At 43.5% G+C, this 72,089-nt stretch overlaps 2 protein-coding genes and 1 long non-coding RNA gene across 5 annotated transcripts in view; 1 reads left to right on the plus strand and 2 right to left on the minus strand.

Annotated features, from left to right (window-relative positions):
• Positions 1-17,100: 17,100 nt before the first annotated feature.
• Positions 17,101-17,856, minus strand: ASCL2 (achaete-scute family bHLH transcription factor 2). The gene has a single exon (XM_044426088.1). It carries the CDS (start codon positions 17,854-17,856, stop codon positions 17,101-17,103), a length of 756 nt encoding a protein of 251 aa, XP_044282023.1.
• A 27,781-nt stretch (positions 17,857-45,637) lies between these two features.
• The window catches only part of TSPAN32 (tetraspanin 32), a 53,688-nt gene continuing 27,236 nt past the window's right edge, over positions 45,638-72,089 (plus strand). For both annotated transcript variants that reach the window (XM_044425540.1, XM_044425541.1), the window contains exons 1-4: positions 45,638-45,782; positions 51,523-51,640; positions 53,230-53,327; positions 63,145-63,219. In XM_044425540.1, coding sequence (XP_044281475.1) covers positions 45,717-45,782; positions 51,523-51,640; positions 53,230-53,327; positions 63,145-63,219 — 357 coding nt within the window. In that variant the 5' untranslated portion in view covers positions 45,638-45,716. The remainder of the gene's footprint in view (positions 45,783-51,522; positions 51,641-53,229; positions 53,328-63,144; positions 63,220-72,089) is intronic.
• LOC123021114 overlaps positions 61,966-72,089 on the minus strand; it is a 47,345-nt gene continuing 37,221 nt past the window's right edge. For both annotated transcript variants that reach the window (XR_006414254.1, XR_006414255.1), the window contains exons 3-4: positions 67,198-67,311; positions 61,966-64,793 (exon numbers count right to left, since the gene is read on the minus strand). This is a non-coding gene — a long non-coding RNA (uncharacterized LOC123021114). The remainder of the gene's footprint in view (positions 64,794-67,197; positions 67,312-72,089) is intronic.

A 72,089-nucleotide genomic window follows, 5' to 3' on the forward strand; every position in this document is an offset into this window, starting at 1 on the left:
CAGTGCATGTATCTGTGATTAAAAGGGTGGTTCACTTTGATAAAGATGTAGAAGAAAAGAATCCTGGAAACGGAAGGGTGTATTTCACACCGCAATGTGGGTCGGTAGTGTCAGCTGCTTGATTGTGCTAAAAGCCTTTTTATGAGATGATCAAAACAGTGAAACTTGATTGGCTGGCACCAAATGTTCTTATAATAGTTTAACACTATTGTTGATTGTACCCAATTTGTGAGGCCTAGAACGTAGGCAAATATTTAAGATAAAAAGGACAAAGCACTTTCTCCCTGGAGTTCTTTCATGCACTTATAGAGTTTGGTTTCACCAAATGTCCAGATCTGGTGGTTTGATTTCACCAAATGTTTCTTTGAAGTTTGCATGTGTTTAAGATGTGTTACTTTAAAGTTTAAAACTTGCATGCGTTCAAGATGAGTTGTGCAAGTATGTGTGTGGGCAAGTACCATCACTGTAAACAAGAACTTGTTGTGAAACTTGATTCTCAAGTTTAGGATACTGTTGCCCATGAAGAAAGACAAAGTAAGATGAGGCTTAAGAGACTTGTGCTAGAGTGGAGTTAACATGGTCAAAGACTTTCAATTTTCTTCTCCGTCTTCTTTCAACAATTTCTTCCTCCACTAATGTGCTTCTTCAAAGTATTCTGATAGCAGGTGAAGCAATTATACGTTACTGCAAACTTTAATGAAGTGTGTGAAGGTCTTTCACACACAGGTTTAAGCTGCACCCTCTTCAAAACCAGATTAACTGTGCCATCCATTTCAGCTGAGGGCCTGGGTGGACATAAAAAGATTCTCTTCAGTCCTGTTGGAAAGGTCCATACCAAGTTTTCAGGCTGAGACCAGATGCAGAGGTGGAAGAGCTAGAAGGAGCTGAGTTACATTGTAAGGAACCTCTGAACTCTTAGAAAATAGGGGCAGGGTGTATGTGCCAGTACTCTCTCCCCTGCGGAAAAAGCTGATTTCCACTGGAGTAACTTCCTGAGTCCATGCTCAAATTTTGCTTTAAAAAAGAAAGGTTGTGCTGCCTTTGCAATCCCAAGATCTACAAAAGAAGAAATTCCTTATTCCCAGATAAGAAGTACCATTCCAAGTGATCCTGGTGACAAGAATCATTGTGAAGGTGAAAGAAAGAATCTGGATGCTGGATCCACACATGAAGGCCAGTCCCAGACTCAGTGTCAAGGAAAGGGCACCGAGAGCTCAACAACAATCTAAGCTTCCTCATTCTCTGGCAACTTCAACCCAAAAGTTCCTTATCAGAGAAGTGTGGTTGATGATTTAAAGAAGACCTACAATAAAGGGTCTTTTTTATATTTAAACTGTTTGCTGGTGTTGCCTGTCTCTCTCATAGTCAGACAACAAGCAAGGGGGATTTTTTTTGTCCTCAACAATCTGAATGCTGATTTCAGCCTTTGGAAGACACCTGTTGGTTTGAGATGGCACACACACCAACAGCTGGTACAGTGTCTGCTGAAACCTGGCAGGACTGATCCCTCTGAGCTCCATTCTGGACAGGAAACTGTGTAGTGTGGATAGTACAAGGCCTGCCCTGCCATCAGGCAGAGTGAGGTGGTTGCATCAGGTGGCAGATCCTGGGTGACATCACCAAGGTGGTAGAGGAGAGAGCTGTGAGCTACACCCTCAAAATGAACCTGTCGCTATCAAGTATGGTAGAAAGTGTCTCGTCACCAGGGCTGAAAGTTCATATTGAAGTGCTGCTCCACTTGATTGCTGTGCATGGAATGAGAGGGGCGGCCATCTTACTTCGGCTTCAGGCTTGGGTTGTCCCTGGGTTAGTAAGCTTGCACAGCAGCATGATTGTTCAAACATTGTACCTTTCCGGGAATCCTTCCATTCTGAATGTGGTCTTCTGTTCCCCTGGAGCTGAGATGATTGCACTGCCTCAGCAGAAGCAAGGACAGGATTTAAATTAAACATAATGGCCAAAGGAAAAGGATGGAGAAGAGAGATTGCATCTATTTCCTGGCGCCAATGTGAGTGAAAGCTTCTGTGGGTTCCATACAGGCGGACTCCTTTCTTCCTCAGGAGATGAAGGGCTCCTTTCATCTGCCTTGGACAACTGGAGTGCCTTCTGGAACTGGGAGCTAGGAAGTCTATTGGGTTGACTCTAGCAGAAGAATGGTGAGGAGGTTATTAAGGTTCAGTAGGTAGTGTAGTGAATGCTCCCAGTGTCCAAAAGCCAGGATAGTTTCTTGGAGCCGTGCCAGGGCTTCACCGCCTTCGGATCGTTAGAGAAGAGCACCAGAGAAGCTGCATCACCTGAGTATCCCTTAGATAAGAGCTCTGAGAACTGAAACTGTTTGCTGAACCAGCTTCATCCCTCTTTCTCCCAGAAAGGGGCAGTTAGAGCCCATGTGCCCTGAACACCTCTGAAAAAGGAGAGAAGGTCTCCCCAGCAAGAGGCATTGTCTTTTGTTCATGGATTAAGGAAAGGAACTGACTCCCAGGCAGCTCTGAAGGCCCTCACAGCATCCCCTGGCCTGTTCAAGGACCACAGATAAAGGGAGTGTACGCTTTGCTAGTTTATGTTCTGCATTCATATTTCATCATTGCTTTCAATAAACTCTAGGTCACTTTTAACAAAGGTGGCTTTATTTCTTCCTAAATATCCTCAGATCTCAAATGAGTGTCTTGTCCAGGCCAGGCCACTAGAGATTTCTACACGGGGCTGGTGGGGGGGAGGAGAATCCAGTAATCTCCCCCCCCCCACTCCAATTCTTGCAGGTAGAAGTATTCTGAGAAGGACTCAACTCAAAGACTGCTCCCACTGATGGCATGACAGTTTCAAAGAGAGAGAAGGAAAGAGACAGATTAAATATTACAGCCTTACAATATTACTTTTTAATAAGATGCAAACAGCAACTACCACAAAAACACCATTGACCTGCAGTCTCGTAAATGGCACTTTCTGCATTAAGGCAGAGATCCAAAGCTCAGATTTCCCCTCCAAAATATATATGCTACAAAGTGTGTGTGTGTGTGTGTGCGTGCGCGCACACGTGTCCTTAAAGGGCCCTATCCCCTAGGGATACTCCTCTTTGTAAAAGGGGAGAGGAAGGAAATTGATTTCAGGAAGGAAGATTCAGGAGCGGGGCAGCAGGAGGTGACACACATATATGAAGGTTCAGAGCAGAGACCATCAGGGCCCCTGGGCTTTTATTTCAGCAAGAGCCCATGGATGGCAGGGTGGGGAGGCAGATGGCATCCCCGAAATATGGGGCTCCAAATGAAAGAGCTGGGGATCCAGCCTCAGTGTGCCAGCCTCCAGCACCATCTCTGGCCACACACAGGCCAAGCTTTGTGTAGAAATTGCATTAGAGAGTGATTACTGGTGGCAAGTGAGCTTCCTTTCAGAGCATTCCATCCTCCTGCATTTTCAGCACACGTATAATGAAAGAGCATGTACAAGCCTATGCAGCAAGGTTTCCTCTGAGGGAGGAACCTGCCTCTCACCCACAGCTCTGAAAGTCTTCTGCGATTCTGAGTGAAGAGGTGTTGGGAATCATGTTAGACTCATCTGCACAGAGGTTTCAGAAAAAAGCCAGCATCTGCTTACAGGATAAAGATTAATGCCATGATCCTGGGCATAGCTGGGGTAACTTAGAAATCTTTGCTACTCTAGATGCATGCCTTGATTGAAACATTATTGTGGAAAAATGCTTCCACTGTGTATAGAAAAGATAAAAATCAGTATTCACATGCAAATGAATGAATTTCAAAAGCCAGCTAAGAATAAGAGCCAAGGTTATTGTGTAACCAGAAGTGTCTGAAGAAAGGGAATGTGTGGGTCTAAGTTCAACAGATCATAAAACTCCTAATTTGTAGATTCACATTGTGCATCCTGTTGGCATCCCAAAAGGGACAAGAACCGTGTTTTAAGTTCTTTGAGCTGTACTTGTTTTTGTACAGCTCTCAGCAGGGTTCAGCAAATACTCTTGATAAAGAAATTACTGTACATTGCTGATATAGGTCTCCCTGCGTGGTATGCTTCCAAATCCTCATGGCATTCCATTTGCTGCCTGAACAGTGAAGTAGGAAGTCATTAATTCTGCTTTAAAGGACAAAACTGAGTCTGACAAACAGTGGAATTGAGCAAACAGTACTGTTGTCCATCCAGCTCAGTGCTGTCTGTGCCAAATGTTTTGGTCTACAATTCCCAGAATCCCCCATCCTGCACAGATAATGGCTAAATCAGCTTTCCCCAATTTGGTTGGGAAAATATGGGAGTTGTTGTCCAATATATCTGGAAAGCAGCAGGTTGGGGAATCCTGGGCTGCTTAGACGGGCAGTAACTCTCCTGTTTCTCAGGCAGAGGAATTTCCCATCACCTTTCATTGATAAATTAGGATTAGAAATCCATGATGAATTCAGATGAAATCAGATTTCTGTAAATCTGACCTGTAGATTCTGCAGCAGCTCCACTTTTTCCAAGCCACATGGATTCCATGGTTTCCAAACCAGGTTTGGGTTTTTTTTTTTTAACAACAGCAACAACTTGGGGGGGGGGGTTACTAATGTGCACTTGCACAAACCTGCATTTGTAAGCAAACAAAATTCTCACACAAAAGATTCAGTGCTATAAATGAATGGACAATAGAATAAAAGACTCCTGACAATCCAAGGCAAGCAAGTAGAATGAACTTAACAAAATCCATGCCTCCCTACCTGGGACCTCGCACAGGTGACAGAAATGGTTTGCTACTGAGCTGCACGCCCCCTTCCTAAAGGCCACCTGCTACTTCATAGTTTTCCCCAACTTCCTGGAAACCACAGCCATGTGCCCTGCAGTCATTCCCCTGATCTTGTATAACCAGGAGTGAAATCTGTAGCATCTGGTGGCCATATTACAGGGATGTGGAACGCGTGGCTTTCCAAATGCTGTGGAACGACAACTTCCATCATTCCTCACCATTGGCTAGACTGGCTTGGGCTGCTGGGAGTTGCAGTCCAACAACATCTGGAGGGCCGCACATTATCTTCTACTCCCATCTGACAAAGAAAATCTCAGCATCCTGTGCTAGCTAGTTGTAGATGCAAAGGATACGGATGCCTGCCCATCCTATGGATGGACAGCTTTCAAAGCCACTGGCAACCTGGACAAAAATACACCTGAACTAACAGTGGGAGGTGGTCATATCTGCTGTGTAATATGTAGCACGTACCTTTCAACTGCCAGCATTTCCCTCTGCTTCAAATGAAATAGCTGGGAGATCATGTAATCAGTGGCGTGGTCAGGTCTTTTCAGACCTGCACTTACTGGTCTGGTGCAGAGGTTTTGAATGACTTTGTGCATGATTTTGGCACTGAAGTTCAAAACTAAGATTTCTTTCCCCACTCCCACCATTCCATGATTCACAACTGCATCTACATTCTCGTTATATTAACATGTTCTAAATTAATGTTAGAACATGTTAAATGTCCCAGCCCTAAATTAAAAATAGTAATAAAAATAAGAATATGCTGAACGGATGCAGTGTTGCATTTCCAGATTCCTTAATTCAGAGCAAGATCATGGCGATGGGAGCATGATGGACCGTTCTTCTGCCTTTGTCATGCCCTGAGCACCTGCCACTCTCTGGGTGGTCACTTGGGGTGGACCCTCAGCTATGGGGCTCTGGACCTGGGCCCCAAGGTCCAGTCCTGAGAACACCTTTGCAGATCATGATCCCCTAATCAGACCTGGCACAGGACGCCATGCACAGGGCTGGTTTCCAAGTGACAACCATCATATCATTTCCCCCAGTCATGGTTGCCCTTTCCTCCTCTTTCCTGCAACTGTGTTGCAGTTCCAATTCACCCAGTGATGGACAGACAGAGGTACCTTCTCCCCAATGTGACACCCTCTTCTCACCATCACCACCACCGCCACCCCACCCACCACCCCGCACGATCTCGCATCTCTCCACCCATTGCCTTTCTCCCAGCCTCTCACTCCGGAGTTTATTTACAAGGAGTTGGGACAGCATAATGGGGGCGCACAATGAAGATAATGAGGTGCAAAAGGCCTCCACAAAAGGCCGCATTGTGCCATACTCCAGCGAAGAGGGAGCTGAAAGAGGGATTGGGGAGCGGGGGAGAGAGCCACTTTGATCCATTTAGAGAAGGAGAGCCAGAAGAGAGGAAAGGAGGAGCAAACAGGGAGGAGGGGCCGACAACAAAACAACAAAACAAAACAAAAAACTCTCCCAGCTGGGACACAAGTCAGAACCGTCCCTTTATTTAGATGGATAGAGCTGGGCACAATGAGCCCAATGACCCGCTCTCATTGTCCCCAGAGTTGCTCTGAACTCTTTCAAAGCCCTCTTCCCCGCCCACTCTTTTTGTGTCTGCTCCCTTTTCCTTTATTTCTTTCCACACTCCCCAATTTGTGAAAAGGGGAGGGAAGAAAGAAAGAAAGAAAGAAAGAAAGAAAGAAAGAAAGAAAGAAAGATCCAACATGATATATGATGTGAAATATGTTTAGGAGTGTCAGGCAAGATGGAACAGGGAAAGTGAGAATCAGCATAAGGAAAGCATCTCCTCATATGAACTAGCCACAAGTGCAGTTGCTGGGGCCTTTTCAGAACAAGCTGAAGACTTGCTCATCAGACAAGCGCCACATCAGTGGTGGGAGCTTGCTGGCCATCTGCTTCTTCTTTCCACCCCCCCGCCCAGTGCTTTCCTATTAACATTTCCTTTGCAGCTAAAAGTTTTGAATGTGCAATGCACACTGGGGAACTTGTTGCCTGGGTATTTGCATATCTCTGTAAATTGGTGCACATAGGTACCATCAAAGAGCCACAGATTTTCAGGCTGTGATGCAAGCCACTTCCCAGAGGCCTTCATTGGGACAAAAACAAGGAGAGAAAGTCAAGGTGGTCACAGGAAACCAGGAATCATTCTGAATTCTAGCTGCAGCCACACTGAGCCCCATCAAAAGTAATTGGTGAAATGCAGCACTAAAAGGTGGGGTGACGAGACTTACACTTCTAGAAGATACAGGCAGACTTTAAAAGCTGCAACATGGAAGCTCTATCTTTATATAGCTGATAGGAACAGCTATATATTCCTTTCTAGGATCCAGTTCAGGGGAAAATAATATCAAGTTCTGAGTGTGTGATGATGGGTGAAGTGTTGCAGCAGAACTGACTATGCACTGTGGTTATTGGCTGGCAGATGAGACATCCTAACTGTCCTCTTTCCTGGAGTAGTTTTACGATTACCTGGCTCCTGCCCCAAAGCAGATCTCTGGGGCAGGAGGTAGGAGGAACCGGAATGTTCTGACAGCTGTGCCAATCTGGCTAACCACTTGGCAACAGCGACACACACCGCTCTTGCAAAGCAGCTCGCTACTTCTGGGCTTCCAGCCACAGTGGATTGCATTGTCTGGGTCTGGATGGCACAATTAGCAGTCCTGGTAGGCCGAAACCATAACCCAAGCCATTGTTGCTTATTGTGCCTTCCAACTGCAAAATTTGCCATGCTGAAGTACCACAACCGACTTCAGATGATGCAACAGATGAACAATGCTTTAAAAAGATCACCATGGCTCGTAATGTTGTGTGAAACCAGTCATTATTCAGTATATAGTGGCCTACAGAAAAGCTGTGATCCTTGCAGTCGTTAGCTGATGCTCATGATCTAGAGATACTCATGAACAATGGGACTTCCATTGCCAACTAGAGGAAAGAAAGATGGCGGACAAGGTCAGATTTCTTTCCTTCTTATAAAAATCAACAGCCAGGTGCCATTGAATGGATGGAGCAGATCTGCTAGATGAAAGTCCCGCTTAAGAAGGGTTTTAGCCGAGTGCTAAAAAACAAATAAATGTGCATTCTTTCTGAATGTTATAAAGTTTATTTTTCTATTTGGCTGATGTTTCTATTGCATAATGTTTTTGAATTTAGTATTACAATTGTAATTGTTTGTTTATGCTAGACATTATATTTATGAAGGTTGTTAGCAGCCCTGAGCATTTTGTGAGGAAGAGCAGACAATGAAAGCTGCTGCTGCTGCTATTAATGGTAACTAGAACAACAACAGTAGTAACAAAAGCAACAATGACAAATCAACAAATAATCATAACATAAAAGGGATAGTCATCATTATGGTTACCCTGCTAATGATGATTCAAGTTTCAAGTTTTTCCTCTGACGGGCAGCAAGAGAAAATAGTAGTATATAATTCATTATTCTTTATTTAATGAATTTCCTGCATTTATAAAGATGGCTTATATTATTAAAAAAGTGCTATCAAAGTTCATAAAATTATCAATTACTTTAAACCAATTTAAGCATCAATTGGCAACAAAAACAATCAGTATCATTTCAACAACTTTAAATGCAGTGCCAAAACTTTAAATGGAAAGCCAAGTTTAAGAACCATACTTAAAACCAGTAATGGAACCAGATGTTATATCACTTGGGAGGAAGTTCCATATGGCAAGTTCCAGCACAGAGAAGATGCCATCTCTAGCAGCTGCCAGCCTTTCCTTCCTTAATGGGTGGCCAGCAAATAAGACCTCCAGCCATTAATCTAACACCAGTGCAGATTTATAAGAATGCAGATCATCCATCAAATAACTTGAACCGTTTAGAATGTCAAAGGGATAAACCAGTACTTTGAGCTGAGGATGCAAACACACGCACAACAAGTGCACTTCTATCACCATGGACTCCAGAGACCATGTTCTGCACCAGCTGCAGTTCTTGGGATGCCCTCATATTCAGCCCCATGTATAGCATGTTACTGTAGTCTCGTCTGTATGTCACCAGGGTATGCAAAACTCCAGGTAGGTCTGCTTTCCTTAAATAAGTATGCAGCTGACATATCAACCATAGTTGATAAAAGGCACTCTTGGGTACTATCTCCACTTGGGCTTCCACAGATGCTGTTGAATCCAGAAGCACCCCCAATTTATGAACTTGGCTTTTAAGAGGGAGTGCAACCCCATCCAAAACCAGTTGACTCCCTCTTTCTGAATCAGCAGATTCTTCCACCTACAATACTTCTATTATAACAGGATTAAGCTTAAACTTGTTCCTCTTCACCAGTCTTAAATCCTCCTGCAAGCACCTTTTCAGGAGTCCCACACCTTCCCTGAGATTAGCAGGCAGAAAACACAGGTGGATATGTGTGTCATCCTTATATTGATGGTACAGCAACCCAAATCTCTGGAGGACTTCATGTAGATGTTAACTCCCACTGGGAGTGGGTTGGCTCTAGAAATGCCCCACAGAACAGAACAGAACAGAACAGAGGTCCCCTCACCCCACCTTATGAAACCAACATCCTTCAGGTATCATCAGAGCCATTAAAACTCCATGGTCTTTCAACCCAGCCCAGACTAGCAATCCAAAAATGATATCATGGTCAGTGGGATTAAAAGCCCTTGGGAACAATAGCCGGGGCTGCATTCCCCCTGTACAGGGCATAAGTCATCTGTCAGGTCAGCCCTGGCTATATCTGGCCCCAAATCAGGCCTAAACCCAGAACAGAAGGAATCCCAAGAATATAAATGTGACAATCCCCCTTCTGTTGGGTAAAGGCATAAAGGAGTAACACAAGTATTTTCCATCCGGATTGTTTTCCTGACAAATATAGCAAAAATTAATTAAGGTGACAGCAGGGTCTAAAAGCTACTGTCATTTGCTTTAAGGATAGGCTGTGGTTGCAAGATTACTTCTGGGAGAAGGACATTTGTAACTTTACAGGCATCACTCAAAGATTCCCACAGCTAAGTTTCTGTTTCTCACTTACTACAACCCCCTTCCATGTGCTCTCCAGTACAGAACTCAAGATAGTGATCAGCTAATCCTAGATACATGTTGCTTCTTTTGTTTTCCTAAGCAGATACGTCCTTTCAAGACTTTGCATATACTATACTCTACCACCCCAATAAAAATAATAAAAATTCACAGAAATCAGAACATTTTGATACACACATGGAAGAGAACAAAAATGGAGAAGCATACAGTGAAGGAGAAGCAAGGACAGGAACTCTTAGAGATACAGGAGCCAAATCTTGGCCACTCCAACCCTGTCCCAGGGTTCCCCAACATCTGGGTCTTCAGGAATCACAATAGCCGACATATTTTCAAAAGAGCTATGCAGTGATGTATAAGGGCCAGAGATGTGTCCTTTTAAAACCTGAGATTTTCAACAAGGCAAATGTGCAGCGCAATACATGCTAGACTTCCCCAACCTAGTGCTCTGCAGGTGTGTACTATAACCTAGGGAGGCATTGCCCATCATCCCTAGGTTATAGTCCTGCTCGTGCAGAGGGCGCCAGTTTTGAGCAGGCTGATCTTCTGTACCCTACATAGCTGGTACTTACAAACATTTAAAAGGGTGGACAATTCAAGACGGTTGTTTAGTTATATCTGCTGAAGCTGATACTGATAGCTTTATATGTCCTCAACACACCAAAGCTTCCCTGATTTTTTCTACACATATATTGGTTAGCTGGAGCACCAACTGGGAAAACACTTTGGCAGCTAAGTCTGTATCTTTTTCTAGGCAAATGGGCAGAGGTCTCGAGTTCTCTTTTTGGTCTAAATAGATAATGCAAGTTTGCTTGAGCCTCCAGTGGTCCCCAGAGCTACAGATTGGTGATGGAGCTCCTTCCACCTTGCAAATGCAGTGACCATCCCTGTCTTAGCATCTGGATAATTGCAACTCCCGACAGCCTATGCCATTAGCTATGTTGGCCAGGATCAATGGAAGTTGTAGGTCAAAACATGTGGAAGGCCACAATATACACACATTTTAATGTATATGAAATTACCTTTCAGCCTCTATATCCAATCTTTTTAGCCATCTGTCTGATTTTCAGATTGCCCTGGGAATCCCATTCCGATATTTAAATTTGGTTGTATAATAAGAAAACAAAGGGTGGGGGTGAATGCTCCAAGGTTGGGAAGCAGGACAAGAAGGAAAAAGAAATTGGATTCCCACCCTATTGGCCTGGAAAGGCAGCAGTAGTTGTTCTTCCAGTCTGAATCTGGCATTTGCCTGCAGCTGAACTTTTCAAGCCATTTCATAATTAAATGTTGTCTCTGGTTGTTATCATACAATACACACCTGCAGCAATCCCCGTCGCAGGCTTAAACTTTAAAGAACTTTCTTGCCTAAATTTCTTGCTGGATGCAGCAGCAAATCTGCTGTTGTTGTCTCTTCAGGTCATATTTACAGCATTAGTTCAAACTTACAGCAACAATTTAAGGATGAGGCTTTGAATTCAACATGAAGCCAGTAGTCCATTTCCTGCTTCATCTAGAATTTCTTGCACTACTGTTCCTTTTACTCATGTTCTGGTAAATTGAAAATTCTAGCTGCATAAATAGTGCTTTAGAATAATGTGAATCTGGATTCAGCAATTTATGGCTGCCCCTAATGTCCTTAATTAGCTGGAATGCCTTTATACAAAGTCAACAAAGTTCCTCTTGTACGAAAGCCCCTTTTGTTTAAAGTAAAGATGGAAACCAGAAAATGAGCATGTAAAAGAAACAAGCAGTTTCCTGCATCAGTTACTATATATTAATTTTTATCGCATTTCTCTTTGGGAATTGAGCCAACTGTCTTCCAATTTCACTGAACCAAAATTAATTATTGCTGCTTCAAACATGTAGTTATTTTTCCTACTTCTATGGCTCTCCAGGAAAAGCACAAGCAAGTGGTTATTTTCACCATGAATGGAAGTCACTTCCATGTTGAAGAAGGCAATCTGTGAAGCAGCAGCTAGACACTAGATATCTTGTTTCTTTCTATGGTGCCAGCATCCTGAAAGCAAACATTCCTAATGACATATGGAAGCTGCCCAGACTGCCTATGGCTGATCAGGTGGCATTTAAATCAAATAAATAAATTGGTTTAGCATTATGTCTAAACTGGGATCTCCGTCATGTAGTTCTCCAACTAGCAAGTCATAAGAGAATTTTTGGTTTATGCCATGTTAGGCAAACAGCAAACCAGGGATCCCAGTTCAGACAGTAATGTTGTTAAACAAACCACAGATGGAGGCTTTCTGGGTACTTTAGCTTGTCCCTCTGACAGGAGTTAGCAGGATTGGTTCAGCAACATGCTCCAGTCCCTGTTAAGCCACAACTTTATAGAGAATTCTGGATTATTATTCCATTTGAACTGCAAGTTTCCTTGAACCATGCAAGTCCAAACAGTGCTTACCAAACGGTGGGATTTAAACACACACAAAATAAATAGTTCCCAACTTGCTTCATCCAAGGTTTTTTGTCCCTTTTTCCCCATGAGTCACTGCCCTTCTTTTCACCAGGGTAGACTTGTTGAGTTCTAAATAGGAAGACACTACTAATTAGAAAGCTCCAGCAAAAAGTTCAGTGAGAGTCTGAGCTTGAGCCTATGGAGCTCTCCTACGTACAACTGTTTCGCATGTGGTCTGCAGAGTGCAGCCTAAATTGCCAAAGTATGGTTGCTTGGGGCAGGAGAGATGGTCAGGCTGGAAAGCGGGAGCTTATGCTGGATCAGTATGGGTTGGAGCTGGTCTGTTATTTTTCAAATGTTATCTGTGCACAAAGTATATTTCAGTCAAACCCATTTCCAAACAAGTTCTTCATTGGAACAGTTTAGCAATTAAAAATAAACAAACAAACATTGCAGAATGTAGCAATAACCCATCTAGTTTCACATGGGGGAGCTTCTGTGTTGACTCGTGTTCTGAGGTTTCCACAGAACAATTAGATGAATATGTGAAGGACAAAGATAGTTGTATAAATATATGTCTCACACAACATCTCATTTTCTCTTTGGATCCTTTTGGCTGGGGCAATTCTACACACTGAAACAGGCCCTCAAAATAAAGCCAGGGGCAAGACAACTCTTACACAAGTCATCTTCCTGACTCGACCTTTGATGCCTTTTCATTTGAAATACTCCTAAATAACCTCTGGTCAGAAATGGAATTGCCAACTCATCAAGCCTTTATGCTCACCTTGAGATCGGAATGAGCCAGTTTCCGACAACGCTGAACTAACAATTTCAATGGAACTGACATTTCCATCCCATTCTGTTCCAAGCTCAGTAACACGGTCAATATCGCAAAACAAGTATTGCTGGCCTCCACTGTGTTGCCACCCTTTTCTTCAACTTACTTTGGGCTTCCCAGCCTTTTAATCCAGCTTGGTAAAGCAAGCCCTTACAGCCTTCCTCAATCTGGGGCCTTCCATATATGCTGGGCCAAGACCCACCACCCCCCGTTAGCACAGTCCATAGCAGCTTGGCTGTGGATGATGGATATAGTTCAATACACCTGAAAGGTGCCATGTTGGGGAGGGCTGATACTTGGATGGCCAAACATTCATTTCCGAAAGTGGAGTACAAGACACCTTTAAATGGTTTGATAGCCCTATCTTCCCAACTTTTGCTCTTCATATCAATGAGCCCTTATCTTCATTATTAATAATGAAGATGGAAACATGATGGTTTTCTTTTACAAAGCGTCATAGAAGTGGGAAAGTTTCCCTTCCATTGATGAAAAAAGTGACAACATAGTAAGTATGGTATTACTTGCATTAATTAAAAATGTTGTGGCAAACCATTCCTATTAGTAGTGGGAAGCATTCATTCATACCCTTACCTTTCTGAAGACCTCCACTCCCCACGAAGCTGTACCACCAGCCAAACTTGCTATTTCAGAACTCTGTTGTAAGCAAATAAACACTATTGGCACATTGGCCTATATATTTGGCCTTTATTTTTGATAATCACAGTAACTTGTGTTAGGTTGTAGTTGCTTGACCAACACAGCACGAGCAATTGCCAGCAGCCATCTGTTCTTCACTCATCTCTGTATCAATAGCAAGAGGCCCACAGCACTCTGCTAGCACAGAAACAGAACATGCTAGCTGTGGCGAGTCTGTATGGATGCAATCCTATCCATGCTGAAATGGAAGAAAAGTCCTAAAGTTCCCAGCAACTGTAGCCAGCCATGCTGTAGGCCATTTTTCTGTCTAAACATGCATAGGTAGTGCCCTAAATACCTCGTGTTGCCATTCCCTTCCTGCCTTCTTTGCAAGGGACTGGATAACCATCTAATTTGGATGGCTTAGCCTGGCCAGTTTGGTGTCACTAAAAAGGGCTGCCTTTGTGATTCTAGGGTCCTAACCAGTGCTAAGAGATGCAGGGGAGAAAGGTGTCACTACCCATAGAGGTGAAAGAACCCTACAGAGAAGTTTTGCCTTTCCAGTCAGGAGAACAGATGTACACAGCCACAATAACATTTATTTATAAATAGATTTTATTATAAAGTTGATTTACATAAAATAGGATACTCTTTTAAAAACTGCATATATATATATACACACACACACATACACACTCACACATGCGTGTGCACATGCACACATACACATACATACCCCTTGACAAGTCCTAGCAAGTGCATACAAAAATACCTTCAATACATTAAAAATAAAACTTCAGGGCTTTCTTTTGCTCCAGATAAATGAACCTTCACACCAGACCCAAAAACAAACAAAAGTTTGAACATCATATTTAACATGAAGAAATTTCACTCTTTTAGTATAAAATGTTAGGATATTTATCTAATTGTGTAAGTTCTCAAAACATCCTATCTGGCAGTGTTAAGAAGTCAAGGATTCAATGGACTTCTACAAACCTTTCCTCACCTCCTGTAATTTCAAGAGAATTTTTGTACAAAAATAAGTCTTCATATGAACAGTGTTTTCATAGGCAGTTCAAGTTACACAGAAAAACTAGTTTTGACATTACACTAGTCCCCTTCCCATTGAGAAAAAGGAAGTATCAAGTTTTAATTATTTCACCCCTTCCATATAAAAAGTACACATGAAGTGGAAGCCCAGATCTCCATCTGCCACTGGAATAAGAAATACACCTTCTCATTGGCTGTTCAAGAGTCAAAGGGCACCATAAACTACTGTACAACAGCAGGTAAAAACTTTGGCCCCTATTAACTATTTACATAATTGCACTTTTTAAAAAGAGAGAGAGAGAGAGAGAGAATCATCACAAACCACCAGTTTCTTGTTTCATGAAAAACAGTGAAACCATGATGCGATGTCAGCTGCCACAAAGATCTGACCATCACACATACTTTACAGTGAGGCTCGAGGAATGTAGGAAGCACATTACATCAGGAGTCCTTGTTGCTTTTCTGCTGCCTGGAACAATGAGGTACTGAGGTTCTACATAGCAGGGCTTTCGGTGTTGCTACAAAAGAAAACAGATAGGCCATTAGGAGCATGTAACTAACATCTAACTGAGCTCAGGAGAGACACCTGGGACTATCTCTCTGGTCACACAGCTAGGTAAATCAGTGCATGTTTAATTTCTCCTACAAAGTTCTGCACAAGCCTATTCACAATTAGATGAGGGGAAAGGCCTACAATTCCCAACATGCCCCAGTTAGTATGGCTGCCTGGAGAATGCTGCAAACTGTCCATTTTCCCCCTATTAAACTCTGAATAGCACTGTCCCCTTATTAACTTTACTATTTATACAGAACAAGTATAATTTGACCCATAAGTGGTTTCAATATGTCCTTCCTAAGGAAAGTGGGATTTTTTTAAATAAATCAAATCAGCCTTCTTGCTTTCCTTGGGAAGATCTTAGGGGATTTGTGGGCCAGGGAGGAGGCAGTAACATTTTAATCTAAAGTTTCTTGCATGTAAGCTGCAATGAATGTGCACTTCTAGAAGGTAGTTCAATGAAATCAATAGGCCTTACTTCACACGAAATACATTTAGGAACAGATCTATTAGGCTGCAGTATTATACGCTCAGATAGGTCCCTCGGAACTCAGTGACCTTGCTTTGAACAAACATGCAACATTTGTGATTACACTCTAAGTTAATTGACAGTGCAAACTTAGTAGTACTTATATTGTTCTCCTTTTCAAATAATAAATCGCAAGTAAAACAATGCATTTCCTGGATCAAAACTCAAAATGATTAAGGATTTGAGGGCAAGTGTTATCCAAGCTGAGATCTGACGGTTTCCAGTTATGCAATCAAATCGGTCCCACCTTTGAACCTGGGCGCCGAGCCCCTCCCTGTCCCTAGGCAGGAACATACCCAGCAAGAGAGCAGGGCTACTGGCACGCCAGCTCTAAGGACCTTTATAGGGAGCCCCCTCCCTTCAGCAGAACTCCAGTCTTGTAAAATAGTTGTAACTGCAGGTCAGGCATGGCCACGCACGTCACTGCTCAGGCTTCAGGAGACCAGCCTGCTGCAATGGGCACCCTCCCTTCAGAGGTGGTGGACTGGAGCCACCAGGATGGGGAAAGCTTGTGGCTGGCTATATCTTCACCCCTTTCAAGGCAGATTCACGGGGCTAGATGAGCCCTGCAGCAGCTGTAGTTTTCAAAATGGTCATTACTTGTGGGGCGGGGGGGGGGGCCGAGGGTGAGCTAGTTCTATGCATGCTGTCATCAAAGCTCGAACCCAGAAAAGCTCAGCCTTGAGCAATCATGTGCCAAAACCCAGTCCAGCTGAGCCACTTGCCACTTGTTTCAAAGGCTCGTGTGAAGGCTCCCACAAGGACTTCACGGGCAGACGGAAGGCTCCTGGAGCTAACAAGCAGAAGGCCCTGACCTGCAGTTCATCAGTCTTCCTTACCGCGAAAGAATGCAAGGATTACAGCAGCAGCGCGAAAACACGGGGTGGCGACAAACGGAAGACCCCGTCGTTAGACCCTCGGTTAAAATTTTGCAAATGAGGCGGTGCAATCGCACCGTGACAACCGCTTCTTGAAGCGACCTGCCAGGAGACTTTGCAGAGCCCAAAGCTATGCCAGGGTGGCCAGAAGCAGGTCCTTCCGAGGGGCTTGCTCCCAGCCCCCAGCCCGCGCCCAGGCGTGCGGCCAGAGCTGCCCGCCCGGGTGCGCGCTTCCGCGGGGGCGAGCGCCGCGCCTGAGACGTCGGCGGGCACCGGACGGCCCCGCCGCTGCGCCGCGCGCTCCGGGGCGGGTTGCGCGGGCAGCCCTGCGGGAGGCGCCTTCGCCGCCGCGGCCCGAGCTGCGAGCGGCCCTTACCTGGCCGGCGGGGACGAGCTGGGGGAGGAGCGGCGGGCATCGGTCAGTAGTTCCCGAACCAGCTGGTGAAATCGAGCAGCTCCTGCTCCTCCGGGCTGAGCGCGCCCTCGTAGCCGCTCTCGTCCGAGGAGTACGCCGAGTGCGGCGAGCCGGGCACCGAGCTACCCTCGCGGCCGTCGAAAGAGGGCGAGGCGGAGGAGTACGAGCTGCCGCTGCCCCCGGACGCGCAGGCGGCAGCGGTGCCGTTGGGGGGCAGGCGGGGAGGCGGCAGCAGCCCGTCCTGGAAGGCGGCGCTCACGGCGTCGTGCTCGTCCAGCAGCTGCTGCAGGGCGCGGATGTACTCCACGGCCGAGCGCAGCGTCTCCACTTTGCTCATCTTCTTGGCGGCAGCGCCGTTGGGCACGTGCTGGCGCAAGGTCTGGAAGCCCAGGTTGACCAGCTTGACGCGGTTCCGCTCGCGCTCGTTGCGGCGCGCCACGGCCGCCGCGCCGCTCCCGCTCTGCTGCGCCGCCAGGCCCGGGAACGCCAAGCGCCGCTTGCAACGCAGAAGCTCCGGGGAGCTGGAGCGACGCTTGGAGCCTTTGCAGCGAGCCGTGGAGGAGGGCTGCTGGGCCGGGCCGGGACAGCCCTTTGCAACAGCCCACTGCTGCTGCCCGACCGAAGAGGAGCCCGCGCTCTGCCCCGCCTGCAGCTTGATCCCCAAGGAGCCGCTGCTGTTGCTGCAACCGTGCAAGGGATAACTTTTGCAAGCGGCGTGGGCTGCTTGTTGCATGGCCGTTGTTATTGCCCCGCCGTTCATCTTGGTGTCATCTACCCTGCCTTTGTCCTTCGCGCCGGTGCAATTTGCTACGATCCAAATTTTGCAGGACAAAAATCTCTGGCGGGAAGACAAATGTGGCTGGAGGATGGATTCCCCGGTCCCTGGCGAGGCACACGTTGGACGCACGTACCCTGCGCGTGAAAGCCCCGCTTGGCTTGGAAGGAAGCTGCCCCGCTTACTTTCTTCCTCCTCCGCGCAAACACTCCTGCTCCCTTGCGCGCTGTCAAGGCGCCTCTGCCGCGAGTCCCTCACAGCTCTGCCCCTTATCAACACGCGCGGCTGCTGCCGCCGCTCGCGGGCCCCCGGGAGCAGCACGCGACGCGCCTTGCGCCACACACACAACCCCCCGCCGCCCGCTTGGCTCCCGAGTCGCCTCCCACCCAATGGGAAGCTCGCCTGGCAACTTCGTACGCCCGGCGCGTGGCTCCCGGCAGAGGTTCCATAAACAATCCCTCCTCCTCGCGCGGAGCACGCGCGCTCGAGCTCATTTGCATCCCAATGCGGCCAGGTCGGGGTCTGGGCATCCTCCTCGCGGCGCGCTCGAGCACCTGAGGGAGCCCGCGCGCGGGGCGAGGCCTGCCCGGCAGCCGCGGGCCTTGCGCCTCCCCCCCCCCCCCAGTGCGCTTCTCTGCGCGGGCTTGAGGGGCTCTCGCCCCGTGCACCTGAGGTGGCGTGCGCCAGGTGGGGGGCGAGATGGCGGGGGGGGCACACGCGCAGGAAGAGCCCGAGCGCTCGCTCGCGGCAGCCGCCTCAGTCTTGGGAAGAACTGGGGGCGGCCCAGCAGCGCCGCTCGCCTTGGCCGGCAGCAGCCCTTCGGGGGGCGCAGTGACGGTGGGGGGCGGGGCGCCCGCTCGCCCGCGGTTCCCGGGCCAGGCGCCCGCGTGCTCAGCTGCAAGGTGCCGTCGCCGGTGCTTATGGGCGGAGTGTCCCTGTCTGTTCGGTTCTGAGAAGAATTTCCCAGAATTTGCAGTGCTCCTCATATGCAGGACAAAAAAGACCTGGAAATTTAATTAAGATGCGGGAGATACAGAAACATAGAGCTTCGTGCAGCCAGTCAGGGCTTTGAGTACCTAACCCTTAAAAGACTGTATTCAGCCATGATGGTGCTGAATTCAGGTTGCCTTCTCTATCTTTGGCAGGCTCCTCAACTTTAAGAGCTCTTCAGGGGAGCAAGCGTATCGTGGTTTTCATGCTGGGAAAAGCAGTATGTTTTGAATTTGGCTGAGGAAGATGGGCAAGAATTTAATTTCAGTTTTTTAATAAGAATTTCATGAATTTTGCAATATGTGTGACCTGCCAGAGCGCATTGACTTTTCCAGAGTATAGAAATGTAATTGGGGGAAAGCAAGGGTTCTAACAGATTCAAATGCAAGAGAAAGTGAAACTGAAAGAGTGGCCCATCCCTACCTGTGTGCATATAGAACTGTACATACGTTGGACTTTCTCTGTGCCACTGGGAATCCTACTTTCCATGGCCTCAGCTCATGCAGAAAGACACTTGTTCTATGTAGAAATTCAGCTGAAGAGTTAGAGATTAGGAGCAGACACCACACTCCACATGGCTTTTTCCCCTGATCCCACTCCACTTGTTTTAAGGTTAGCATAGTCCTGTATTTTGTTAAGCTTTCACAACATTCCCAGTGAGCAAAAAGGGAACTGTATTCAAATACAGAGGACTGAGTACATTCTGTGTATTTCTGGAAAGAAAAACAGTGGGATCTGTTATTAGGAGCATGATTCAACTTCCAGGAAGAAAGAGAGAGAGAGGAAGGAAGGAAGGGTTCTGTTCCTTGTAGCTGCAAAGAGAACCTTAAAACATTGAGGCTGGTAGAATCTCAAAAGTTCAGCTGCACAATGAGGGGCTCTGTGGATCCTGAATTCTAGTAAGAAACACCTTACTTACACAGGTCTATGAATATGTACAGTTCTCTTTACTTTCCTCGTGCACACAATAAGGGGAAAGTAGCCCTGGTGGCTTTTTCCTGCCTATTCATGACATATGATTTGCCTAATGACTCTCATGGTGTGCATCCTCCTCTGTTGTACAAATCCAGCAAGATGTGCAGAAGGGGGGTGGTTTCCAAACCACCCAAGAACCTCCCAACAAGCTATAGCTTCTGGGGTGGCTTTGAAGCCACCCCCCACGGTGCATCTCACTGGTTCTGGATGACCCAGGAAGCCATGCACCACAAGGGTTATTATGCAAATCATGTACTTTGGAGATTGTGCAAACAAAGCCCACCAGGGCTTCTTTCCCCCCATGACTGCATAAAGATGTGGCTTGTCAGGTAGTCTGGACCCAGCCAATCTGGTTACTATCCAAGCTGCTGGGTTCAGACAATATGACGAGCCACCCCGGCCTCGCGTGAACCCAGTCTTGGGCAGATTTGGATGACACTACATAGCCATCCTGGGCTTGGAAGTGCCTGATGCCCCCAGTCTGCCTGACAAATAATCAGGCATAGGAGGACCTCACTGGCACTGTCTCCTAACTCTTCCCCTCTCTTCCCAATTGGTATCCCAGGAACACCATGTGGAAGCACAGAGTGGGGTGACAGCTGTCCAAAAGTGCCCAATCAGGACTTTGGGCAGGTGTCACAGGCTCCCTTAATGGGGCAGGGCTAGCAGTCAGCTGAGCAGCTGTGGCACATGGTGAAGGAAAGCCTCGAGCAACCCGCCTTCTTCCTTGCTGCACACACTTGCTGCTCAGCTCAGCAGCAACAGAGCACAGCACGGGGAGATGGGAGGCTAACTCCCACGGAGACCTGAGGGAAAGTGCTTCTTCTCAGGAAGCACAGTGGGCATGGATGACATGCTAAGCCACCCCCAGCCAAAGCTCAGCATGTTGTGTGAACCCAGGCATTGAGCTGCACCACCAGGCCACCCGTATAACCCACTAGGAATGAGGCAGCAGTTGATGGTCTGGAGCAGAGGCCTGCCTCAGGCTTGTGACTTGAGAAGCTTCAACCAAAAATGTCACGGATCCCTTAGAAGTGCATATGCATATAGGTGTGCTCCACTAACTAGGTATACATTGCCCCCTTTCCCTTACCTTAACTTTAGGTGACACTTATCTGAAGACCACCATTTCACAACAGTGAAGAACTAAGGTGAAGCAGAAATCTAAAAGGTCTTCTGTAGAAGACTGAGTTTAAAAGAAAGCATTTTTAAGGAAAACATGTTGAACTAGTAGAGGAACTTGCTGCACAACTGCACTTACTCAGCACAATCCTATGCGTATTTACTGAAAAGTGTGTCCCACAATGTCCAATGAGACCTGCTCCCTAGAAAATGTGTTTAGGATTGCAGCTAAACAATCCTAGGTATGTACACTCAGAAGTAAAACCAATTGTAGCCAGTGGGTATTGCTCCCAAATAAAAAGGTACTGGATTCATAGAATCATAGAATACTAGAGTTGGAAGGGGCCATGAAGGCCATCGGGTCCAACCTCCTGATGTTGCAGGACACAAATTTACACCATTCCAGGATCGCAACCTTACTCTGTGTTCCGAACATTTGCAGAAACTCTGATTCAGATCAACTAAATTCATGTTTAAATTTGTTGTGTGTATGGCATTATTGTTACTATTGATGCTTGGGAATAGCCAGTGGAGAGGTAGGATGCATTTAACAAGGTTTGCTTCTTAGGGTCCTGACATTTGCTGTAATTTTCACAAAAGTAAATTTTTGTGATTGGTCCTATTTAGTACACAAAAATATAACATGTAAGTTAGCTCCAAGTTTTCTGCAGACAAGTACATTGACAATCATGCTAAACAGGGTGGGGAGGAAGCTGGAACAGTATCTATAAAACTATTTACCATCTCTTCAGAAAGAGACAGTACAGAATGTCAAATAGTTTACATACTCTTGACCTCACCTACACACGACGGTGTCTGGTTTTTCCTCTTCTACCCATTTTAAATGCAAGAATTAAGGATGAAAAGGATCTACCGACACATCCATGATCCCTTTCTTTGGTTATGCTTGGAAGATATAATGCAATAAAACTTTGCCTTTTTGCTCCCTATACATTGTCAATACTACCATAAGCAGGTTACAGTTGTTTATACAATAACAAACCCTCTATGCAACATTTCTTTAATTGCTACATAGAAACCTTTCATCAACTTTTTCCTAAGTTGTAGTTTAGGAGAAGCAATCAGAAGAATTTTTAAAGGGGCGGTTGTTGCCAAAATATAATGCTTTGTATTTCTAAGTTTAAAATAACTTTTAATGAGTATGAGCTAAAGAGGGAAGCACCAGATGCCACTGTAGGCAAATCTTGTGTATCTCACTCATTATTGTTTGCTGGCAGAATTGGAGACCTATTAAGCTACTAGTGAAGCTCCCAGGCTCAGTTTTAAGGGTTCTTCCTTGGCAGAGACCACAGGTTCTGAATTTCCTGGAACAAAGTCATGCTCTTTTCTATTCATTTTCTGTTCATTCATGGCTAGATCCAGATCTATGCTTCTAGCAGCAGAAAGATACCACTTGGAGAACAGAACTTCTCTTTCCTGTGGATACCTACATGCCCTGTAGTCTACTTTGGTTTCCAAATTATTCTGAATAATTTGGTTTTATCCTGAATCATGTATAAATCCAGTAAGGAGGACTGGTCTGAATACATATTGTTCTGTTCACTCTGCAACATTTTAAGAACTGCACGTTTACTCTTAAACACTTTACCTATTTGCTAATCCAAGATTCTTATGTCCAGAGGACCTGGTGAGGGACTTTGTCAAAGGTTTTTGGGAAGTCCATGTATATGTCTACCTACCAAACAATGATTAATGATAATCAGAAACTTAGCAAGGCAGGAATTCCTTTTGTAGAAGCCATAATCATTCTTTCCCAATACAGCTTACTTTTCAACATATTCATTGGCTATAGCTTTAATCACACTGTCTGGCAGTTTACAGATTTTAGACAAATGGGTTTGTATGTTCCAACTCTACCCCGTCCCCCAGTCTCTGATACCTTTATAAAACATATTGGTGCTTACTCTGGTTATCTTCCGGTCCACAAGTAAGAAGCCTAATTTTAATAGCAAGGTGCACATTTCTTTAGAAAACCAATAATTTCACATTTAAGACTTTTAATGAAACTTCATATATATATATATATATATATATATATATATGAAGACATTGCTATTAAATCTAGCCTTTTAATTATGCGGTTGTTTTGATGTTCTAGCATTCTGCTGTTTAAAATTGTTATCTTTCTAAGGTTTTATTGATCTGGATATCAATGTACTATTTTGATGGCTTCTTAGCAAATAAGGTAGATATACATGTTACTGATAAGTGAGAATCAAATAAATACAATTCAAGCTATCTGAGTTGGTGGTTAGCACTACATCTCGAGGTGGCAAAGTTCAGCTATACCCTGTGTGAAAAACAACTTCCTTTCATCTATTCTGAATCTCCCACCATTCAGCTTCATGGGACACCTTGGGGTTTCTCATATCATGCGAGAGGGAGAAAAATCTCTCCCTCCCAAGCAGCATGTCTCCCCTTATTCACTTTTTTCATAAGCTAGATAGTCCCCGAAATTGTAATTTTCCTCATGGGGGAATGGTTGCTGATGCTTGACCATTTTGGTTGTTATTTCCTACACCTTTTCCATAGAAACATAGAGTCAGAAGGGGTCTCCTGGGCCATCTAGTCTGACCCCTGGCTCCTGCCGGCTCCGCTCATGACATGCCTACCATGTGCATGTCTAGCCTATCCTTGAACACCCTCACTGATGGGCCTCAACCACCTCCTGTGGAAGCCCATTCCACACCCTCAGGTTCCTAACCATCAGGAAGTACTTGCTGGCATCCAAATGGGACCTTGGTTCCTTGAACTTGGCTCTGTTGGCGTGAGTCCTGCCTTCCTTTCCAGGGCTTTAATATCCATTTTGAGGTATGATAACTGAAACTATACAGGTATTTCAAGTCTTTGCACACTATTGATTTGTATATGGGCAGTATGATATTGCCAGTTTATTTTAATGCCTTTCTTGGGTCAACATCCAAACCCCATGATCTCCTTCTCAGTCAGTTATCACCAGCTCAGATCCCATATGTAAAAGTGGGATATTTCATTCCATTTTATTTCATTTTGCCCCAACATGCATCACTTTACATTTCCTTACATTGAACCACATTCACTATTTTAATGCCCGCTCCCCCAATTTAGAGAGACCCTTTTGGCACACTGGTAATTTCTCCTCCTCCTCCTCCTCCACTTCCTCTTTACTGCCCTTTAGGTGCAAATTTGGCTACCTCATGCTTAGACCTAATTCCAGACCATTTGTAAACAAGCTAAAAAGCACCAGTCCCAGTATATTCATGTTTATAGCCCTCCTTTAGGAGCACTGAATATTTATCCTTACTCTCTGTTATTCAACCAACTATCTAGCCATAAGAAGACATCACCTCTTACCATGACAACTACATTTGTTCATAGATCTCTGTTGAAAGATTTTGTCAAAGAATTTCTGAAAGAGGCAGAGTTATTATAAAGTTGGATTAGGACTTGAGAAATCCAGGATCAATTCTCTACTCAGCTATGAAACTTAGGAGATAATTTTGGGCAAGGAACTAACTCTTAGCCTGACCTACCTCACATGGTTGGTATGCAGATAAAAATAGGGAGGAGGAGAATCATGTAAGCTACAATGGGTTCCTTGCAGAAAAATAGCTGTGATATAAATATAATAAATAATACATTATATTTATTTTATTTATTTATTAAAACATTTCTATGCCACCCCATTCGCCAAAGCCTCGGGGCGGCTCACAATGTTGAGGCATTTAATTTCTAATAGTTTCCCTTAAGTCAACAAATCCAAAATGTACGAAGATGAAACAATCTACTGTACCTAAGTTCTAACAAATGCACTGGACAGTTTTTGGACAATTTACACAATGAGTTGAAAGTACTTAACACAGGTGCATACACAAAAAGCTGGCGAGTTGAGGTCTGCAACCAGCCCATGCTACCCCATGCTACTGGTGCGTCATCAATGCAATGCACTGGGTTCCACTGGTGTCAAGGTTTATTATTGAATATAGGAAGGACCAGCTTAGGACTATGGCTACAGCTAAAGGCGAATCTTCCAGTGACAGCAGGGAAGACTCATTTGTAGTTTGAACTTAGGAAAGCATCTGCAGAGATTATGTCTCAAATTCTAATACTCTAGGCTAGAAGGAAAACATACACTCACGCACAATGATCAAACATTTTCATGCATCTGAAGATGACTTAAAAGGTCTTTTTCATTGCTAAACCTCATCAAGCAATCAGTGCACTTGTGTGGCAACTCAGCCGAATGCCTGAAGTCCAAGTGAATTTTGAGATTGCCAATCTGCCCTGTTGAATATTCACAATACTGACACAAATAAATCCCTTCAGACTTGTGAGTGTTCAAATGTTTACAGTATTCCAGCATGCCTGAAAAGCCCTTGCCACAGTCATCACAAACATATGGGAATATTTTGGTGTGTTCAATCGCCACATGCCGGTTGACATTTGTGTGAAGTCTGCTGTGGAAGCCACACACTGGCACACAAAGAAGTTCTTGCACTTATCAAAGCTGATTTTGTTGACCAGGCTATACTGGCCTTGTTGCTGCCTGCTGTTGTGGCTATCACTCAGTTCTATCAGCCGGCCAGCATGCTCATTAATAAATATTAATATTAATACATTAATAAATAATGATATTAGATTGTCATTTCCACATACCTACTGACATTCTCTTATCTACCTCTCAGCCTCCATGTTTTCCCAATCTAATATGTACCTTACCATCTACTCTCCAAAGCCCAAGTATCCTCTTCAGGAATTGTCAGTCCCTGAGAAGCTTGGAGATAAATAGCTCCCCCTCCCCACAGTTTCAAGCATTCCCAGGAGAACAACATCTTCGAGCTTATCAAAAGCCCATTCCTTCTTCCAAAATGCCTTCCGTGCAGCCAAGTCCAAGAGAGAGTGACTGTCCCATCCCACCAATGCCTATGATAGTGGCGGCTACTACGGTGAGGCTTGGAACAATGTAGTGCTTGCCCAGAAGCTGGAGCCTGGTGATATGGAGCCCAGTGAAGCAGATGCTGGTGACAGGTGGCAGCAGTGCTGATGTTTCTGAGGATTCCCGGACTGTGATTTGTAGGCTTTGGAACCTGGCATGCCTATAGGTAAGGCTTTTCCAGTAAAAATCAAAATACGCTATCCATAGGAAGGTTATTTACACCCAGCTTTCTATTTAGAGTGATGCCCAGGAGAATTTAAACAAATGTCGCCTTCTGAATGTGATCCCTCTCCTGGACTTGTTTTGGCACGTGGCATGTGCTAATATTCAGCCTCTTCCTTCTTAGGAGCTGCTGAAGTGGTTCCTCATGAAATTATATATTTGGCTGTATATGAGCCTTGTATTTTTAACAGAGGTTTAAACATGTAATGAGGTGTCACAAATTGCCTTCATTTGAAACTTTCCATACAACACATTCCCAGCAGAATCTACTCCACTTTGATGTATTTGACCAAAATCCCTACAGAAAAAAAGCACATTGGTTTAGAACAAATATACTATTATACTGGTTTTGTTTAGAGTGCTCACCTGAGAACTATGAATGGATAGAGATCATTGCTGAAAATAGGTGCACTTTTATGGTTAACTTCTAAGTGCTTCTTTACCAACAAGTTTCTACCGGTGTTACTTTTCCTAATAAGTTACTGTTTCCCTGCAAGAGCATTATTTACTGAGATTGCTGGGACGCTGGAACTGAGATTAAAACAAGTACAACTTCCTCTTCTGCTCTGGGTTAATAGTTGCGTGTTTCTTTCACCTCCTACTGGACAGTGCCTGTAATTCTTCATTCCAAGGCCTTTTGTTATCTGGCTGTATTGTGAATGCCCAGGAATAGCCTAGTTCTCTTACCTTTTTTTTTTTTTTAAGATGCGTGCTTGGGTGTTCCAGCATGTGTCTCCAGTAAAATAAATGAAGGATAACAATCTCCTATAGCAAAGCTTTCCTCCAATACAAATGGTAGCTACATTCCTATAACTTAACATAGGGATAGAAAAAGCTGGAGGTTACCGCATACAGAGTAAAGAGTATACAACATCACAAAAGTATGATAATGCACTATAGGTATGGATGATTTTTAAAAATTTCTCCAATCCTAATTCTAGTTTGCCTAGAACTTCGAGAATTTCTTTCTTTCTTTCTTTTTAGTTTACATAAAAATTCACAAGCAGTTTGCTTTTTTTCTAACTCCTTTATTTGTAATGTATTCTCACTTAAATACCAATTTTGTAAACATTTTTCCTAATACAATGCATTTAATGTTATTTTCCCTAATATGTGCACTTTTGTCCATGTTTTCATTTAAGAACTTCACTGCAAAATTTGGGTAAGTGCAAATTTTGACAAATATCTTGAGTTTCAGTTTGCAGAATGCTTTGAAAGGGCAAAAATAAAGTAACTCTGCAAACTGAGTACATTTTGTCCCCTGTCCTTAGTGCACCATAGAGACTTTTTGCTTATAATGAAATTAACAGGACAAGTTCAGAAAACATTATGTTAAGGGCACCCAACTGTTTTGTGCCCTAGCGCCACCCTCTGGAGGAAAGCTAGCCAGCCTCTTGAAAGTTGGGCTTTATGCTACCTTGCAACTTTACCTGTAGGGAGGTGCTGGGACTGCTCACCTGCTCTTCTGCTTGATGGCACCACTGGATAATACAGTCCCTCATCTCCAAGCAGCTGTTCGCGGAGTTCCTTGCAGAAAAGAACTTCTACCAAGACTTTTACAAGTCTTGCAATCTGGCCAATTAATAGTTTTAACCCAGCCAACTTCTAGGAATGAGAAATATTTTAGGTCTTCAACTTAAAATTTTAGGTCTTCAACTTAAAAATACAGACATGAGTGATCACTTGTTCTATTTGATGGCAGAGTTTTTTTTCTCTTTCCTTTGCAGAGACCATATGCCTTTGATGGTTACACAACAATTCAGCAGATGCAGCTTCAACTGCCACTGAATGAACCTGCTGGGAAAAATGGCATCTGTTGAATTTCTGCATGCCGTTGGTAGGACTCTGAGACAAGGCAGACAGGGCAGGATCAGGTCTTTGGTATCTATATACAAAAAAAAAAAAGTTAAAATACATCCTATCCCTGTGCAAACTTTATAGACATGTAGCTGACTCTTTTCAGGAAGTATCTATCATTACAATTAATAGCACAGGTTCTTATAGGATAATGCATTTCCCTACATAAGAAAATACACAATTAAGGATTGCAGGTATCATGGACTATGTGTTTGCCAACTCTTTAAAGTCTCTACTTTCTCTCCCCACCTCCTTTTGGTGATAAATTACTGCTGCTTTTGCTGACTTATATAGAAATATTTCACCTGTGTACACAGTAATTTATGTACTTTAAGTGCCACTTTTCCTCCAAGGAGCTTCATTGCTCTACTTCTGCCTCTTTCCTCATTTTATGCTCACAGTAATTTTCTGAGGCAAAATAATCTGAAATTTGTCCTTTGTCTTGAGTTCCATATAAACTTTCTGAGTATCCTAAAAGCACTGTAGTCATTTGGCAATATACTTTTCGCCTTTCCCCATTTTTAGGGAGATTTACTTATTTCTTCCATTTAGTTAGTACTAGAAGTCAATGTCTCCCATTGGCTAAACGCATTCAGCATTTCAGCTTTCTGAATGGCCTGGAGATTGCTCAAGCATCTGGGGCATATTTTTACTGTTTCTAGGGAGATACTGACAATTTCAGATTTTAATAGTAATGTCTTTGAATATGTGAGTTTCCAATTTAAGTGCTTGAGATTAAAATTGTAAGTTCAAAGCTTTGAGTTCCCCAATTTGAAGGAAAGGATAATTTTCCTATTATGTCTTGTTTTAATATGTCTTGAAATACACATCTCATATCTCAGATGCATAGGTAATGAGTAGATATAGACATATTTTATTAATTATTTGAGTTATATGCTCCATTCACATGAACATATCTACATGTCTCTCTGACAGAGCTACTTGAGCAGTTTGATTTTGCATTGTCTGATGCTTATGTTAATATTTGATGATTTCAAATGATCTTAACATTCCTTTACATACTGCATTTTCTTTGTCTCTGGACCAGGTAAATCCTGGATCAGTTGAGACTGTATGATCCTTCTTTAAGAGAAGGCTTTGTTCTACCTTGTGCACCATTTATATGTAATTTTTTCTAAAGGTGAGTGGACTTTATAGCCATTTCCTTCATCCTTTCATTCACTTGCTTTAAATTCATTTGAAAATGCCAGGACCTCTGCTTAGGTATCTAAGACACATTTCAAAAACATTTTTACTGCCTCCCCCCACACCCGGCACACAAAAAAATTGGAGCTTTTTCGTGGGGTTTCTCTTGGTTTGGTTTCTTTTAAGCAAGCTACAGTCAAACTTTGTTTCCATTCACTGTGAAGTCACATCATGAATTTTAAGCCTGGCAAACCCAACAGCTCACTTCCCTCCCTCCACAACCTCTTCCGCTTCTTCCCTTCTTGAAAAGGAGAAAGGCCTGGGTTTAAAAGTTTATTTTAGCTTTGATTGTGTGTATCTGCTAATGCATGTTAATCAGCTTTCACAATGCATCCTTGTGAGGCACCAGAGAATGCAGACTTGGGCTGTGGGGGCTTTTTGTTCTCAGGTAATTGTGATGGTGAAGGGGACCCTGCTCTAATTAATTTAGTTAGTATATGTTTTGGTGAGGGAAAGACGCTTGGTGATTTATAGTGTATTGCTTTTATTCTCTTTAGCAGGAAAACTCCAAAGTGCATTTAACCATATTAGAGCCAGTAGGTGAAAGACTGATTATAAAGAGCCAAGGCCAACACCCCCTGTAATTTTCTGTTCTGTTCCTGTTCTGAGTCTGGTTTCTAGAGAAAAGGGGTAGAAATTCTTGGTAACATTACACAAAACAGAATGTTCTTAACAGGGAGATATAGGACTCAATTTTTCAGCAATTGAATGGTTCTATACAGGGTCGAATGATGCCCAGAGTCAAATGACTACCCAGCTTGATTATAATTTTCAGTATAAACAGTCCGTTATAATGGAAGGAAAAAAACCAAGATTATTTCTTTCCATACATCCTGTATGACCATACCTAAATGTACTGCTCCTGTTTTTAAATTGTGCTTTTATAGATCTGTTTTAATGCTATGGTTTAACTTTAGCCAGGATTTTGTTTTAAACTTGCACTTTGTTGTTGTCCACTAAAAGCAGCTGAGAACACTGTGCTGTTGGCACCAGAGGAGTTACCACAAACTTTGTAAAACCTTTTGGTTTCCACTGGCATTTAGCAGGGCATGCAGCCATAGCAATATAATCTCAGTCTCAGCTGGGGTCTAGCACCTTTGCAGGTTTGCCAAGTTCATATGGACCAGTGCCTCAGCTCTGGATATGTGCGATAAGATTAGGCCACTGAGCTATAGCACCACTACATAGCTACAATCAGCCAATACCCTCCTAGAACTAGGCTCTATAATGTCTAATTGTCATAGAGGACATGAATTCCAGACTTGCTTCAATTTTAATTTCTGAATTTAACTATTAAGCACTCATTTTAACTCATCAGGGTAAATAGTTTAGTCAGGGAAAGGGGTTTACACTGGAGTTTCCTTCCAAATTTCAATTTCCTTGCAATTGTTGTGAGCCTTCCCGAGAGCTTCAGCTATTGGGTGGTACAGACATTAAATACATAAATAAGTCTGACAAAGAAGCACACATTTGCTCCAAGGTTATGAATTGCTATGAGAAACAGTATGAATTATTTCCATGTTCTCACATTCATCACAGGGGTTATTAGCAGGCACGCTATTGGGAAAGTGCAAAGACCACCCCCCCCCCTCGCCCCTTAGTTTGTTGCATTCCAGTATAATATGAATCTCTCAAGGTCTGCCACACATCTTTGCAAAGTGCAATATAACTCTCTCCCACCCCCTTTGCAGAATCCTCGCAAGGCCCTCATAGCAGCATATCTAGTCCTCAGGATATGAAGGATGCTTGTTGTGGACACCAGTCAATTGTGCTAGAGCAGGCTAGTGTGTTTTTGTAAGTCTGCTATCAGTTATCCCATTTTTCGGGCTGGAATTGAGACAGAGACAAAGAATTGAGACAGAGTACTTTACTCAGAGTCACACAGTAATTGCACGTGGTATGTTTTCAACCAAGGTTTATCATGCTGCAGATCAGTACACTGTCCATGAATAGATCCATGAATGGTCAGCTGTTGAAAATGAGTAAGACGTCCATATTTTTGATGAAGGCGTCTAGAGTACCAGGCGCCTCGATACAAGCCAGCCTGGTGTCCTACATATGTGTTAATCCACTCTCACACTTCCCAGCCACCCTGGGGCATAGTAGGTGGCGATGCTGGGAGTTGCAATGCAACACATCTGGAGAGAAGGGAAGGCTATTCTAATATAAAGTCGGTCTTGACTGTCCTCCAAGCAAGATCCAATGATCTGAGCTGCACTCCTAAATACTGTGATCCCACAGATATCAAACACTTTATGTCTCATGGTTGCAATCTTTGCTTATATGAAGTGGAAAGAATTTTTTTCCTCAATCACATGGAAGCAGGATTGCTGTTTGGGGGCCATATAGAAATAGATGGATAATACATGAGAGAGATCAAAACAAAAGGTATGCAAAAAGATTTGATGTTTTATTACTCGCATCATGTGTTCAACCAAAATCAAGTGTGTTTGACAGAAGAACAAACACAGAAAATATACTAGTATTCATATAATGGATCTGAACCCTGATCCTTCAACACTAACATGTTTCTAGATAAAAACTGGAAACTGAGTCATCAGCAGAGAAACAGCCCTAACCTTAAACTATTCAACAAGTTCAAAAGATCAAGCCAAAGGCCCTGGGACAATATAAAGGTCTTAACCTGGCTCCAAACTGACATTCTCAGTGCATAATGCAGATATATTCCTTCATGTGGATTGAAACAGATTAGAAGATAATTTTTAATAAGGGTTTGGTACCATCTGTTCATCATTTTAAAGAAAAATGCTGTAATGTTCACACAAATAGGAAAAAGTGGGCATTTTGCTTATAAGTGGAGCATTTTATTTTTTGTGTCATCCCAATGTATTTGCAGATCTTTCTTGCAAGTTTCCATATAGTAAGTTTTTGGGATCTGATATTCTCACAGGGTATCCATATACATGAGACAGCTTTAGAGAATCCTTAATGAGAGGACACATGTCTTTTTCATATCCAGAAAATAATCTTTCATATCTTTTTAACAATCTTTGAAGTACCTTCTGAGAGGCTAGAAGGAATTGTAGATTTTTTAATTATCAGGAAATGAAAGACTACAAACAATTATGGATAGGAAGAAACATTTTAAAACAATCAGAAAGGCTCTGATGTCTTTTAATGTTTTGCTTAATGCTGTGAGAACTGGGCCTGTTTCTCTCAAATTCTAAGGTAGAGGACTCAGACTCTGGATCTGAAGTGGAAGAAGAGGCAGGTCAGGATCCTTAGCTGGATATCCGTGGTCAATGAGCTGGAATAAGCCAAGTGGCTGGTGAGCCTATGGTTCATGGAGGAGACACTGTGGAGTAGCGAGGGTCAGGAAGGAGGGGTGTGACTTTATCAACCCAGTGTCTAATGTCAAGTCAAATGAGTGGACCAATTAAGTGTTCCCAGTGTCTAGCCCACAAGCTCAGACTTCTCTGATGGTGGACCCAACTCAGTTTGGAGGGAAAGGGAGGAAGGGAATTTGGTCCAGAATCAATTCCAGGTGTAAGAACTAACATTTAGAGGGTGTTGCCTTGATGGAAGTCTCTTGCTAACAACCTTTACCATAAAAAAGATTGTACTTAGAAGCTTCTTGTCATGATCTCCTGGGAATGGAAAGGGAAAGAGGGTGAGGGAGAGAAGAACTTGTCCTCAACAAATGCCATTTCATTTACAGATTTGGAAGACAGACAAATATTCTTTTTCATAGGCATCAGCAGGGATGTACATTGGCTGTTGTCAAGAATACTATTTATTTATTTTGTCTTACTGAATGCCCTCTTACAGACACAAAACAAGAATATGGATATGTAAATGAAATGAAACCCTTTTAAAATTAAAGAACAAGGATGAAACCTTTTTCATCTAATGAACCAACTGCATTTAGAAAGCTGGGATTGGGAAGAAGAGAAATCCTGCCGGCTCTTATTGGGCAAGCATCTGTATCGTTCCTTTCCTTCTGCTTCTGGCTTCAAAAAGGGAGTGAAGAGGATAAGGTAACACAGTTAAAAGGTAAGATTACTTGTTGGTAATGATGCTGTTTCCCCAGGAAACCCCCCAATTCATCCCCACAAGGCTTGTTCTCAAAGGTCTGCTGCTGTAGGTGCCTTTTCTCTTCAGGTAAACACACCAGATAAATTAATCCAAGTTTACTGTACCACCTTCCCATGCAGTAGCTCCACTCAGAAAAGCAGAGCAAGAGAATACAGCAAATGCCTATTTTTCAACTATTTCAGTTACCAAAAGGAATAAAGTGTAGAGATGCTACAGCATTTCATAGACCTTTGACTCAGAATATGAATTTTAATGAGCAGTAATACTTTTAAAACAAGGAAAGCTTTATGAGCCTCAAGTTATTTTCTGGCACGGATTTTAAGGAGATAGAAGTAAAGTAAGTAAGAGCCCTGCCTCCTGCTATCAGGCATATTACCTAGCCGAAGTTTCGGCACTGACTGCTGCCATGGCAACGGCAAGGCAGATGCACACAGTTTCTTTCCCCGCTCTTGCGATCTTTCCCCCTTCTTCTGTTAATATCTGAAACTCTGGGAAATTGTAGTTTTCCCAGAATTCCTGACGATGGCAGGTATCCCTGCAAAATTGCATTTACCAATGTTCTGGGCACCAGTGAGTGGGGGGGGGGCTGAAAAGAGAGACCAACACATTTGATGTCACAACATCACTCCTACCTGTGTCACTCGGCTGCAGAAACTTCTGTGGAAGGAGGCGAGAAAGTGTCCGCTCGCTGCTTTCAGTCCTAGAGCAGCAACTGCAGCCATTGCTGGCCTAAAAGACATCCTATTGCAGATGCTGAGGTGTGGCTTGAATGGCTTTCTGTGAATATTTAAGGGCAGAGTCCTGTGGCCACTAGACAGAGTCTAGACAGCCACAGAGAACTGGGAGTTCCACCTCATGTCCCAAAACCCAGGCAGAGATCAAACCTGGGACTCTGAACTGCCAGCTCCTCCCTCCACCTTGCAGCAGATGCAGAAAGAGTCGCTCCAGTTGCAGCTCTGAAGACACGAGAGTGGCCTCCGGGATCCCATTGTGTGGGTATTCGAGGGGGTGGTGAGGAGAGGAGACCGGCTCCACCAGCATGAGTGAGGTCCTCGGGGTGCTTCAGCCGCCTCTTCTTGCATTCAAATTATGCATCAGCGGCACTGGTTGCCAGATGAAGGCTTGGCCCAGTTCAGAGTGCTGGTTTTAACATTTAAAAGCCTCAACAGTTTGGGCCAGGTTGTATGAAGAAATGCCTGGACCATATGTTCCTATCAGGGCCCTAAGATCATCAGGGATCCTCCCCCAGAAGAAATAAGGGGGTGGTGACCAAGGGAAGGGTCTTTTCAGTAGTGGCATCCTGTCTTTGAAAGATTCTCCCCAGAGAAGTATGCCTGGCACCATCTCCTTTTTTCTTTTTGGCACCAGGTGACAATCTTTTTATTTTAATTGGTAGACTTAATATTGTTCTTATGATAATTGCTGCTTGCTGTGTGTTAATTTGATTATCGTTGCTGTGGGTTGTTGTTGACAATGTTGTTGTGTTGGTCTTATTGTTTCATTGAAATATGGTGATTTAACTGCTTGCTTATATGCTTTTTAACTCTGTAAGCTGCCCAGAGAGCTTTTGAGCTATGGAGCAGTATAGAAGTGAAATAAATAAATAAATATGGGACTGAAATTGTCTTTTTAAGGCGGGCATGATGATAACTCCGATCTTTGCATTCCTCCCATCATAGGATGCCCAAACTCCTCTGAGTTTGGGGGGTTACAGGCAACCACACTGAACTGCATTGACAGTTACATAAATGTGTCTGCATTGGATCTATTCAACATCTCTGTATTTAGAACTTTTATATGCTGCCTTTCTGAAAAGAAGAAACGTTTCTACACTTGCAGAAGGTCTGGATAATAGTGAGGGCAAGAGGAAAGGAGTCACAAGTGAACACACAGGAGGACCTACAAAAAAGGAGAGGGGCGAGAGAGAGAATATAGGGGTTCTATAAGATATATAAGATATATAAATATAAGAGATTTCCCCTTTTGCTCATCTGTTCATTTCCATTTTAGGAGGCACCAAGCCTGACCTCTTCCTCCCCTTTTGCTAAATAATCAACAGGACTAAGGACGGGTTCCTCTTGTGTCTCCGATCATATCCCCAGAAGATGCATGTATTCCTCCTGTACATGCTTCTCCTTGTAATATCAGTAAAGAAGAATGCTCAATCCCATCAAACTGGCATAATTTTTAAGGTATGCATGACAGGGCTCTGTCCTTAGGGGACAGGTATTTTGTTTTCCGCATGCAGGGCCTTGATAAAGTAGGCATGTCTTGCTTCATGCTAAAGCATATGACATACAAAGCTTGAGTCCCTGTATCTAATTTTTATTTACAAAATCTTCCATTGTGGAGATTTCAAAGCTGTGAAAAGTAAAAAAGAATAAAATAAAACATTGTGTTAAAAACCAAATTCATAAAAGATAGCGCCACACTGTCTACTCTGACTGGCCTTGGTTCTTCAGAATCTCAGGCAGAGGTCTCCCACACTTCTGCTGAGATCCTTTGAACTGTAGATACCATAAATTGGGCTTAATGCATGTAACCCATGAGGTATGCTGTAAGTTATGGGCTTACTACAGAAAACCCAGTCACAGACAAATGGCTTGATGGAATTTGGCTAAAATGTAAGCCTGCTTGTGCTCCCTGAAGAGAACCTCAAGACTTGGATCAAACTCTCATTAACTCAGAGATTACTGGATTGAGTTTGGTCTTACAGTTAAGACAAAGAAGTGTTGTGAACTTACACTGTTTTTTATTTCTTTCCTTTTTTTCTAGTAATGTGATATCAAGATGTGTTTCTAAATAGTTCAGTTCTGGTAGTAGGCAACTAACCATGGCTTGTTAGGTAAGTACCTGATAGCTACACTCAATTTAGCTAAGCCCAGCTTCAGAGTACGGCTGCTGCCACCTGCAGGCCTCCTGCAGAAAGGCAAAGAGAATGATTAGACCCAGCTCTAGGTGTTACAAGTAGGGCTGAACCAGAAGCACTCTGGTGATAAACAGTGGCTTCAAGGGGGAGGGGGCCATTTAAGGGGGCCTTAAAAACGGGAGCAATGTTGATGGGGGCAGAAAATTATTCAAGAAGCTTGTGGGAGGGGCACCTTAAGCTGAGACAACGCTGTGATGTTTCTCCCCCGCCCCTTTTATTACGCGTATTTTAGCACAGCCCAACACTGAAACTGTTTCCAGAGGCCATCATTTCCTCCCCTGCACCCAAGAGTCTCAAATATAGTATCCATTTGAGACACACTGCTTAAAAATGGATGCTGAGAAAGAACTTTCCCCCCATGACAGAAAAGCCAAAAATGGGGCAGGGGGTTGAGGGAAACATGTTGCAGTCAAAGCCAATAGTTTTCCCTCTGCAAAATCTTCTGGGGAATTCCCCATCATGAAAAATCACCAAATGCTCTTTTCACTTCACTGTCTGCATATGGACCAACAAAACTGGGGGAAGAGTGTTATAGCGGCAACTTGGCTGGCACCTTGCTCCACTTCTCCATTGTCTCTTTGTCTCATCATCTTCATAATAACTGGGAGATAAACTCAGCATGTGATGGCGACATCATGCTGTGCATTGCCCCCGCCATGGGCAACATCCAACACTGTCAACTGGAAGCAGGCAAGGAGTGAAATTGTCACAACAGGCATTGAAGTTACCTAGATGTTACAAGGAAGAAGGGGGTGAGACGGTGGTAGCAGCTCTATGTCTCTTAGAACCTAAGATGAAAGACCATGAAGGAACCCCTGTCTTGCATGCATGTTCCCAGTTTCCATCTGGAGTGTCTGGGGAGAGCTGGGAAAGGCTCTTGTCTGAGACCCTAGAGCAGTGATGGCGAACCTTTTAGAGAATGAGTGCCCAAACTGCAACCCCAAACCCACTTACTTATCGCAAAGTGCCAGCACTGCAGATTCAAATATTCCAGGGGGCAGTACAACATTAAAAGAATCTCAGTCTCTTAATTAGAGCATCTCTTTGTTAAATCTTAGATATTAAATTTCAATTTTTCATAAGAAAACTCAAAGCTAAAATCTTGTGTTAATAAAAAAGAATGTATTAAAACTCACAGCCAGTCCAAGCAAATATATATATATATATATCCTTGGCAGCGCACTGACCAGCCATGCAAAAGCTCGATGAGTCGCGGCTAATGAGTGCAGCTTGTGATGTCATTGCCTAGCGCCACTACTCCTTTCCGAGCATGCGCATGGCCCCTATGTGCGCTGTTATCTGATGCTCGGCTGCTGGGGCAATGCTGGGGTGACTTGGCTCATGTGCCGACAGAGATGGCTCTGTGTGCCCGCTGTGGCACATGTGCCAAAGGTTCAACACCACTGTCCTAGAGAGTTGCCATCTTTCAGTGTCATGGGTAATATTGAGCCAGATGGACCAATGGATTTGAGCATAATCCAGCTTCTTAAGTTTTCCAGAAATACAAAGCATCTTTGCGGGGGGGGGGGAATCTAAGAGGGTGGACTTCAAAACAGTTAAGCAAACACTGGCACAGAATACAGACTGAATGGGAAGTGAGATGGCAATAGGGGAATAAAATGAAGTATCCTGGAAGTGGCATTCTGAATAGGAGCTGTCCACACAGCAGTATTTACCAACCAGTTACTATTAGCATAACCTTCACAAACTTGCTCTGCTTTGCAGTCCCACATGGATGCATGTTTCCCTTCTCCTGTTTCGTTTCCAAAGTACAGCCAAGCCCAGATGTTTTCCTGACCTTCTTCTGTGATGCCCATCTTGGTCAACACTCCAAAATCTTAAGTGGACAGAACGCATCAATGATAGCCACATTTTTGATAGAGCTTTTGAATGTTGAATTAGGAACACCTGAAGAATCTTGCCTTTGCAAATTTATAAAGAAACTGACCCAATCAAAACCTTTCAGCTTAATACAGAAACTGGAATTTAACAATGCACCAGTTTTCTGACTTTTCTGGCATGCCAGGAACTGCTGGCTCTACATATAGCTGCCCTCCTGTGGTGAGTCAGTGAACTGCAGATGACAGACTTTTGTGGGACTAACCCGGGTCCCTGACTGACTCCATCCACCTAGACTTTCTGCTGGAACCTGCTGGGAACAAAATAGTATGAGAGGCTTCCTGCTTCAACAGAACTTGCTTCAGCAAAATGATCTTCCTGTGCTATGGTGCATTTAAGTATTTTGGGACAGTGTTTTCCTCCTGGTTCAGCATCTGCTTCTGACTTGCTCTTCAGACCAGACTTCTAGCTTGTCCCTTGAGCCTGCTTTCTACCCAGGCTTTTCTTTGGTGCTGACCACTGACAAAATCTATACAGCCACTGGCTCCTGGCTTACCACTAACCTTTGCTATGAGCCAGCTGTGAAAGAATATTAGGATGAATTGGTTAAAATATCATAATAGTAAATAATTTAAAATATACAGTAAAAATATTAACATGCATATGCATAGATGCATAACAACTTCCATATAGCCGGAAGTCCCTGATCCTAAAATGTAATAATAATAAGTATACTCAGAATATTTTTAATTCTGAGTATACTATTAATTTTTAATATTTTAATATTGAACCAAACAAAATTCTAGCTTAAAAATATATGAAGACAACATGGATGGAAAATAAACAGGTTGTCCATTTCAATCTTTAATGGCTTTAAATGGTGACCACGGTGCCATGGTGTCCTTCTGGACAGGCCGGCTGAGTTGGGAGTTGGGGGCACTGTACCACAGTGGTTCCACTCCCACCTGGCCAACTGTGTCCAGATGGGGATGCTGGGGGACAGTTGCTCTGTCCCATGGCGTTTATACTAAGGGGGTCCTTGAGGCTCTGATAACACCCAGCTTTACATCTGGTACTCATCTAACCCAGGTGAGGCGATTTCCATTCTGAATCTCTCCCTGAGCTCAGTAATGGACTGGGTGCGGGCCAAGGAATTGAAGCTCAATCCAGATAAGACAGAGATGCCATTGGTGGATGGTCCACCTACCCAGAGGGTGGACCTTCAACCTGTCCTGGATAGGGCCGCACTTCCCCTGAAGGGCAGGGTCTGTAGCTTGAGGTGCTGCTGGACCCAAAACTATCACTTGAGTCTCAGGCAGACTCGGAGGCTAGGAGTGCCTTCTTTCAGCTATGTGTAATTTACCAACTGCAGCCCTACCTAGACAGGCATAGCCTGGCCACAGTCATCCACCCTGGTAAACTCTCCACTGGACTACTGTGACATGCTCTACATGAGTCTGACCTTGAAGGTGGTCTAAAACCTTCCCCTGGTACAGAACAGGCTGACATGATGGCTAGGGAGCAGGACCATGTGCAAGCCCACGTGACTCCAATATTATACCATCTTCACTGGTTACTAGTTGAGCTCCGGGCCCAGTTGAAGGTGCCTGTTTTAACATATAAAGCCCTGAAGGACCACCTACTCCCATATGTACCTACCTGGCCTCTAGCATTGGTTTTGGATGTCCTTCTGAAAGAGCCATCCTCCAAGGAGGTTAGTAGTTACACCCCACCTGTGGAACAGCCTCCCAAACTCAGTCTCGTGCCACGCGAAAACAACTTTACTTTCTAGGCATTTTAACAATTGATTTTATCTTGATAATGTTAGTAATATTGTTGTTTTAATATATACAATTTTAAATTATTATCCCTCAACTGTGTACAGTTTTGTTTTATTGTTTATTGTTGTATGCGTTGACTGTTTTTATTACGGTGTGTTTTTATCTCACTATAATCCACTTAGAGGGCCTATATAATGGAATATAAGTTTAATTAATTAATTATATAACGTGGCTTTTAAAACCCCAGTAGCACAATACCATGAGAAGTTGCAATTCTCTGTCACAAACAGTGAAAGTACAAAAGCCCAAATGTTGAAAGATTCTGTGTTCCAGGCATAAATCATGCAAGGGCTACTTCAGAGAATTATGCAGAGAATAATGTTTCACATTTGTTTACATGCAGCTGTACCATAATTATCAAAGATTTCTGCAGCAATTTGACTTAGAACAGGAATGGCTTCTTTTAGTCTCTGAGGTCCTCTAGTGGGCAAAGTAAATTTTCGCCCAAGTATAATTTTCTTAATCGAGGTTACATAAAGAAAATCAAAGGAAGACAAAAGTTATCTTCAAGGAAGGAAGGAAGGAAGGAAGGAAGGAAGGAAGGAAGGAAGGAAAGAAAGAAATTTACCATCGAAATCCTAAAATGTGGATTATTCTCCAAATCAGTTTAGTATATGGGTGAAGAAACTGCAATATTACTATTCCTGTCCAGCACCATTGCCCCTTGTCCATCCATTGCGAAAACAGAAAGGTTTTTTTGAGTGCATATTTGTCCTCATATTTTGAAAACTTGACAATAATAGCATTTGCTTGCTGCAATATTTATCTCAAACAACTACAGTGGCAACTAGACATTAACACTGTCCTAAATAATTTATCTTTTAAAAGATATTAAAGTAATTACGCTGGATCACAGAGGAGATTACCTCTGATTACAGATGTCTGTAACAGATAATATCCACAAACTGTATTTTGCATGAATTATGGTCTTATGTAAGTTGGCCCATTCTGCACAAGTTGTGCTAGAACTGTGTGGTTTTGGGGTGCTTCTTTGTGCAAATATCATTAGTGGTTTAAAATGTGCATGTATCAGGGTCCAACTTAGAAAAGGGAGTCTGAAAAAAAGAAAGCCACCTGACTTATACTTATGATCCTTAGAATGGAAGGGAGAAAGACACTCTAACAATCTGAGTTTTCCTTTTCTGGTACTATAAACTTAACTTCAAACTTAATCACAACCCTAACACCCAGATATAATTCCTATACATTCAGAACAAAGTCAGCACTTAAAGGTGTTCTTATTGACTACTCATGCTGCTTGCTCAATCCGTCATAGTTACAAGCCCCTGCGCATATACCAGGATCCAGGTTTTCCTGACGCTAATGCTGACTTGCAAACAAATCCAAACCCTGGAGAACATGCAGAAGGCAGCACTCAAGGTGCACTTGTGGGCGGCTCTCTGTGCTTCCCCAGAGAGGGCAGTTCCAGGGTCCTGGAGTCGCACAAAGGCCCAGGCACTCCCCAAACCTAATGCACAGATAAAATCCTGAAACATTCAGTCAACATGCAGAAAGGGGGCTCTGGGTGTTCTTGTTCTCTATTCTTTCTGCCTAATCAAAGCTAGTTCCAAGCCCATGGGCGTGCACATGGATCCAAGTTTCCATAACTGTAACACCATCCTGAAGCTTCACTCCCAGCCCTAACATGCATAACCTTTATAATTCAAGCACCGCACAGAAAGGCAGAACGTAGGGTATTCTTGCTGACCACTTGCTCTTTCTGCCTAACTAATTAAGGCTAGTTCCAAGCCAGGGGATATGCACAGGGACCCAGGTTTCCTGACCCTAATCCTAACCTGAAGGTTCACCCCTAGCCTAACCCCCAGGTGTACATCCAGTAAATTCAGGTGACACGTACAACATGCAGAAAGGAAGCCCTGAGGGTGTTCCTGTTGTCTGGTCACAGTTTCTGCTCAGCTGAGGGCATTTCCAGGCCCCTGCACACAAAAAGGGGCTCAGCTTTAAGCTTTACCACAACCCTAGCATTTTCCTGGCTGCCAGCTTGCATGGTGCAAGTTCTCCCAGCTTGTGGACTGTCTTCTCTAGGGCACAATGTAATGTGTGCAATTTTAATACTAATGACATATATGCAAATTAGTACCCTAAAACCATGTGTTTCCAGTATGATTTGTTCAGATCATACACTGTGGAAATTACCATTGTCCGTTTAGAGGGTCCTCAGGCCAATTTAGCAGAATATACATTTAATAAATAAATTATGCAAGTTGGCTGATTCTGCACAAATTACACTTGAGTCATTTGGTTTTCAGGTATTTATTCGCACTAATTTCATTAGTGGTTTTTTGTTTTTTTTTTGTGTTTTTTTTAAGTCTGCAAATTGCTGTCTGTCTTAGAGACAGAAGGCTGCAAATAAAACTGACTTGGCTCATTTCCAGTCATCTGATCAAAAGATGGCAGGAAATTCACCAAGCATAAACAAGCGAGGCTCCCCTGTTTCCGTACATCCCTTCCTCCCTGTCCTCTGAGTTTGCTTTGGACGTAGCACTCAGAGGAAGTCCCTCTGAGGATCTTGATTATTGTGCATGGGCAGCTGACAGCTGGAAGAAGGCGTCCATCAAGTACTGTAGTCCCAAAACTTGTCAGGCTTTGTAGGTTAAAACCCGTACCTTGCATCAGGCTCAGGAGCTTATAAGCAACTAATGCAAGTGGTCCAGAATCGGTGTCATATTTTCAGACGTTCTGGTCCTGCTTATTGGCAGCCACATTTGCACTTGCTACAGCCTCAGAACAGTCCTCAAGGAAAGCTCCACACACACTGCAGTAATCTGAGAGAGAGACCAGGCCATCTCTGTCCAGACAGGGACATTGCTGGGTTACAAGCTGAAACTAGGAGAAAGCACCCAAACCCCAAGTGACCAAGATGGGTCCAGGAGGACTCCAAATTATGAACCTGCACCTTCAAGGGGAGTGGAACTCTATCCAGAACAAGTCAAAGACTCTACACCCACTAACAGCATTTCAGCCTTGACTGGATTGAACTTCAGTTTGCCAGCCCTCATCCAGTCCATTTTTTTAATGCAGACGCCAGTTTTGCACATCCACAGCCTCACCTGATGGAGAAGTAGAGCTGCATATCATGAGCATACCGACAGCAGCGCGCTGGAACGCTGCGAATGATCTCACCAGTGGTTCACGTAGATGTTAAATTGCTTGAGGGACAAAACTGAGCCTTGAGGAACTCCTGCTAGAGAGTGGATGGGCCCGAGCAATATTCCCCAAGCACCACATTCTGGATCTAGACAGCCAGATAGGGACAATGCAGTGCCTCCTCACTCAGACAGTCAGCCCAGAAGGGTATCATGGTTGATGGCACTGGAGGCCACTGAGAAAGGGCACATTTGGCAATTTGAGAGCCTGCCTGGGCACCACCACAATATGGCTGTCATAGGAGAGAAGGGGAAGGAAGAGCAAACTGCCCAAAAGACTAAGCAGAAGTCAGAGTGGAAGTCTGATCTCCAGTACTAAACCCAGTTTTCAGCACCAGCAGGAACCTTGTAACTCAGTAGAGCCAGCTGCCAGCAGAAAATGTGTTATTTAAAAAAAAGTTTAGAAGGAAAATGCATTAAATTTGTCATATTAGGAAAGGTGTCTGAGATTGCACTGGAGCCCACGGGCACCATCTTGCCTATGCCTAGTGCAGGCACTGCAGTATTGACATACGATGCAACTGCCACTCCACTTTGTACATGAATGGAGATGGGCAGCATCCTGTATTTTGTCTCATGCAGCAAAATGTCTTGGACCAGGCATAGCCATTTGGCAGCTAACAAATGTCTCCATCTTGCACTTTTCCTTCCTTTATCCTCCAAGGTTTTCTATTCCTCCCACATTTTTTAATTTACTTATTTTCTTACCAGCAGCTGGAATTGCTGTAAGATATGGATATCTTGATTTCAGAAGAATTGCTTAACATGTTGGTGCTCAGATCCTACCTCGGTCTTGTACTTTTGTGCAGGTGACTTATCTTCTGCCATGCCTCCTGCAAAAGTCTGACAATTTCCTTTTCATTTGTGAGGCAGAATGCTTTTCTAGTAACTTGCATACCCATAATTGCGACCTGTAGAAAACAGCTTTGCTGGGATTAAAATTCATCTGTATCTTGCAAAGTTTGTTTATTATTATTTATTGATTTCCTCTACTACTGATTATGCAAAGTTCTCTGCGCAGTTTACAAGAGCAAGCTTAAAACCATGAAAGAAAGTAAAACATAGCTGCAGGATGCAAGATTGTGAAAAACTGGTTCTGCATAGTTGGAGCCTGGTATTGTGCAATTCGGCTTTGCTCACAACTCCTTTTCTATTTGGATGCCTTTTTTCTTTTTCCTCCTTGTCTTCCTTGTTCTATTTACCCTGCAACACTGTAACGATGGTGATGTGTTAGAACTGGCCGGTACTGATCCAAGGATGTTTCTGTCCTCAGCACAGGCAGCTACTAGTGGGAGCTACTTTCTGAGCTTGCTCCACAGATCAAAGACCTTCTTCTCTGCCAAGATGCTGTCATCTCTAATTTTATCCAACTACCCCTGAGCATTTGTGGCCCTGGCTGATCCAGCTGAAATCCTAGCTCCCGTCTCAATTGCATGTCCTCTCCTTGCATGCTCCTTTGGTCTCCTGTTCTTCAGCAGTTGGCTCAGGGCCAGGGCCAGTTTGGCCCAGTCAGAGCCCCAAGAGGACTGGCGGCATCAGCAGTGCCACCATTCTCTTTTATGTGGTGCACCCAAGTTCAAAAGCTCTATGGGAAGTGGCTTAGTTTACACCAGTTATTGCTCTGAGCTAAGGATGCCCTCTGACATCACTTTTCCCAGGACTCCCCAAAATCCTGGAGCAGGCACTGCAGCCGCTCCAGCCTGCACTTCCTTGCCTGTGACTGCCAGCCAGATCTTTTTGGCCTCCTGTCTTCACTTCTTCCCAAGTGCTCCACTTCTGACTTTGTCTTTGAATTCAGATTACCTATTTTTTCCTGAGAAGTGACTTTTTAGTTACAGCCCTGGGGCTACTGTTGGACTTTGGTGAGTGCTCTGTCCTACCTCTCCACATCTGTCATACCTTCCTCCCTCCAGAGCAGAAATGGGGAACCTTTTATTCAGTAATCTATCCCCATGCCAGGGATAGACAGGGCTGAAGCCAGTGCTGGATTGGCCAAGCAAAACTGAGTGAAGTCACCCCATCTTGGCATTGGTTGCCATCCTCTTCTCTCTCTCTGACTCATGCTCTCCCTCATCCACTGCTCCCAGCATGTTCATCAAGATAAAAAAACACACAGGCCTTAGATTAGCGGAACGAGCTCTCTGCAGTTGCTGGGGTGCTCAACCAATCTGCTCTTGGCAAGCTGCCGTAAGTGAGAGACCCTCCATAGATGCCCTGGCACTTCCTCTTTCATTGTCAGATCCAGAGTCTTTCCACTCAGCTCAGCCCTCATGATAAACAGCTGCATACTTGGAGAGGAGAAGAGCTGCCTTGCCAGAGGTCTGAACTGGTCCCTTGCAAGGACTTTTGAGATTAGGTTGAAGACTACGGATTGCTGATTCCAGCTCCAGAGGGTCCTCCTCCTGGCCCTCTGGAGCATATAGCTCCTCGAGTATTGACCATGACCTTCTTCTGCACAAAGAAGTTACTGTGAGGTCATGTGAAACCTTGCTGTTTTGGCAGTTATCGAAGTTAATCTTTTGGAGAAACATGAATGGAAAGTCTTAGTGCTCTCACAGGGAACTGTATTAGGAGACCAATAGAATCACGTTTCTCAAGAAGCACTGACGCAAGCGCTTCCTGCAAGCCCACCCATCTTTACAAACATGCTCTTTAGCAACTCCTGTGGTAGAATGATTGTCAGTAGCTGGTAAGAAGAGGAAAACATGAAGTGGAGATACTGGGTCCGAGCTGTGAAGTGTCAGCTGCTGGCAGCCAGCCTCTTCGTTATGGTAATGAAGTGGGAGCTTTGCAGAAATTGTGCTGACTAAACAGATTACTGCAATTTTACCAGAGGTGGTAATTTAATTTCATTAACAAAACTATTACCTGAAGTTAATTTTAAAGAAATATGTGTGTTGTATTCTTAAGCTGCAAGAGTCGCCAGTGTATCTAACGTCTTATCACTTCTCCACAGCAGAGCCTTCTCTTAGTCAGAAGCTTGTGGGGGTTTTGTCATGTCATTCTAGAGGTCTCAGAAAAAACTCTCGCGAAATTTAATGGCTTAAACCGTGTATCAGTCGTCTCCTTGTGTATTGTAATAAGAACGATATGCATTTAAATTTCTGAAATAACCCTATTTGTTGACCTATATCTGGGAGATGCAACTTGAGATGAGTTTTTGGAGTAATTTCTGTGAAACAAAGCTTTTCGCTGTTGGGATTTATTGTGAATGGAAAGTATTTCTTGAAAACAAGGCCCACTGACTTATAAATGCCATTGATTAAAGTATCTGGGAATTTTGTCAGTGGTACAATGAGACGAATCATCTCAGGATGGGTCACTTCTTCACAAGGCCATCTATGCGGATGAGTCGGCACGATTTGCCTGCAGCTCCGTGAAGGTTCTGAAAAGTAGCTGTTGGAACTATTGCCCGTTCTCCCTTTCCTCAGCTGGCAAGAGGCTTCCCACCGCTACCCTTCCCTTGCATTGTCAGTGGCACTTTTATAAGTTTTTACCCACCATATAACTGAGTCTATGCTGGTTCTGCTCAGAGGATATGGGTACTGCTTGAATTCAGTAAGCAGGCAAGAAGATAAAATAATGAATGGTTGGTAGACAGTAATATTCAATCTGGATTAATCATGCATTCTGTCCAGATGGCTTTCCCACCCTCCATGAAGTTACATGGCTCTTCCCCCATCTGAATTATTTGATGCACTGTAAGAATTGAGCGCACATGGAAACCATGTTCCATACAGTTGTATGAACCCTATTCAGCTGCTCAGATGAACATGAGGGCTTAAGAGGAAAGAAAGTTGTCTGCCATGCTGCAGTATCTCCTAATTTTCATCTCTGAAAAATGCTATTAACACCAGCATTTTTTTAATTTACTTTTTGCTAGACTGCTCATAGCGTTAAGAATAATTTAATTTTGTAACTACTTGAAGCCTGTGAGGATTTGTTAAAGGAGTTTATCATGGCTGCTTCCAAAAGTGTTGGAACTGCACCTAATCTTCCACCTGGTAAGGTTTCTAAAATGGGCAGTGAGGGGAGAAGAAAATGAAATTGTTACTCTGCTGAAAATGGTGCTTTTGGAGCTGTCTCATCAGTACAGGAAGACAGAACTTCTCCAAGACTCAGTTGAAGCACTACAGGGGCCCCTGGATTTTTTTGACGGTCAGAATTATTGCACATGAGTTTGCAGTGTTGGCCTTTCACAATACAGCCTCCACCTAAGTTTCGCTTTTGGAAGCTTCCCCATGGAGAGCTACATTGCGAATGCTTGCTCAGAGGTAAGGCTGACAGATTATGTAGAGTCTGTCTTGCTGCAAGGCTTGACATTACAAGAAGACTTTCATCTGACTACTGAATATGCTTATCACAGTCCTTTAATATTTAACTGAGAATTTTTAGCAGAGCTTGTGAAATGTCTAGAGCAGGACGTGTAGCTCTTAATGGCACCTTTGTGTCTTCGCCGTCGACCAATCAGTTGTGTCGGACCCTTGGGCACCCCGTGGATCAGTGCTCTCTAGGCCTCTCTGTCTTGCACTGCTTCCTTCAAGACCTCCATGTCCATCCCAGTGTCTTTCTTCATGGGGTCCAGCTGGGGCGGCTCCTCCTTTTTCTGCTGATGACTCCCAGCATGACTGACTTTTTGACTCAGTTGGTCAGTTCTCATGACATGACCAAAGCATGACAGTCTTTGTTTGGTGATCTTGGCACCTTTGCATATTGAGGAAATTACAAAACTAATAACCAACGTGAAAATCAGGTGGTCTGGATGGATTTTCAGTTGAGTGGTATAAAAAGTTTTTGATTCCCAGGCTTGTCATCTGTATAACATCATCTCTTCATGGGGTTCTGTATTGTCAGCACTTAGCCATGTCTATATTACTATCATTCCCAGCCTGATATAGATTGCATGCTAATTATCAACCTATTTCACTGCTTAATGTTGGCAACAAAATATTAAGTACAGTTCTGGCTGGCACACAAGCCATTACAATGTTAATCCAACTGGATCAGATGGGATTTAATAAAAACAAGTAGAAGGCTGCCAATCTCTGATTAGCTGTAGATCTGATTTCATAAAATAAGGACAAAACAGGTATAGCTCCTATTATTTCTTTGGATGCAGAGAAAGCTTTTGATAAAATTCATTGGAAATTTATTTTTGCCACATTGCGAAATTTTTGTTTTCCTCCAGAATTTCAAGTTTTATATGAAAACCCAAGTGCTAGAGCTATGACCAGCAGTCTGGTATTTTTCCTGGTTGAGAGAGGTACCAGATAGGGATATCCTCTCTCTCCATTGATATTTGTCCTATATGTCGAAGCTGGTATATGCTAACTAAAAAACCTCTAATATTCATGTACATGTGTATAATGCTTCAGAAAATGAACTTATTCTTTATGCCAATGATTTTAACTCCAGTCATCTGTTCCAGCCTTGATGGATTAATAAATTTGGATATTTATCTGGTTATTCTATCAACTAGTCAAAGTGTGAACTGGGGTTGACTGCAAACAATATACTCCATAATATAGTAACTAACTGACGACTTAAACTTTGTGCTGAGTTTATTACTTACTTTAGAATCTCTAGAGATATATGTCAAACTATTAAGAGAGTAAATAACTAAATGAATAAGTTTATTACTGAGATCTCAGGTTGCCTGATTTTTACTTGGGATTAGCTTGTAAATCCCAATGATTAACTTTCTGCCATTTCCCACTTTGCATGCTAACTGTAAATTGCCAGCTATGGCAAAATGGAAATATATGCAATTGAAACATTTGTTTGGCTGCTTTCACTGTTTCAGAGACATGTGTGTTTTTGGAAGTATTGATTGAAGCTGAATGACTATGTAAGCCTACAATCCATGTGTATCCATATCAATTATTGGTGTATAAATATGTTACAGAGGGTCTTGAGCAAGAATGGAATAATGAATTGGAGTACCTTATCTTACCTTATCAATGGCGTGATTGACTGGCATCTTTTCAGAAGAGTTATGTCCAATTGAGCAAAAATGGATGCTCTGAGTATACTGCATGCCACAATGTCTCTCGATCAGCCAGTTGTGGAAGGCATAATGTAGCTAATGCGTCTCTTAGTCATATGGTCTGCCAAAAACTCCTTCCTTAAGGGAGGAGGTAACAATTTGGATACATTTTGTGAAGGAAAGATCTTTAACAGTACATGATCCATATGGCCTGAACTGCCTGATCCTGCCTAACCTTGAAAACTAAGCCAAGTCAATCCTGGTAAGACTCTGGATGAGAGGCGTGAGTCCTGCACTGAGCAGGGGATTGGACCCGGTGGCTTTCTAGGCCCCTTCCAGCTATACGATTCTGTGATTCTTCTCTTGGACTTTAGTACAAGATCAGTGCAAATGGACTTACTGTGTCCTTTCGACAGCTAAAAGACTAATACTACAACATCCGAACAACAATCAGCCAGCTGCACTAGCACAATGGGTAGAAGACTGTATGAGAGTTTTGATTTTTGAACAGGGGGTCGTCTTTAGGTGTTTACAAATGGACAAATATATGGATATTTGGGCTGCAGTTTATGCATGATCACCTGGCAGAAGTTTATACATAATTACTTTTAATAATCTCTTGCTATATATAAAATATATAGGGATATATAACATATACATTTAGTGTTATGGATTTTCTTAAAAAGTAGCAAGTGCAGGAAGTCAACCATTATTACAGTGTCAATTGGGGAGGGGAGGAAAGTACACTAAGGAACTTGACTTGCAACAAGCTTGCTGTATCTTAGTGTCCTGAGAGTTGACTTCTGATTCTAACTTTCAGAATGGCACAGAAGGATTATACAGAGCCTATAGTATAAGTATGTAAAGTTGCCTATATGCATTCCTTGTCTAGTCAGTTGGTGGCACTGTGTGTGTGAATGCGTAATTTGTGTACTGTGTATAATTTCATTTGGTAACTTTCATCGTTCAAAAAGTTCAGAACACATCAAAGCAAGTAGCAGTACCTTTTGGAGGTCACAAAAGCCATAAAGGACAAATTGGTTCAACTAAAACTGAATAGAAGCAGAAGTAGAGACATCACACTGAGGGCAGTTCACATGATACAACAATCCTCTCTGCATAGAGAGTGACACAGTACGGCTTGTTTGCCCCAGGACCCTCCGTGTGCCTAACAAATGCGCGGGCACATCGTGGTGCGAGCCACCTCCCCATCCTCCTGCCCTCTTGCTCCTCCCGCAGGTACCCTGGGAGACCCAGCAAAAACTCTGAGTTGTCCTTCCTCTCCCCATAGCTACACCTCCCCCCACTGGTGGCAGGAAGTGCTGTGATTAGAGCAGGTGCTCATGGTGATAACAAACAGGAACAGAGCTACCTTCACTCTGACTTGCAGGGGGTCCCCACCAGCCAGAGTGGGGGATGCTCCTGCTTGGGGAAGCTCCTCTCCACCCCAAATCACAGAATGGGACTTAATGGAGTGACACATGACAGCCCCCCTCCCCCCAAAAAAACCCATTCACATTCTGCTTGGTTTCCCCCAGAGGAGACCAAGCAGAAGGTGCTCCATCACAACCCAAGTGGCCACCAAGCCAAGCAGGGATGGAATAAGCTGTGTTGAGGTCAGCCTCCTCCACAGAAGATTAAGCACAATGGGCCAGATGCTGGTGGGAAATGAGCCACGGCCTGCTGGGCTTCCTCAAAAGGAGGCCCAGGAGAACATCCGCACACCGATGGTTCAGTTCGGAGTCTGTGATACACACACTAAGACCATTTGTCTCTTAGAATGGGAAAGATTGCCGAATGGTATACTTTACCACAGTACAAACCAAGTCTGGAGGATAATCATTTCAGGGCTAATGTTTTTAATTTGAGAGAATTTACTCTTGCCAGATTTCAAGTCATGGCATCTGTAGTGGTGTTAAAAGGTAGAATGTCTAAAGATCCATACAGTTCTCACTTTTGTCACTGCAGGACCAAGCAAAGAGTGGATTGTGTGGACTTTTTACCTGATGGCCATAATTCTCTTCAATACCCCAGGCCACAAACAGAAAAAATGCATTGCCAATAACTTAAAGGAAGGTGCTAATGGATCTGCTCTTCAGTGGATATATTTTTTTTTCTTTTGCTTTTTCATAATGACCATGAGATAGCCACTGACATATTTTTAAAATGGCATCAGCCAACTTATCTCTTAATTTTCTTGAAATGAATATAACTGAGTGCATTACAGATGCTGAATTTTACTGTGCAATATTTGCATTTAAAATCTTAATTTATTGAATGATTTTCGAAGTGTAGATTTCTGCAAGCGGTTGATTCTTGGAGTCTCACCCAATGACTAAAATAAAAACCCACTAAAAGATTTAATATATCTGCTGGCCTTATTTTTGTTCCAAAAGCAGGGTAGTCAAATCAAATAAATAAATGTGAAATAACCTACATGGACCAAAGCATCATTCATCCTAGCTCCTATCTGATTTGCAGTCCATCCTTTGGTTTTCCTCTGTTAACTTCCTTTTCCTTTTCAGCTGCTTGGACTATCAGTCAGCATATTGACCATCGTCACCTATCGGGGCAAGCACTTCACTGTAATAAACGATGTCTCTTTGGACACAAACTCCTCCTACAGAACCTTGCACACCATAGGTAAGTGCCAGAGGCTCTGGGGAACAGAAACCCTGGTTAAGGTTCGCTCTTGTAACTTTACTGTGCAAGGTAAAAGTTCACCAATTTTGCTTCAGAGGCAAAAATGTATTATTTTGCTTATTTCACGTGCTATTTTAAATAGGACTCACAGTGGCAATTCCTAGGCTTTATGTGCATGTGCCAAAGAAATCCTGGAGTCTTTGGGCTGGATTTCATCCTTCCTGTCTGCCAATGGAAATCACAGGCAGAACAGATTCCTCCTCCAGAGGAGAGCTGCAGCCTCATGAGAAGCCAGAGTGTGGGGGAGAGCAAGGGGACATCCCATCGCTGCACTGAATTTAAATTGATCTGTTTGTTGCAAACCTTTCTTTCTAGCTGAAAATTTACATCAGTTTAATCACAGATTGATCAACAAATGCTTTGACTGATGAATCAGTAAGGGCAATTTAAACCTCTGAGAGCACATTTTAAGTTGGAATTGAAATGTGAGGGTACACTTTCATCCTTTCTGGTATTTTGTGACTGGTATGTTATTACAATAGAGAATGTGAAAAGAAAATGTTAAAAGATGACCTTTCCTTCTAACACTGTGGTAGCTTTGCAAAATTTAATATCTCAAAATGGCATCTATATTGAAATGTTGGGGATATGCAAATGGATTTAAGTTTAATCATTAAAAGGTCAGTTAAAATGATTTAATCAGTAGTCAGACTTTTTTTTTAAGTCAACCAACTTTAATGACCTACTAGCTCTAAATGGGAGAAAACCCAAGATAAGACTTGGAAATTGCAAAGAGAATTGGGAAAGACATAGGAGATGGAGTGTACCTTCTGACATATTCTGCGTGATCATTGGCGTTCCTCCCCGTGTGGTGGCACAGGTTGTTCCATCTCTCCTCTGGAAGATGGCTCTGCACTGGCTGGCTGCGACTGGGGCACGGTGACCTTTGCTGCCATCGTTGCATGTCTGTGTTCTTCCTGCTGAGATGGAGAAAGGGGCTCACAAGGACCATGTGCTGCATTTTGCCTTGTGCACAGAAATGGGGGCACTATGCAGGATCGCCTGGTGGCTGCTGTCAACTGCATCACTACTGTCACTGCTGTCACCTGTATCAGGACAGAGATAAGAGCAGGGATTACCTCCAGCAGATGATTCCTACAGAGCGATGGCCTGGGAAGCCAAACCCTGCCCGATGCAGGGTCCCTAAAAGGCTCCACAGGCCAGGATCATGCCTGTGAACAATAGATTCTGCATCCTTGATTTAGCGGAGGCCTTCAGTGCCTCCTGTTTCACATCAGAATATGGCAGAGTGTCCTTTCTCACATAAAAGGCAGGATATTTTTTTAAAATGGTCAGAACAGTGTTGGAATTGATTTCGTTGGAAATTTTCTTAGGAATTAGACCATGATGCACAGAAGCAACCAGTGCTGTCTGCAGTGCAGCTTTCCTTACAAAACCAGGGCTTAAGGAAAGCCTTTCGGTCCATTTCTGGAAAGGATACTACCTACTGCAGAATAGTGATTGAGTGGACAGCTTCTTAAAATGGCAGCACTTCCTGTTCTTATTGGTATCCTATCTCTGTTCCTCAGTTTTCTACACTGGGATATGCCTGAGCATCATTCTTACCATTGCTGCACTGGTGGGTATTGTTGGCACTGTGAGAGAACTGGAGAGCGCCATGGCGGTGGTAAGTAGTCAGAACATCCATCTGAAGTGGGATCTGGGAAACAGACGGCGTCAGGGTTTGGTAATGGGCTTCACCCTCTTGAAGGAAGAATTCCAGCTTGGTGCCACGTAGTAGCTCCTACCAGCCTGCAGGGAAGACCATGTCTGATCTCTTGCATGACATACAACATGTGTTTCAAGAAGTCTTGTAGGGCAGAAGGCATGTCTGAACCAGCTTTTGAAGAAAGAGAGTCTGAGGTACTGAGGCAAATAGTGATGACAAGAGATTATGGTCTGGGCCTTTTTGACATAGAACAAATCCCCAAGACTACCCTTCACTAGAGGACTGCCAGAGTAGCCAGAGTAATACCAGCTTTTAAATCCCAGTTGGGGTGAGGATCCAGGAAAGTTAATGCAATATCTGTCCTGGGTAAATTGTCAGAAAGTATTATTTAAAGAAGGCATTATCTAGCACATAGAACAAATGTCTTGCTGAACAATAGCCAACATTTAAGAGAGTTCTTTGAGAGTGTCAACAAGTATATGGATTAGGTGATCCAGTGGAAGTTCTGTACTTGGATGTTCAAAAAGCTTTTGACAAAGCTCATCACCTAGTGTGGGGACAAAAGAGCCTCTTATGAATTGGCAACTGGGTAAAGAAGAGCAAGCAGGAAGCAGAGTTAAATGGACAGTTCCCACAATGGAGAAATGTAAGAGGCAGAATCGTAGGAACTTGCTTTAGGACCTGTTCTTCAATGATCTGGAGCTAGGAGTGAGCAGTTTTCTGAGGACATCAAATCATTCAGGGTGGGAAAAATAAAACTGGATTGCAAAGATCCCCCAAAGGAGCACTCCAGTTCTGTTTTCCAAGGTTCACATTGTATGAAGTTAAGAGGATTTCTTAAGCAAGTTCAGTTTTCCTGAGGTGCCTGCCAGATATATTCATGTTTTTCACTGTGCACAAAAAAAGAACATACTATGCAGTTGTAACTCTAACTTTATCAGCATAAATGTGTGGTGTCAGATAGTGGTCTTATCGATGAAAAGTGGTAAATGAAGAAATGCTTGCTATCCAATTTCACACACTCTTAGACAATGGCACTGGGCAGAGGGAGTGTGTCCATGTTGATACTGTTAGGCCTCTAGGCAGCTTCAATATCATTGACCGTGATGTTCTTCTGAGGTATCTCTCTGAGGTGGAACATAGAGACACTAGTCTATGATGGCTTTCCGTTTTCTTGGAGAGTTGGTTTCAGAAGGTGGTGCTGGGGGAATTCTGTTAGCTGCCATGGTTCCATCTTTACACATGCATGAATTGCTGGATGAGGTTGTCTGGACTGTGGGGATCAGTGTCACCTGTATGCTGGTGACACCCAATTCCATCACTCCTTTCCATCTAAACTGAAAGAAACTGTTCTAGTTCTGAGTCAGTGTCTGGTATCAGAATGGGAGCAAACAAATCAAAAGGTATTCCAGACAAGACAAAGGCAATCCTGGTTAGTCAAAGGGCACATCAGGAAACAGGAATTCAGTCTGTGATGGATCCCCCTGAAGACTCAGCCTCATAGTTTGCATGTACTCTGGGTCCAGCCACTAACTTGGATGCCCAGATTCTGATGGTGGTGAGGGATGCGTCTGTATGGCTGGGACGAGCATGCCATTTGGGCCAATTCCTAAAGATGTCGGCATGCTCATGCCTGACTCGGTCACATCTCATTTGGACTACTGTATGTGGGGGCTGCCTTTTAAACACTGTTTGAAACTTCAGTTGGCCCAGCATGCTGTGGCGAGATTGTGCGCCGGGGGCGGTTCCAGAAGGTGCTTGACTCCCTTGCTGTGATAGTTGCATTAACTGTTTCTGAGCACAATTCAAAGTGCTGGTTACGTTCCGTAAAGCCCCAGGAGCCAGGCTACCTGAAACCGCACGTTCTCCCTTATGTGCCTGCCAGCTGTTTAAGGTCATTAAAGGACAGCCCGACTGTCATCAGAGGCACATTAGCTGGGGACACACAAGAGAGCACCTTTTTACCGGGGGCTCCCCATTGGATTGTTCTGCCACTGATAAGGAGAGTTGTTTTTACTTAGGCACGTTTTTGGCATATAAACTGGTCTGTTCTTGCAGCAGGTTTTCATTGGCCGGGGCTGTTTATTTCAACTGTCACACTTTTAATTCTGTTTGTTTAAAAATGCTTTATTTTCATTCAGCTTTTTAAAATCTGTAAGTCTCATTTTATGGATGGTATTTTTATACTATGTTCTCCCTTGTGACTGAAGCTGGCATTTGATTTGGAAATTGATTGGCTTGACTTGGGCAAGGCAGTATAGCCATTCGTTCAGATTGCCAGTAAACATTGGATTTCTTCATTTTGAGAATCCTGAGCATTGTACTTGATACAGTTCAGTGTGTCCATCAATCAAGAACTAGGATAGAACTGCCTTTCTTGGTCGCTACTAAAGGACACACAATCCTTTTTTATTGCTCACTGACATTGTCCATTGCAAACAATACATAAGAAGTAACAATAGACTGAAAGACAGAAATAGAAGATGCATAATTGAGTGTCCTGATTCTCATTTAGTATATAAATTAAAACTAAAATAAATTATTTTATATAAAATATAAACTGAACAATGGTATCTTATAGCAGTAGGACATCTGCAGCCATGAACAATATATTTCACTGTTTGGAAAATGTTTGGTTTAATTGCTGAAGATGCCATTTGCCTGTAACTGCCTGGAGATGCCATTTGTCTATTTTGTAATAGACAAAGCCTCACAACTCACTATGGGCGATCACCTCAGTCTAAAGAGACATAGACAGTTACTAGGGAAAAATGCAGCATATACAAGAACACATTGAAACATAATGAGAGACTGGAAAAGTGCAAATAAAGATAAAAAGACAATGTAAAATAGAAAAGGCACAATAAAAGAAGGGACAGACGCTTATGAAACCCTTTGTTACCTAGAGATTTCTAAGAACTTGGCATCAAAGTAACTTGAATTGCATGTGTAATACTATGAAATTGTGGTTATACGGGATTTGGGCATTGGGAAAACTGAGTCTTTGATACAGAAGGGCAACATTACATTGTCTTTGACAAGTCTACCTTTCAGACAGATCTGCCGAAAGTGCAGGAATATCTTTCTGGCACGTCAGTATTACGAGCTCTGTGAGAATAGTTGCAGCAAGCAGCTCCTGGTTCTTAACCCTTGGCTTGATCCTGACCACATCCGTGTTCTTCCCTCATGCTTTCTCGTGCTTCCTGACCTCAGCCTGTTCCATGACCATGATTTGGAGCTCCCATCAAACCTTGCCCTTGAACTCTGTCTTGCCTGCAGCTCGGTTACCCTGGACCTGGTGCCTCCGTTGCTTTTGCCTAGTCTCTGCCCACCGATGTCCTAGCGGTGGACCCCGATAATCAGTTCTGCAACAAAACCAATAGAAAATACAGCAATTAGGAGCCTTGTGCAAAAGGTTTGTCGTGCTGGTCTAAGCAGAACTGTTGTCCTAGGTCTCCATCATTTTCCCCATTATCCTGTGTCTGTCTATTGCCTCCCACTCTCATTGCCTCATGCATTCCACTTCTGAAGAAAAATGTTCTATTTGGAAATCTTCCATCAGAAGATGGTAAGTAGCCAGTAATAAAATAGGCCCAATATAATTACATTTTTCAGATGCTATCTCAGTGAAGAAATGATTTATCTTTTCCTAGTCAGAGAGCAGAAGGACCAGAAAGGCACCAGTTTTCTTGCCTTGTAGCAAAATAGCTCATACCCCAAAGCTCCAAAAATTTTAGGCCACACTGACTTCTGCTCAGTCCTTCGCTTCACAGAGGAAGGGGCAGCGTTGCCCAAAGGACCATGCTAGTAAGTAGGCACCAAGAATAGTCATACCCACTGCTAGGATCTATCTTCTCAGTAGTTGAACCCCACCATTGGAACAGCCTCTAAAAGCAGTGGTGGTGCTTGGTGCCCTCACTATAATCTTTTTGTTGCCAGGCAAAAACAACTTTATTTTCTAGTCATTTTAACAATTGATTTTATCTGGATAATATTAACGAGTCTCTTGTTTTAATTTATGCAGTTTTAAATTAATTGATGTGCACTGTTTCATTTTATTATCTTTTGCTTTTTGTGTTTTAACAGCTTGTTTTTATTGTCATTATAATGATGTGTTTTTATTTGACTGTAATCTACTGAGACAGCCCTAAAGTCAATTTAGTGGAATGTAAGTTCAATCAATCAATCAATCAATCAATACTAAATTACTCAAAGGGCCTGGACTATGTATGACTGTGCCTACATCCACCCCAGGATATGTTTTTTGGAAAAGAAAAAGAGGCACTGTTACATTAAAAAGAAGTATTTTCGTAGTCAGCTCCCAGAACAATGAGCAAGAACTATCTCTGGAGGTTCAGGAAGATAACCCATACTGCCTTTTGGAGACCCACTCTCCCTTTTACCCCACTGGTCAAAAGCCTGGGTGAACAGATGGGTTTTTAGAAAGTGCCAAAAGTTTGTAGAATTCAAGTTCCATGCAGGCGTTCTGAAAGCAGTTGATAGCCTTTTGCTTTTGTAAGAATCTGGGCAGCTCCAGGGCGCCATCTGTTGGCCAAGAACAGAACGACAAACCCTGGTACTTGCAGGATTGGGCCCAGGTCCTACTGGTGCTCGCAGGCTCTTGATGAGCACCATCTGGGAATGCGGTATATAAAAGCAAGCTCTTGCCTCCAGAAGCTTCCTCGACAATATAGGTCTCCTGCTTGTTCCCATGTGTTCCAGTGCCTCAATCTTGCTTGACCTGCACCTCATTCAGCTCCTGCCTGTCTTCCCTCACCTCGCTTGCCACATCTTCACTGCACCTGAATCCCACCTGGTTATCCTGCTGTAAAGTACCTGCTCCTTGCTCTGTTTTCTTACCAGTTTGTGACCTTTGGCTTGTTCATGACCACATCTTTGCCTTGCTCTGCTACTCACTCACTCTTGGTTCCTGATTTCAGCTTGTTCTTTGACCCTGCCTCTGTCTCTGATTTCATTACTGGGCTTAGCTGTGTGTTTACACTCTGCCTTGCCTTGGGTCTTGTCACCTGGGCCCTGATTCATCTGCCCAGACACCTGCTGCTCACACTCTGGATCCTGTCACCTTGGTGGTGGTTAGAGTGCTAGACTAGGACTTGGAGTGGAATTCTAGTCTCTGTCTAGCAATGAAATTCACTCCATAACCTTGAGCAAGTTACTAATTTTCAAGCTAACCTGCCACACAGGACGGCTGTGAGGGTGAAACAGAGAAGGTGAGTACGTAAACTGTCTTGCATTCTTTGCAAGAGGGAAAAGCTGGGGTATAACTAATTTTTTAAAAATGCATGGGGAGGAAATCCTTCTCATTTGTCAGATTCATTACCCAGGATTCTTGGAGGGTAACTGAAGAAGGAGCCTTTTCTATTGACACAGAGATCCTCCACAGCATTAGAAATCCTGTTTTTCCAGCAATTGCAACCACAGAGAGCTACTATGGCTCTGTGAACATATTTTCACAGAGCTGTACCCACTGAAACCAGATGGCCTTATTTTGGTCATGACTAATTTGAATGAATGCCATGTGGAAGAAGGCCAGGACTGGGTCTCTCTCTCTCTGCTTGCTTCTGGATTTTAGCTATTTTTTGAATGACTGAGTTCTGTCAAGAGCATCTTGATGCTCCATCTTGTCATCCATCAAACCCCAGGTGAATGAAGCATCATCAAGAGGAGAACCCTACTCAATCGTATGACACCCTCTTTCATCTGACCACCAAAATGCTAGTAATATGCTAGTATTCTGGCCATACCCTTCAGGACTTTAGTCCCACCCACGATTGGAATGCAGATCCTGACGACTTTTCTGAAGTTCAGTTTAGTTCATGTGCTAAAAGTCGCTGCAGCCCCTGATCCTTATGGCTTTAGACACAGTGAAGGCCATTACTCCTTATCTTATTAGTAGTCTAGACAAGGAGAGAATGGGCAGTTGCCAGTTAAATGCTGGCCTGTGGCAGCTGATGGCACTCGGAGAGCTGCAAGTGGCTGGTGCTGCCGTTAGCACAGCTACTGCGGTGACTGCTGTGACTGAATTATGTGGGCTGTGAGGGTATTGTACTACTCGCTGGTGTCAGCAAGTGGGCGGATTGGTAGGAACATGGAATGGGGCTGCAAGTTAGATCTGCAGGTGGCTTCTCTCCTACAAGTGGCATGGAATCTTGCTCTCCGGTCTGGGTTTCTTGCGTCTGAGCACACAACCAGGATGGGATGGACTTGCTACCCAGCCTTTGGAAGTTGTATCAAATGCAGTCAGGATGCAGTATAATTTTACCACTAAGTCATCCTTCCGTATAAGTTTAGAATCTTTTTAAGAGGGTTGTTCCATTGGCCAATTTAACCACCAACAAATTCTGGGGTGATAGTTATAAATTTAGAATTTCAGTGTCTGCCTGATCTGGCTTTGTTTTCATATGTATTGGCAAATTATATAAACCTCCAAAGTGGATCATTAACATACTCTGGAAGCTTTGCCCATTCCAGAGGTGTAATTTCAAGGACTCTTAATAGCACAGCAGCCTACTTTGGTAAGCCTTGGATTGCACCTCAACACTAATTTTCCAGCTTCCTGCGTTCCTATCTATTGAGTACCAGATTTTTCAATCAGAATATCAACTGACCTGAGGCGTGTTTAAAAATTGCACTTCTCTTTTCAGAAAATGGTTCTGAGCAGAACAATTGCTACTGCTCAGCCCAGTCCATGGAAGGTATATGAAGAAAAGCAAACAAAAGCACAAGAACAGGCCTATGCATACTGACACATAATTTCCCGTACTGGATTCTTCCTGGCTTCAGTGCTGCCTCTAATCTTAAATGTGTTCACTAAATGCCCAGTTGTACAAATGCACTCTCTGGCTGTTCCCACTCTGAAAGTTTGGTATTGTGCATTTTTTTCTGAGCTAGAGATACCACATAGCTACACCTGGGAAGGGCGGGGGAGGCGGGATCACATGCCAGGAGAATTTCACCCTTTGCTCCTGTGCCACAAAGATGCTATTTGGCACAGCTCAGCTTCCACAAGGAGCAACTTTCAAAAGGGGGAGAGGTGATTTAGCTGTGATTGCCGTCAGGAAAAAGTTAAAAATTCTTCCCTGCATGCCACAGTCCCAATTCTAGTTGGAGTCTCACCAATTGTTATCTGTTTTTTAAAATATTTATGTAGTACAAAATTACACATTAATGTTCCATGAAATAAGGCCCTGAGTGTGAGAATAAAGGGGAACTACAAGGCCTTCTCCCAACACACACAACTGTTATTTTCAGCTGTGTCCTACTGCAGCTGTATCAGTTCCCTTCGATCTACTAGCAATGGGTTCTTGTTGGATACTGCCCCTGTATGTTTCCTTTGCCATTAAGCATCCTAAGCACTGGGATACATGCTACCGCTGCCATCGGGTTGTTCGAGAAAATGGCCTCCTGTGGTGACCGTTCCTCAGAGAAGATGTGGACCCTCGAGTTCCAGTCTGAAAGTATTTCTACATGCTAAAAGTCAGGCAGGGAGGCATCTGTGATGGATAATCCAGCCCTAACAGAGAGACCAGGCTGATGGAATAACTGATTTCCTGAGAAGGAATTCACTCGTATTCAGTCTCCATTCAGCGATGACCAACACCAGTTGAATTACAGATCAGTCAAACACCAAAACTACCTAAAAAGTGAGTAGGCAGACTTCAGGTTTGCAGGATATACATTTTAAACTAGAACCCCAGATCATCACCCAGTAACTGGGGCAGAAGAGATGCACACAGTATTAGATTGTTTTGAGCTAAGAAATTAGGTTTGGGTACCAGAACTAAATAGAGTGCCCATTCTGCCCATGTAAATCCATCCCTGGTTACCAGCCCCACCCCCGCTTTTTAAAAATTTCAGAAATAGAATTTGTAATGGTGGGGTGGCTGTTTTCTTGTGAAACAACTAGCAGTAAGAAATCCTTGCCAATTTACTTCAGATCAGGATCCACTGGGAGATCTCTTGGTGATCTACCATCTGCTCAGCCCTGATTTGAAAGGTATTATTTTTCAGTGGAGACAATTTACACATTCGCCTGTAACTTGAGGACTTGAGTGATCAGGCGATCAAACTTGGAGCTCTGTGTGTGTGTGTATTTGTGAATCAGCCCAAGTAAAGTTTGGATTGACCTGAGTTGGGTTCTTTTAGATACCAATCTGTTTTAAGACTGATGTTGGACTAGATGGTCCAGTGAGTTCATTCTTAGAGCTTCTGGTAAATTACAAGAAAAATGATATGGCCAACAGATCTATATGGAACTGTATATATATTCTATATTCATTGTAATGTAGATGAACAGAAAAAGATAACAGACACAAACACATTTTGGTTGATATGATTCAAAATGTTACCTAAAGTGGTCCATTGTATGTATTAAGCAAAACATATGAAGAATGTCCTTTGTCTATATGCTAACAATCCAGGGAATTTTGACTAAAAGAGCTGAGCTTACCTTTTCTGCTTGTCTTTCTCCTGTACTGGAAGGTGTATACCAGTGATAGTGATGAAATACATGAGAGAGGCTTTGAACAGCATTGTGATCCACAATTAATCACAGCATGAATCGATGTTTGTTGGCATGGATACTTGAAAGTTGAATCACAATAAAATATAAGACTATTCTTGTACATGCATGGACTTGCTTGAAATAAAGAAATCCATGGTAGAACATTGGCTGACTAGTATGTCAGCGAGGAGTTTTCAGAGTCTGGATTTGTCTGGAGTAAATTGGATTTGTCCGTGGCAGGGTTTCCACATGATTTTTTACATGGTTTCATCTTTACTAAAACTCATCACAAAACACTGACGTGAAGGCTGGCTTTTATTTTGGAAGCCATGGGCACAGCCCATGTCTAAACTCCATTGAAATGAAGGCATGTGGTACAACAGTCTACTCAAGTGGAAGGAAGTCAAAACAGTATGCATGGAACTCAATAGTTCTCATAAGGCTGAAAGCGGGAATCCGTATGTTAAGAAACTAAAGCATTAGTTGATTAAAGTTAGCTTTCAACAATTCATCATTGGGAATAAAGGTGACATGTGAATGTGTTGGTGGCTATTTAACTCTAGTGTAAAGCTATATGAGGGAACAAATATTTAAGAAAGTCTCCCCTTTTCACAATGGATTGGTAGCTTTTGTTTGTTTTACACTTCACATCGTATTTCCAGAAGCTGTTTAAACAGAAGCTGTTTAAACTGATGTTTATGACAACGTATTATCCAAACAATTGATTCATTGGTTGTGAGTGCCAGATAAATAAGCTTCAGTTGATTGGGCATTCTGATTGTGTAGTGATCTAATCAGAAACCACCTGTCACAGAAGCTTCATCATGAACAGTGTGAGGATAAGCTGGGGATATGTGCTTAGTAGTGGGAAAGATAAGGGAGAGAAAGAAGTAGGCAGTGTGTATGTGCAAGAGGAATCGTGTGACACAAAGCATGTGAGAGAGCAAAGATGCATGAGGAGAGGCATAGAGGGTGACAGAGGGACAAAAAGAGATAAAATTGGGAGATGAGATGATGAAACAACCAGGCTGCAGGGAGAGACCATGCATTGCAAACAGAAGGCGATCCATTAATGGGGAAGCCGTTTTGGCGGGAAGGTTGTTTGATGTACATGTTGGAATTTTGGGTTTACCAGCCAGAACCTCCTTTAAAAAAATACGTGAAACCGCATATCAATGCAAATATCAGGAATCTCCAGGCTAGTACTTCCCAGAAGTATTTATTCTAATGGTGCCTTCTGTTTATTTGTAGGGTTTCTTCTGCTTTGCTGTGATGTTCTGTGCATCAGTAGAGGCAGCATATTGGACAATCACCAACAGTAATGTGGTAAGTACAGTTTAATGAAGATATACAAATAAATGGGTTGATGGTTAAATAAGCAATACATACTGATTGTTAAAATGATTGTGCAAGTCTGCATGCATTAACTTGTTTCTCCAGGGTAAGTCCTGTCTCACTAACCTTTTAAGGACAACACACGGACAGGGTTGTTCCAGTAGACATTGTTTACTTGGACTTCCAAAAGGCTTTTGACTAAGTCTGTCACTGAAGCTGCCTCAGCAGACTTAGTCATGGAGTTAAAGGACAGGTCAACCTATGGACTGATATCTCATCAAAGAACAGAAAACCAGAGTAAGAATAAATCCCCCAATGATTCTTCTAGTGAAGGGATATAGACAGTAAGGTTCTACAGGGATTTTAATTGGGAACAATGCTTTTACTCTTAATTCTAGCTCATTTATGAATAAGTGGAATCAGTGAAGTAGATAGGTTTGTTGACAATACCATATTATTTAGGATGATTAAAGCAAAAAGTGATTACAAGGAGCTCCAGAAGGATCTTTCAGGACTGGAAGAATGTGCGTCAAAAAGCAAATAGGCTTTAATGTGCACGGTTTTGGTCACTGCGTCTGAAAAAGGATAATACAGTTAAGCAAAGTGAAAAACAGATAACTGAAATATCAAGAGAATTACAACATCTTGGGAAAAGGCAAGTGAAGGGAGATATGACAGTGGTGTACAGATTTATGCATGGTGTGGAGAAAGTGGTTAAGGAGATTACTTTCCCCCTCAGTAAGGTAACCATGACACTGATTGGCAGGAGACACAGAGAAGATAAAAGGAAGTACTATTTCACACAGCTCATAGTTAATCTATGGAATTCACTTCGAGGGCCACCTATCTAGATGTCTTTAAAAAGGGACCTGGACAAATTCATGGAGGAGAAGGCTCCAGTGATGGCTGCATGCTATCTCCAGTATCAGAGGCAGTATGCCTATGTCCAGTATGCTGGGGAACATGGGTGGGAGGGTACTGTCACATTCAGGTCCTGCTTGTGGGTGTCCTGTGGATTGCAGGTTGACCATTGTGCGAATGGAATGCTGGACAAGATGGTCTGATCCCACATGGCTGTTCTTATGCCATTAGCTGCAAAATTCTCATTTGTGCAGAGGCAGATAAATGTTCAAGCACTATTCCTTAGTTCACATGCATCTACAGCAAGATAAGTAAACAAATACATTTCAAATATAGTTGTGAAATCTACTACAATTTAGGGATCAGACCAAGCTAAATACAAAGGAGAATAAAACCCTTTTCTGGAAGCTACAAGGTATCTAGAATAGTTAATTCTCTGGTTTATGAAAGCACCGGTAGTCATGCTTAGAAGAACCACTTTAAGCTGAAAGAGTTAGAGGAATCCAAAAATGAATGGGCAACTGTCTGTGCAATTCATTTGGGAAGTTCTCACCCTTCTTCATTATAATCTCTGAAGGAACAGATATTCAACTTGTGACAACTCAGCTTTAGAATTCAGAATGTGTGTCCAGTGGTTGAGTTGAAGGGCTTTCTGTATGCTGAAGTACATGCTTGGGGGCCAGACCGGGATGTCCACAGCAGCCCTAGTGGAGAATAGAAACCTTTGTCGCCTTATAATAGCATATTCTATCCAACCATGCTTAGATGCCTTACTTGGTTTGTGCAGTTTAAATCAAGATTAAATGATATTTCAAAGCAGTGGTGGGGACAGACCATGCAGCTCACCAAGCAGCAGCCACGTGGCTTTAATGGTGGTCCACAACTTGCTACTAAGAAAGAAAAGTTTTGTAAAATGGTCCTCTGTGAAGTTTTTAAAGTGTTAATACTAGTAAGGAAGTCTAAACAGTAGCCCTGAACCAAACAACATGCTTTGTGTATTGAAAACTATGCAAAGACACACAGACATATGAATTTGTACCTTCTAGGTTGTCCTTTGCTGTTTGGCATTAAGAACAGCTAAATGGAAGCCAGCAGGGATGGCTGACTAGTGAAAGCAACCAGTGATCATATTGGAAGACCAGTATTTTTGCAGCAAGCATAAGTTTGCTTCTTGCAGCTTCTACCTGTATGTTTGAAAATGTTCTTTGCAATTAAGGGCCACTTCACATATTGCTTGTGTGTGTTGGGGTGTGCGGGCAGGGTGGGAGGCATTCACCTAAAAATCACTTTTGAGTCAGCCATGCTCCTTTCATTGGCTTCCTTTCATCAAAGTGAGTCAGAGGTTAAAAATAGATAGGTCATACTCATAGGGTGTTATTAAAGGCTTTGGAACCATTTAACAAACAGGATTTACTAGACAGTGCCATCTTTACAAGGATGAGCAACCAATTATAGTTCCTTGACTTACTCAGTCCTACAATTAGCCTTGTGTCCATTGTAGGAAAAACAATGGAAAGACTCATAATAGCGAGAGATCTAGTGATGCTAGATAGGGAAGGGAGGCTGAGAGCCACACAACACGGCTTCCGCAAAAACAGGTCCTGCCAGACAAACCTTGTGGAATTCTATGACAAGGTTTCGAGATGGCTAGATGGAGGGGATGCAGTGGATGTGGTATACCTGGATTTCAGCAAGGCCTTTGACGAAGTGCCCCATGATAACCTGGTGGAGAAACTGAGGAGTTTTGGGATACACCAAAGCACTGTCCAGTGGATTAGGGCATGGCTGACTGACCGAAAGCAGAAGGTAACCATTAGCGGGGAATCATCGGGATGGCGGCCAGTGACAAGCGGGGTCCCCCAGGGCTCTGTCCTGGGGCCGATCCTGTTTAATCTTTTCATTAACGACATGGAAGAAGGGGTGAACAGTCTGCTGATCAAATTTGCAGACGACACTAAAACTGGAGCAGTGGCCACAACTGAGGAGCAGGTACTCCAGATCCAAAAGGATCTGGACAGACTATGGAAGTGGGCAGGAGACAACAGGATGCCATTCAATGTGGATAAGTGCAAGGTCTTGCACTTGGGGCATAGGAATGGGTGTCATAAGTACAGGTTAGGGGATGAGTGGCTGGAGAGCGGCACTTGTGAAAGGGACCTCGGGGTGCTGGTTGACTGCAGGCTAAACATGAGTCAGCAGTGTGATGTGGTCAAGAGGGCAAATGCCATCCTTGGTTGTATAGCCAGAAGTGTGGCTTCTAGATCGAGAGAGGTATTACTACCACTCTACATGACTCTAGTGCGCCCGCAACTGGAGAATTGTGCTCAGTTTTGGGGCCCTCGTTACAGGAAAGATATAGCCAGGTTAGAGTCAGTGCAGCATAGGGTCACAAGGTTGGTGGCCGGTTTGCAGGAGATGCCATGTGAGGCGAGACTGAGGGAACTGGGTCTCTTCAGCCTGGAGAAGAGGAGACTCAGAGGGGATCCGTTGGTGACATACAGGTATGTGAGGGGGTGTCACACAGAGGTGGGAAGAGACCTCCCCTGCAGAGGAAGGCAGGATGCGCTCCAACAGAGCAAAGCTCAGGGAACCAAGGTTCCTTTTAGATGCCAAGAAGCACTTCCTGACAGTTAGGACCCCAAGGATGTGGACAAGAGGTCATTGAGGCCCATCAGTGAGGGTGTTCAAGGATAGGCTAGACATGCACATGGTAGGCATGTCGTGAGTGGAGCCAGCTGGAGCCGGGGGTCAGACTAGATGGCCCAGGAGGCCCCTTCTGACTCACTCTGTTTCAATGTTTCTGAGGAAGGCATTTCTGGAATTATTCTTCCAGACCATGTCTTCTGCATATCTGCATGAGTATTTAAATATCCCCATATTCCATTGCCTTTGTATATGTAAGGCTCAGTGTACATGCTGTGTGCCAGTCCCAGAAAAATATTTTTGTACCTTTGCTGGGAAGGATGTCTGCCAGACCTTTGACTGAGCAGATGTGCAAACTACTTGCCCATTCAGAGCCTTCTGTAACTAATACAGCCGAACATCAGAAAGAACGTCTTCCTGTCTGTTTGAACAGCCTCTGGCCGTGAAAATGTGAGGGACAATTACCTAGGGAGCTCATGGGTGCTCCTGCACTTAGAGGCATTCCAGGTGCAGCTGGGCAGCCATCTGAGTCTTGGAGTCCTGCATTCACCAGGGCTTGGGCCCTCACATTGTCACAGACTGTTTAAAAAGAGAAAATTTAAGAGAAAATGCCTTTAGTCAATGTGGAGGTAGAGGTAAGTAGCATAAATCAAGCAGCCCTCTAGCTCAGCCACAATCTGCAGCTTTCCTCTGCCTGACTGGCCCCAAATCCTGCAGCGACCCAGTCCAGGGTGGAAGTGTTGTAAGCATGGTCTCGGTATCGGCCAGCAGCTTTCAGCCCTCGGTATTGACCAAAGCAGAATAGAACCACAGGGTCAGCAGGCAAGCCAAACCATGGGCAGATACAAGGCAAGCTTCATTATGCAGACAATAGCTGCTCAGTGTCAGAAGCAGTGTCCAGTCTGAAGGATTACAGGAAGGTTACTGGTTCAGGAAGGCTCCTCCTGAACAGGTCAATTTCAAAGCCACAGTTTATATATATAATGAGGCTACTTTTCCTGTTAATAGTAAATGTCTGAATCTCTAGAATCCAAAGAATCCTAAAAAATTAAGAATCTTAAAGAAGAATCTTAAAGTTAAGTTTCTAACACTTCACCTGTTAGAAGTCAACTGTCTCAGTGCTTTCCTCACATGGCAAGGAGATCACACCCTTGGACAAAACTGTCAGCTCTCTCCGCTGCTTGCAGGAACTCTAATCACATAGCCAGGCAAACACCCAGCAACAAGTTTTTCCCTTTTATACACTGCAATCCTACAAGATAAGTTCTCAATAGGGAACGTTACTGAAACCGTCTGGGCCCTATTTTCAAGTATCTATGTAGAGTCAGGTAGCAGTGAGTGCCTACACAAAGACATTATAAAAGCCAGAGCCAGCCATAGGGTTTCTTTTGAGGAGTGAAAAATCAATATTCTTCTTTCACACTTTTAAAGGGGAGCTGTCATATTCCTATAAAATTCTCATTTAACTGCATATTTTGTGAAAACGATTTGAAGCTTCATTGAACTGTGTTGTGCTGTTAGATGGTTCAAAGGATAGACAGGGTTTCCAGTCACCTCCCTAGTTTGGTACAGAAACAAGATTAGTGCGGATGAATCTGTATCACTTGATCCATTTTTCTTAACAATAAGCAACCTAGAACACAACAGTCCCAATATTATTAAGCATGCATCTTGCTTGTTGCTAAGGAGCAAGCTGAGTCCCAAAGATAAAAGCAGCAGTCATCTGTGTGGTTTGCAAGCATTATCAGAGTAAATACAAGGTGTAAGGAAAATATGTTCATGTGTTAATTACAGAAGATAACATCCCACAAAGGCCTGCTTCACAGTTGTCATTGCACACATTAACTGAGAACTGGCCTGTAATGATAAAATTGTTGTTAGAAGACTTCATAAATATAGGCTGTGCATGCAGCAGAATACTGAATATCTAGCTAGATGGGGTCTCATGGGTCATCTAGTCCAATCCTAGTCAATGATGGACATTCATTGCTACAGCATCCCTCACAGGTGGCCAAACACTGCTTTATAATCTTTAATGTGGGGCAGTCTACCACTTCCAAGGAAGCTGGCTTCACAGTTATGGAACATTTCTGGGAATGGCCATCCCAAATTTTGAAACATGATCTTATCAATATGCAGGTGGCCCTTGCCAATTGCCACAGACCATGAGGCAGGTGTTCCAGCCCCTGGCAAAGGCCATTCATCAGACTACATCCCTGATGGTTCCTCTGAACTTCTCAGTGGCTTTTGGTACAAGTGATCCAGGGTCCTATCAGATCAAGTCTGTGGATGGGAATTGAAGGAACAGTGAAGTGGTAACTCCACTCCTACCTAGCTTGATCCCAAAAAGTGGCCTTGGAGGGTTTCTATGTGGCAATTGTGCTATGGTTCTGTTCTGTCTCCCTTGTCTTTTAATCCCTATATGAAGTGACTGGGGGAGATGAACAGGACTGGGAACAAGGTACCAGCAGTGTGCCAGCAAACCCAGATCTCTCTTTTCTTGTCATCAGAGTCAGGTGGGGCTGTGCCAGTGGTGGCAGTAATTGACTGGAGGAGGGCTACTAGACCGGATCCTGATAGAAAGGACAACCCCTGAGTAAGCCGTTCTGCTAACTGGGTGTAGAGAGCCTGTTCTGGATGGGGTTCTACTGCCCCTTCCCTCGTCCCTGATCTAGGTATGTCACTGGAACCCCAGGTGGCCTCAGTGGCATGGCAAACCTTGGTTCTCTTTTGGTTGGTATGCCGGCTACAGCATTCCTGGATAGAGAAGCCACCATGACTTGTGCTCCGGTAACCTCACATCTGGGTTATTGTAATGCACTTTATATAGGGCCACCCTCGACGACGACCTAGAAATCGTATTTGGTATGAAGTGATGCAGCCAAGATGCTGACAGGAAAAGCTCTTGGGATCTTATAACATTGCTCAGGAAGGAAGCTGCAATGATTTCCAATCTATTTCAGGTCTATATTAGAGGTGGTGGTGATGAGCTACAAAGCCTTAGATGATTTTGGACCCAATTATTAGCTGTTTGTTTGTACCAACCTGGTTGGACTTTACTAGAGGTCTTATCAGTTGTTTTACTATTATTTTGACCTGCTCTATGATGATGATGATGATGAGGAGGAGGAGGAGGAGGAGGAGGAGGAGGATTTTAGAGAAGCCATGATATGAAAGAGAATTGTAAGGTAATGTATAAGGTGCTTGTAGCAATCAGCAGTACAAGAGACAAAAAGATGGAAAAACTGGGGGCAGGGGGGAATTTGAAGCTCAAAAGCAAAGCCGTGATTAAACAGAGGATGGCCCAAAGCACTTGGACCTTCACCCTGGGTTAGAACAATAATCTCTTACATACAAGCAAAAGCAACTCGTGGAGCTGGTTGCTTCTCTGATTTTACCCTCTACCCTCCTAGAAATAGGTGCATAATACAAATAGGCACAAGGAACCAGTAGAGAATCCATGTATTTCATGTCAGCAAACAATGAGAACTTTGAAATGCTGGGGTAGTGACATACCACCTGCAACATAATGACAGCTTTGACACTTCAGGTACCTCCTAGTACACTGGGGTCTCTGGTGGATTGTCTGTCTTTGCTTAGTGATGGATCTTCTAATGGCAATCCAGATGGAAAGCACATGGTGTTGCTAAATATTAAGAACACATGCATCAAGCAAACAGATTATCTGGCATTTTAGCTAATAATCCGTCTCTCTTTGACAGATGCTGATATGGAGAGCTCTTTGTAAGTGATGGCTTGAGTATCTAATGGTGGCTGTTTTGGCCCACATAAGCAGAGTTCTGCCACAAGGGGATTCATTATCAGAAAGCACTCTAACTTAATAGGTTATGAAAGGTTGCATATATCTAGGGAAGAAACACCTTAAATAAACTGCATTCAATAATACTATTACTCTGTTATAGCTAAGCTCAGTGGATTCACCATGTAACAACATACATATGCGCGCACACACACACACTCACTCACCAGGCTGGACCACAAGGAAAATCAATTAAAATATGTAAATGTAATGTTTCTAGTGTGCCACAACTACCTTGTGAGATGGGCTAGCAGTGCCTGCACCTTTATAATTGGTTGGATGCAGCCACCACCCCCTTTTTCTCTAACCCTGGGTAGGGAGGCCACAGAGCTATGAGCAAGTTATCTGGTGGAGTTAGGGAATAATGTGCAGAGACCTTTGGACCAGGAGCAAGCAGAATGCTCTCCTCTTGCTTCTTCATGGCAGTAACCATGTAACCCTCCGAGCTGAACTAGGCGGCAGGAGAGAATGACCAAGACCATTCTTGAAAATGCCAGGAATTCACACTTAGACCTCAGACCCAAACCAACAGACTTATCTGCTAAATGAGTATAACGGGGAAATTGAGTGGATACTTGGGTCTAAAGAAACAAGGTCTAAAGTTGGCTAACCTATGCTGCACTTCTTGAGGTAAAAGATTTGCTCTCCGAGGTTCAGCTGGAGGGTTGCAACCCAGAGAATGTCAAGGGAGGAGGTGATCAGAAGGAAGGGGCGATGCCAGTGACAGGGCTGACAGGGGTCCAGAGTGGCATTCCACACCATTCTATTCAAGTATGTTTGTCAGGATGGAGCAGGCGGAGGCAGCTGCCCAACAGGCGTTGCCTATTGGAGGAGGGGCACATGACAGGAAGGCCATCTTGTCACCCTTGCCGAAGCTAGGTGACAGAATAGGGAAGGGTTAATTAACAAGGAGGTGGCTTCCGCTAGTTCTGGCAGGCTTGATTCAACAGAAGGTTTCCTGTTTTGTGTATCAGGAAGCCCCAGGAAAGCCATTTGTTATTCCAAGTGAGACACGGATGTCAGCATTCTGGTCCAAGATGTGTGTAGCTTTAGAGAAATAAGACACTGAAAGGAAGCTCGGTGGTGCAGTCATTATTACACTTTGATTTATCTTTAGCTTTGATGGGAAAAAAAACCCCGTCAGTGTATTTGCCTCTAAAGCCACCGGTTCTGAAAGGATGAGGTGGCCTCCCATGGAGTGCGATATTATTTGTGGGTGGGAAGAAAGGTTGCCACAAAGGTTTCGCATTGCAACTAGCCACCGCAACTGCTGAAGCTGCAGAGAGGGAGAGAGCACGAGGGAGCTGTTGATCACAGCAGCTCTTCCTCCTCTTGCTTTCTTTTCTGACTGCCTGGTTTTATGAAAGATTAAGAGTTCCTCTAGAAGCAACCAGGATTATTAATTGTGGTTTGAGGTTTGCTTGTTTAAATAGACCACAGTTGACACGAACTACTGTTTGTCCCACAATAAGCCAGGGTTGGTTGAAAATTAAAACACATGCTTTACCAGAGAAGGAGGGGAACCTTTTTTTACAGG

The sequence above is a fragment of the Varanus komodoensis genome, unplaced genomic scaffold, assembly GCF_004798865.1.
Source record: "Varanus komodoensis strain SLA01 unplaced genomic scaffold, ASM479886v1 scaffold16, whole genome shotgun sequence".
In the NCBI taxonomy this organism is placed as follows: domain Eukaryota; kingdom Metazoa; phylum Chordata; class Lepidosauria; order Squamata; family Varanidae; genus Varanus; species Varanus komodoensis.

What these genes read in the sequence shown, in the direction of transcription:
- ASCL2 (XM_044426088.1), bottom strand. Translation starts at nt 17,856, where the DNA reads ATGAACGGCGGGGCAATAACAACGGCCATGCAACAAGCAGCCCACGCC.